Genomic DNA, 72,089 nt, shown 5'->3' on the forward strand with positions numbered 1-72,089 from the left:
ACAGAAGCAAAAGACAGAAAGAAGATGAGTAAAAGTGGAGGGCAGGGAAACCCAAGGCAAAAACCAAAAAGGGCCAATGTACAGCAAAATTCTAAAGGGTCAAAGTGTAATAAAAAGGCAAGCCTGAAAGCTCGGTGTCTCAATGCGAGGAGTATTCGGAACCCAGGAGAGGGCTCAGAGCTAGTTAGAGTGGGTGAGAGCGCAGATGAACAGGACCCCAAGAAAGAATGCAAAAGGCAGGAGGCAACAGAGCAGAGTAGCACTGGGGTAAGTGTAAACCACAAGGTGATAGGAAGGGACAATATGTATGAATATAAAGGGGCTGCAGGAGGGGTCAAAACTAAAATTCATGGTTTCAAAGCTAGTATTAAAACACTTTACCTAAACGCACGCAGCATTCGAAATAAAGTAAATGAGTTGATGGCACAAATCATTACAAATGGGTATGATTTGGTGGCCATTACAGAAATGTGGTTGCAGGGTGGCCAAGACTGGGAATTAAACATACAGGGGTATCTGACAATTCGGAAGGATAGACAAGAAGGGAAAGGAGGTGGGGTAGCTCTGTTAATAAAGGATGATATCAGGGCAGTTGTGAGAGATAATATTGGCTCTAATGAACAAAATGTTGAATCATTGTGGGTGGAGATTAGAGATAGTAAGGGGAAAAAGTCACTGGTGGGCTTAGTTTATAGGCCCCCAAATAATAACTTCACGGTGGGGCGGACAATAATCAAGGGAATAATAGAGGCATGTGAAAAATGAATGGCAGTAATCATGGGGGATTTTAACCTACATATCGATTGGTCAAATCAAATCACACGGGGTAGCCTGGAGGAGGAATTCATAGAATGCATACGGGATTGTTTCTTAGAACAATATGTTACAGAACCTACAAGGGAGCAAGCTATCTTAGATCTGGTCCTGTGTAATGAGACAGGAATAATAAACGATTTCCTAGTAAAAGATCCTCTCGGAATGAGTGATCACAGTATGGTTGAATTTGTAATACAGATTGAGGGTGAGGAAGTAGTGTCTCAAATGAGCATACTATGCTTAAAACAAAGGGGACTACAGTGGGATGAGGGCAGAGTTAGCTAAAGTAGACTGGGAACACAGACTAAACAGTGGCACAATTGAGGAACAATGGAGGACTTTTAAGGAGCTCTTTCATAGTGCTCAACAAAAATATATTCCAGTGAAAAAGAAGGGCGGTAAGAGAAGGGATAACCAGCCGTGGATAACCAAGGAAATAAAGGAGAGTATCAAACTAAAAACCAATGCGTATAAGGTGGCCAAGATTAGTGGGAAACTAGAAGATTGGGAAAATTTTAAACAACAGCAAAGAATGACTAAGAAAGCAATAAAGAAAGGAAAGATAGATTACGAAAGTAAACTTGCGCAAAACATAAAAACAGATAGTAAAAGCTTTTACAGATATATAAAACGGAAGAGAGTGACTAAAGTAAATGTTGGTCCTTTAGAAGATGAGAAAGGGGATTTAGTAATGGGAAATGTGGAAATGGCTGAGACCTTAAACAATTATTTTGCTTCCGTCTTCACAGTGGAAGACACAAAAACCATGCCAAAAATTGCTGGTCACGGGAATGTGGGAAGGGAGGACCTTGAGACAATCACTATCACTAGGGAGGTAGTGCTGGACAGGCTAATGGGACTCAAGGTAAACAAGTCCCCTGGTCCTGATGAAATGCATCCCAGGGTATTAAAAGAGATGGCGGAAGTTATAGCAGATGCATTCGTTATAATCTACCAAAATTCTCTGGACTCTGGGGAGGTATCAGCGGATTGGAAAGCAGCTAATGTAACACCACTAAAAAGGGGGCAGACATAAGGCAGGTAAATATAGGCCGGTTAGTTTAACATCTGTAGTGGGGAAAATGCTTGAAACTATCATTAAGGAAGAATTAGCGGGACATCTAGATAGGAATAGTGCAATCAAGCAGACGCAACATGGATTCATGAAGGGGAAATGATGTTTAACTAATTTACTGTAATTCTTTGAGGATATAACGAGCATGGTGGATAGAGGTGTACCGATGGATGTGGTGTATTTAGATTTCCAAAAGGCATTCGATAAGGTGCCACACAAAAGGTTACTACAGAAGATAAAGGTACGTGGAGTCAGAGGAAATGTATTAGCATGGATAGAGAATTGGCTGGCGAACAGAAAGCAGAGAGTCGGGATAAATGGGTCGCTTTCAGGTTGGAAATAGGTGGTTAGTGGTGTGCCACAGGGATCGGTGCTGGGATCACAACTGTTTACAATATATATAGATGCCCTGGAAGAGGGGACAGAGTGTAGTGTAACAAAATTTGCAGATGACACAAAGATTAGTGGGAAAGTGGGTTGTGTAGAGGACACAGAGAGGCTGCAAAGAGATTTAGATAGGTTAAGCGAATGGGCTAAGGTTTGGCAGATGGAATACAATGTCGGAAAATGTGAGGTCATCCACCTTGGAAAAAAAAACAGTAAAAGGGAATATTATTTGAATGGGGAGAAATTACAACATGCTGCGGTGCAGAGGGACCTGGGGGTCATTGTGCATGAATCCCAAAAAGTTAGTTTACAGGTGCAGCAGGTAATCAGGAAAGCGAATGGAATGTTGGCCTTCATTGCGAGAGGGATGGAATACAAAAGCAGAGAGGTCCTGCTGGAGCTGTACAGGGTATTGGTGAGGCCGCACCTGGAGTACTGCGTGCAGTTTTGGTCACCTTACTTAAGGAAGGATATACCAGCCTTGGAGGGGGTACAGAGACGTTTCACTAGGCTGATTCCGGAGATAAGGGGGTTACCTTATGATGATAGATTGAGTAGACTGGGTCTTTACTCATTGGAGTTCAGAAGGATGAGGGGTGATCTTATAGAAACATTTAAAATAATGAAAGGGATAGTCAAGATAGAGGCAGAGAGGTTGTTTCCACTGGTCGGGGAGACTAGAACTAGGGGGCACAGCCTCAAAATACGGGGGAGCCAATTTAAAACCGAGTTGAGAAAGAATTTCTTCTCCCAGAGGGTTGTGAATCTGTGGAATTCTCTGCCCAAGGAAGCAGTTGAGGCTAGGTCATTGAATGTATTCAAATCACAGATAGATAGATTTTTAACCAATAAGGGAATTAAGGGTTGCTGGGAGCGGACGGGTAAGTGGAGCTGAGTCCAGGGCCAGATCAGCCATGATCTTTTTGAATGGCGGAGCAGGCTCGAGGGGCTAGATGGCCTACTCCTGTTCTTAATTCTTATGTTCTTGTGTTCTTATGTTCTCCTGACTGGCCTCCCATCTTGCATCCTTCAGCTCATCCAAAATTTTGCTGCTCGTATCTTGTCTTTCAGTACTGTACGGTCTTGTCTTTATGACTTCAGTGTACACCAATGATATGAAAAGCACCAGAAATTCAGCTATTGTAAAGTGGCACAGTGTTTGCGGAATCTTTTGTTTGTGTGCTGCCGTGTACATTACATCCAAATGCATCATTTGAGTACGAAATTGTGGCAAAATCGATGCTCAAAACTTACGGCTCCTCAAATGTTGGAAGGCTTCCTCAGTCCTTTTTCAGGAAGGCAGAATATTTTAAGACATTTTGAAACCATTTTCATCATTGCAACTGGCCATCCTATCAATCTGTATTGTATTACTCACTGAATATTCCCTGTCCTCTTTTTGTTATTTTACTTGGTTTAAAACAATCTATTGTGGAATAAAGTGGATTGATAATTTGGTGAAAGCAATCAGATTAATTTGGAGTTTTGATTAAAGGACTCTGCATTCTCGTTCATCATTAAACAATATTATAGATCAGTGGAGTTAGTCTCCTTAATGCACTGTTGCAAGGTAATAATGACTGCTTATCTCTTTAATTGTAAATAGCAGAGTGGATTTATTATCTTCCTCACCTGTTAGGGAACTGATGTTAGGTGGTAGATCATCTGGATTTGTTTTATTTTATGAGGTAGAACCACAGGTACCCCTCAGAAATATTGCTTAGTCCTACATGTTGGTTCTGATGTTATGGGGTGATTGCCAGGCCTTTTTCCCCCAAAACTCTCAAGACCTCCCCCCCTCACCCTACCACCCCCATCCTCTGTCTCTCTACCTGTCTCATTCTGTTTAATTGACTTATCACAACAAAAACTTATTTATATAGCACCTTTTACGTAGTAAAACTTCCCACGGTGCTTGTTTTAAAATGGAATGATATTGTGAGGACAACAATCAGTTTGATTTGGAGTTTTGATTCGAGCAATTTAAATTCTGGTTAAACATCAAGTTAAGCAGAATTAAAGATCAGTGAGGAGAGCCTCCTCTAAACGTCACAGAATCGTGGCATCACTAACTCTTTATTTACCTCATCTTTTCTACGCTTCTCAAACTTTGGCAGTGTGCTGCACTATAGGCTGGGCCTTTCATGCAGATAAATAAATTTTGAACAAAATTACTGTCCCCTTTCTCTTTTTCCACCCCACTGTGACCATGAGATCGCTCGGGCAGTGCACACAAACATACACCAGTCTGCAGTGAAGAATGAAATGTGCTTCAGAGAATCCAGCAGTAAAGTTAAAGAATTCAATAGATCAGCAGTCTATCCTACAGAATAAAATGATTTTTTTAAATTCTAACTGAATTATATGTAAAGCACGATTTTAAAAAGCACAATATAGGCTAGCTGTAATCATGAATTTCATGCACTAATATTCCAATTTCTGTCTTCAGGGCTACGGTCATGAAATAGAACAGCTTTGATCTTATATTTATAGGGCGATGTACCATGCTGTGTCATTGCATCTTCAATGCACATAAAAACTAAAAAGATTATCTGGAATACAACTATTGCACCACTGCTAAAGGCTGTATCTGTATTAGACATCTGTATTAGACACCAGACTGATTCCCGGGATGGCGGGACTGACATATCAAGAAAGACTGGATCAACTGGGCTTGTATTCACCGGAGTTCAGAAGAATGAGAGGGGATCTCATAGAAATGTTTAAAATTCTGACGGGTTTAGACAGGTTAGATGCAGGAAGAATGTTCCCAATGTTGGGGAAGTCCAGAACCAGGGGTCACAGTCTAAGGATAAGGGGTAAGCCATTTAGGACCGAGATGAGGAGAAACTTCTTCACCCAGAGAGTGGTGAACCTGTGGAATTCTCTACCGCAGAAAGTTGTTGAGGCCAATTCACAAAGGAGTTAGATGTACTCCTTACTACTAGGTGGCGAGAAAGCAGGAATGGGGTACTGAAGTTGCATGTTCAGCCATGAACTCATTGAATGGTGGTGCAGGCTCGAAGGGCCGAATGGCCTACACCTGCACCTATTTTCTATGTTTCTATCTATGTTTCTATGTTTCTATCTGGATCTTTTGCCCATTTGAGATGACCTTTGCTGGATTCTCAGCCATTCTTCCCCCAGTAGTAGTGTTGTCTTTTTCAGTAGACCTGTTCTTGATAAACCAATTGCAGTCTGAGATAATGCTGCTGTTCTGTTGTTTTTTGTGGGTGTTGATATTTCACTGTTATCTAATTATTTTGTTGCTATAATTAGAAGTGTAAGATTTCTCACATGAAAAGATATTGCTCAGATTGTGAGCACCAAGAAGTGGCCATTTTGCACTGTTAGTAAAGAACACAGTACCATGGCAGAAGGAAAAAACTTAAACAGGAGGAGGCCATTCACCCTCTTGAGCCTGTTTTACCATTCAATTAGATTATGGCTAATCTGTATCTTAACTCCATTTACCCACCTTCGTTTTAAACTCCTTGATACCTTCATGTAATAAAAATCTATCAATCTCAGTTTTGAACTTTTCAATTGACCTAGTCTCAACAGCTTTTTATATAAGAACATAAGAATTAGGAGCAGGGGTAGACCATTCGGCTCCACCATTCAATAAGATCATGGCTGATCTTTCTACCTCAACTTCACTTTCCTGCACTGTTCCCATATCCCTTGATTCCCTTAATATTCAAAAATCTATCGATCTCTGTCTTGAATATACTCAAAGACTGAGCCTCCATATCTCTCTGGGGTGGAGAATTCCAAAGATTCACCACCCTCTGAGTGAAGAAGTTTTTCCTCATCTCAGTCCTAAATGGCCGACCCCTTATTCTGAGACTGTGATCACTGGTTCTGGACTCCCCAGCCAGGGGGAAACATCCTCCCTGCATCTACCCTGTCAAGCCCTGTAAGAATTTTGTATGTTCCAGTAAGATTACCTCTCATTCTTCTAAACTCTAGAGACTATAGGCCTAGTCTACTCAATCGCTCCTCATAGGACAATCCCCCCACCCCTCCCCATCCCAGGAATCAGTCTGATGAACCTTTGTTGCACTCCCTCAATGGCAAGTATATCCTTCCTTAAGTAAGGAGACCAAAACTGTACACAATACTCCAGGAGCGGTCTCACCAGGGCCCTATATAATTGCAGTAAGACGTCTTTACTCTTAAACTCAAATCCTCTCGTAATAAAGGCTAACATACCATTTGCTTTCTTAATTGCTTGCTGTACCTGCATGTTAACTTTTAGTTATTCATGTACAAGGACACCCAGGTCCCTCTGAACACCAACATTTTTCAATCTCTCACCATTTAAAAAATACACTGCTTTTCTATTTTTCCTAGCAAAGTTGATAACTTCACATTTCTCCACATTATATTCCATTTGCCATGTTCTTGCCAATTCACTTAGCCCCTTGAAGCCTCTTTGCATCCTCCTCACAACTTACATTCCCACCTAGCATTGTATCATCAGCAAACTTGAGATATATTACATTTGGTCCCCTCATCTAAATCATTGATATATATTGTAAATAGCTGAGGCCCAAGCACTGATCCTTGCGGCATTCTACTAGTTACAGCCTGCCAACCTGAAAATGACCTGTTTATTCCTACTCTTTGTTTTCTGTACGTTAACCAATCCTCAATCCATGTTAGTATATTACCCCCAATCCCATGAGCCCTAATTTTGTTTAATAACCTCTTGTGTGGCACCTCATCGAATGCCTTCTGAAAATCCAAATACACCACATCCACTGGTTCCCCCTTTATCTATTCTACTCGTGAAAACCTCAAAAAAAAACTCTTAACAGATTTGTCAAACATGATTTCCCTTTCATACATCCGTGTTGACTCTGTCCAATCCTGTTATTATTTTTTTAGTGCCCTGTTACCATATCCTTAATAATAGATTCTAGCATTTTCCCTATAACTGATGTCAGGCTAACTGGTCTGTAGTACCCCGTTTTTTCTCTCCCTCCTTTCTTAAATAGCGGGATTACATTAGCTACCTTCCAATCTGCGGGAACCGTTTTAGAATCTATGGAATTTTGGAAGATGACAATCAATGCATCTACTATCTCTCTCGCCACCACTTTCGAAACCCTAGGATGTAGGCCATCAGGTCCAGGGGATTTATCGGCTTTCAGTCCCATTAATTTTTCCAGTACTATGTTTTTCAGTTCTTCATTCTTGCTAGATACTTGGTTCTCCACTATTTCTGGGAGGTTTTTTGTGTCTTCTGTGAAGACAGACACAAAGTATTTGTTTAATTTCTCTGCCATTTCCTTATTCCCCGTTATAATTTCTCCTGAATCAGTCTGTAAGGGATCCACATTTACTTTTGCAAACCTTTTACTTTTTACATACCTATAGAAGCTTTTACAGTCTGTTTTTATGTCTCTTGCTATTTTACCCTCATATTCTATTTTCCCTTTCTTTATCAATTTCTTGGTCCTCCTTTGCTGAACTCTAAAATCCTCCCAATCCTCAGGCTCACAGCTCTTTTTGGCAACAGTATAAGGCTCTTCCTTTGATCTAATACTATTTTTAACTTTTGTTAGCCAAGGTTGGACCACTTTTCCGCTGGGGTTTTTGTGCCTTAAAGTAATGTATGTTTGTCGTAAATTATGTATTAATTCTTTAAATGCCAGCCATTGCTTTTCTGACGTCATACCTTTTAATGTAGTTTCCCAATCTACCTTAGCCAACTCTCCTCATACCTACGTTGTTTGCTTTGTTTCGATGTAAGACCCTAGTTTCGGATTTAAATAAGTAACTTTCAAATTCAATATAAAATTCTATCATATTATGGCCACTTTTCCCTAAAGGCCCCTTTACTACAAGGTTATTAATTAACCCTTTCTCATTGCACAATACTCAATCTAAAATAGCCTGTTCCCTCGTTGGTTCCTCAACATACTGATCTAGAAAACCATTTTGTATACATTCCATAAATTCGTCCTCCACACTATTACTGCAAATTTGGTTTGGCCTGTCTGTATGTAGATTAAAGTTCCCCATGATTACTGTATTACCCTTGTTACATGCACCTCTAATTTCCTGATTTATACTGTGCCCTTCATTATCACTACTGTTTAGAGGCCTATAAACAACTCCCACCAATGATTTCTGTTTCATGTTGTTTATTAGCTCCACCCAAACTGATTCTACTTCTTGATTTTCCGAGCTAAGGTCCTTTCTCTCTACTGTCTTTATCCCATTTTTTATTATCAGGGCTACCCCTCCTCCTTTTCCAATTTGCCTATCTCTCCTAAAAGTTAAGTATCCTGGAATATTTAGTTCCCGACCTTGGTCACTTTGCGACCACGTCTCCATGGGAAAGAGAGTTCCAGATTTGCACTATCCATTGTATAAAGTAGTGTTTCCTGGCATCACCCCTGAATGGCTCTAATATTGTGCCCCCTTGTTATGGATTCCCCCAACCAGAGGAAATGTTTTTATTCTCTCTCTACCCAATCAAATCCTTTAATCATCTTAAACACTGCAATTTGCTTAATCTTCTAAAGTCAAGTCTATGCAACCTGTTCTTATAACTTAACCCTTTTAACCTTTCTGATGAATCTGCACTGTAACCCCTTCAAGGCCAATATACCAATATATCCTTCCTGAGGTACAACGGTCGGAACTGAACACAGTACTCTAGATGCGGTCTAACCAGAGCTTTATTCAGCTGTAGCATAACTTCCATCCCTTTGTATTCCAGCCCGCTTGAGATAAAGGATAACATTCCATTAGCCTTCTAATTATTTTTGTACCTGTCCACTAGCCTTTAGTGATTTCGGTGAGTAGACCCTTAAATAAGCATTTTTCCCCCATTTTCTTTAAGCACTTTTGTTTAATACAGGTTGAAACTCCCTTATCCAGAACTCCCTTATCTGGAACCACCCCTCGTCTAGAACCATTCCCGGCCATCGGGTGGCGCATGCACAGAACTCCGACATGATCAAATTGAACAAATTAAAGTCCTTCCTCGCTGCCGACTCCCACAATCGCTGGCCTGACCCCGCGATCCGCAAAACCCCCCCCCATGTCACGATCTCGCTGCCACATTCCCAGCCCTAAGCTAGCCAGCCCCGATATCCCCTTGCTCAGTACCTGTACCATCCAACTTAACGTGACCATCCCTCGTCCGGAAAAAACTCTTATCTAGAGCAGGCCAGGTCCTGAGGGTTCCGGATAAGGGAGGTTCCAAAAAATATTGGAGATGTGGGGTGGTAAAGATGTTGTTGACTGACCATCAAGATTCATCCAATCAGGTGAGGTAGAGTATTCGCTTTCCAATCGGCATGGGAAGGTGGTGCGCCACGAGGATGGATATGCTGGACGACCAATGGCAGGAGAGTAGGGGCGGGCCGTTTGTCAACAGGTGGTCATATGATGAAAACTCCAGGAATACGTCCAATCAGAGTTGCCAACCCTCGGCTGATTGTAGTGCCCCTAATTTCATCCAATTGAGATGTACTAACTTGGCAAAGCCTCGGGACTGAACTTAAGGACGACTCAGTTACTTACTGTGAAAAGCCATTGGGAAAGCCATAATATGCAGTTGCACAGCTCCATCCTTATTTAATAAAGTGAATTGCCGTCACATTCTTTTACACGTTAGGTAAAATTTATGAGGCTCCCTGCAGCCACTGGGGCTTCGCACACAACCAGTTCATATTGGAAAATCGCAGGCATGGACTCCAATCTGCGTTGGCTACATCTGAGCCCCTGAAACTGGCGAAGGACCTTGCAAAATTTGTCCTTTAGATTTCAGGTTTGCATTTTCGTGTTTAAAAAAAATCATTCTCAGGATGTTATTGCCCGTCTCTAGTTATCCATGAGAAGGTGGTGATGGGCCTTCGTCTTGAACCACTGCAGTCCATTTGGCAAAGGTGCTCCCACAATGCTGTTAGGTAGGGAGTTTGACCCAGCGACCATGAAGGACAGGCCAAGCTGATGATGTCACTGAAATGCTGAGAGGCTGTTTCCATTGGCTGGAGAGACTAGAAGTAGGGGGCATAAACTCAGGATAAGGGGTCGGCCATTTAGAACTGAAATGAGGAGAAATTTCTTCTCTCAGAGGGTTGTGAATCTTTGGAATTCTCTACCCCAGAGAGCTCTAGATGCTCAATTGTTGACTATATTCAAGGCTTAGGATAGATTTTTGGACTCTGAGGGAATCCAGGGATATGGGGATCGGTTAACAATTCAGCTGGGACACTTAAGTAGAATCCTGATTCTGATAAAATTCCTGCCTGTAATGTTAACCTATCTTTTCTGTTCAGTTGCTAATCAAATTTCTCATGTTTCCAGCATTTTCTGTATCTGTGAAAATAATTAGTTGTTTTAAATTATAGTAACCTTTTGACTTTATAATAGGTTCATTTCATGATTTGAACACCTCATTTGTGTCATCCTAATACTAAAATACTCACCTAGTATTACAGCATGGTAAAACTATTCACATCACGACCCTTGAACACTACACGCATTATATCTTCAATATTTCTCGTATGCTGCAATTAAGTACTGGTAATATGCTTATGAATTTATAGCAGTGTGCAATGGAAGGATTAGGCTGTTGGACTGATGGATGAGACCTACCAATCTTTCTGTCATGTAGCTTATCTTCAGTTCTACACTAGTGTACACCCACACAACCTTTTTAGTTCAAACATTGGGAGTGGCAAACCTGTCACTCTTTCACTTCTGAAGTTACTTATGATGAGCTTTTAAAGCAGATATTATATATAGGGCAGTTAGTTTTCAAAGATGCAACACTTGGCAAATGCACATCACAAAGCAAGCACTTCTAGTTTGTCTCAGAGTTTTGGGAGACCGATGCCAAATGAGCCTCTTTGCGCTTCTCTCCACCTCTTCTACCTCATCCACTGCTTACATTCCTTTTTCGGTTGATTGGAAAACAGAGGCAACAGGTTGGATATTCCACTTTGCATATGAAAAATAATCTCGAGCCGCTTTATGCCATGACATAAGCATACCATTGCTCTCGAGTGGCTCAAGATGGCGAGGTAGTTCCAAATGTTGCCTGCAGATTGGAAGACCCAGGAAAATCTACATCTTCTTTGTCGTTGAAACAACACAAACTGGTAGGTTTATATTTCGTAGTGCCAAAAACGGGATGATGAAACTCAGGAAGCTTGATACCATCCAGCGCAGATTAGTTCACTCGATCAGCCCTCCCATTGGACTCTATCTACCTTCTCCATCACCAGCACACTGTGGCTGCAGCATCTACAGGATGCACTGCAGCAAACGCATTAAGCTAACTTTGACAGCACCTCCCTCCCCCATGACTTTAACCATCGAGAAGGATAAGAGCGGCATTGTTACCTCCAAGTCACACACCACCCTAATCACCATTCTTTCATCATTCCTGGGAGAGCACTCTCAAATTCTGTACTTAGCACAAGGAGTGCAACAGATTAAGGAGAAGGTCCATCACTACCTTCTCAGGGCAGCAAGCGATGGGCATGAAAGCATCACCAACATCCCAGGAATAACATTTTTATAAGCTCGATTATGGAGTTCTCTCCCACGCCTCCTATTGGTTCTCTGTTTTAGGAACATTAAGCTTCTGTCCAAGGGTTACAACAGAGATTTAAAGTCAAAACCGCTTGCACCCTGAGCAAGAATTGTACCCCTAGATCAATAAGGAAGGCCTTGCTTTTGAGTAGCTTGACCACAGATGGTAGGAAGATGAGGTTAGCTGACTTAAGCAGCAGACAAAAGAGGGATCAGGCCCTTAGAAAGGGAGAAAAAAAGTAAAGGCTGAATTGCATAAACAATACAGTTTGGTTGCTGGGAAGTGGCTTTGGTGCATTAATGCAACCTGGCAGGTGCTGGACGAAACTGGTTCTGTCAGTGTCTCATATTGCCTTTGCCAGTGGGCAGATGTGCATCTAATCCCACAATGTGCACAATGCATGTGTGTTACCATGTAATGTGAGGTGGATCAGGACGGAACTTTCCCCCAGGTCACTACAGCCTATTTTTAACAAAGAGACAGATAATTGGGATCTAATATGTCTATTTTCATCTACCTTTAGAAAGGATATTTTGAATGTTAGTCACTGAAGCACCAGTTCAGATGGCAGGTGAACGTTAAGCCTTTAGTTGACAAAATTGCTCAATTTCCCTGATGAGGACAGGTGTTGGCTTGTTTTAAAGCCTCAGTAGGCAGACTGAGTGTGCTACATTATACAGATAAAAGCTGCGGGTTTGATACTGAGCTGGCTGATCCTACATAGGGCAACAATATGGGCATCACAATGTCCACCAGGAAAGGGGAAATCAGCCAGGGTTCCTGCTCTTAATTCTATCAGGCTTCAAGATTCTTGTGTGTGATCACTGAATGATGGGTTTTAGCTGCACTGCCGCATATTCAAATAGCCAATCAACACCCACTATATGGCTCCACTTGTGAACAATAACTACTTTGTTGAAATGCAGCATAGCTACTGGTGTCTGACGGTCTGTATTCTAACATGAATTGGGGAAAATCGCAACAAAATAAAACATTCTATGGATTCTCCTCGTTATCTTTCTACAGATAGAATAAAGGAAAGGATAGAATAAAGGTCTTCGCTGTGATGAACTGAATGCATTGACCGTTAAAACACTTGCTTTTAGAAGAATGTGAAATCGGAAGAACTGAAAAATATTAATCATTTAAAGAAAAAACACCTGTTCCATGATTACTGAGATTGAGCTGCCTGTGACACAGTGATATCTTCCGAACGGCTGCAGCAATGATGTAGATAAATCCATTCATTTCAGAGATCGGTGCATTCTGAGTTGGTTTATGTCTGCTAGAGCTGGAATGATAGTAATTACACCAGCATTGTTTTGTATAACAATGGGAACATTAACCTTGTGCACCCCTCCACCCCCCATTTATATATTTAAAACAAGCTCTCACAAAAACACCCTGCAATCCAAGTAACTATTGTAGCAAGCAAACTAATGGTAAAATGTGTGTCCCTGTGAAGACAACGGACTAGCTTGTATTGTTCAACACAGTAAAGTGCTGGAATTATTATTTTTTTGTCTGCAGTTATAGTTGTATAGCTCTTGTACAGTTTAAATGGAATATATTTAATGCACTTACAGAGTGGATGGAAACATTGATTCACAGAATAAGAAATAACGGGCAAAATTGATGGATGAACAACAAGAAAAAGACTTGGATTCAAAAGACCACAGTATAGCACAGCTTAACGGGGTCAATGTACACGGTAAGGAATTAATTAGAGCTGTAAGATGATTCATTAATGATATTTTTGAAATGAAAATTTACATTTTAATGGATTTAGCTGTTGAAAAATGTCATTATAAGATGTTACATTTTATACTTTTTTGAAGAAAACTTGAGATACAAACAATATGTCAAATCCAGTTTATTGGGCATGAAATCAGGCTGGGGGAGGTAGCCTGCATCATGGATTATAACATTAGTGCAGGAGATTTTCCCAAAATAACTTGAAACATTACTAAAAATAAAACTATTTGTTTTCAGTGATCTGATGGAAAACAGGGTAGCACTGAGTTACGAGCTGCACTTTAATGAAAAAACATTGGTATCACACCATTACAATAGTAATGAAAATTAAAATCTTTGGCATTTAGATGTTTGTCTCTCAAACACCATGATTTTAATTTCCATTCTTGTCAAGCTTGATGCATTATAACTCTAATATGTTATTTTGATTGAAATTCCATCAGTTAGAAATAGTCTCTGGTATTGATGCAGTAGGAAAGGAGCAGAGACTCTATTTCTCGTCAGCAATGAGCTAAATCAGGAAATAGCTCCTCTAAAACATAGAAACATAGAAAATAGATGCAGGAGTAGGCCATTCGGCCCTTCGAGCCTGCACCACCATTCAATAAGATCATGGCTGATCATTCACCTCAGTAGCCCTTTCCTGCTTTCCCTCCATACCCCTTGATCCCTTTAGCCGTAAGGGCCATCTCTAACTCCCTCTTGAATATATCCAATGAACTGGCATCAACAACTCTCTGTGATAGGGAATTCCACAGGTTAACAACTCTCTGAGTGAAGAAGTTTCTCCTTATCTCAGTCCTAAATGGCTTGCCCCTTATTCTTAGACTGTGACCCCTGGTTCTGGACTTCCCCAATATCGGGAACATTCTTCCTGCATCTAACCTGTTCAGTCCCCTCAGAATTTTATATGTTTCTATGAGATCCCCTCTCATCCTTCTAAACTCCAGTGAATACAGGCCCAGTCAATCCAATCTCTCCTCATATGTCAGCCTTGCCATCCCGGGACTCAGTCTGGTGAATCTTCACTGCACTCCCTCAATAGTAAGAACGTCCTTCCTCAGATTAGGAGACCAAAACGGAACACAACATTCCAGGTGAGGCCTCACCAAGGCCCTTTACAACTGCAGTAAGACCTCCCTGCTCCTATACTCAAAACCCCTAGCTATGAAGGCCAACATACCATTTGCCTTCTTCACCGCCTGCTGTACCTGTATGCCAACTTTCAATGACTGATGAACCATGACACCCAGGTCTCGTTGCATCTCCCCTTTTCCTAATCTGCCGCCATTCAGATAATATTCTGCCTTCGTGATTTTGCCACCAACATGGATAACCTCACATTTATCCACATTATACTGCATCTGCCATGCATTTGCCCACTCATCTAACCTGTCGAAGTCACCCTGCAGCCTCTTAGCATTCTCCTCACAGCTCACACCGCCACCCAGCTTACTGTCATCTGTAAACTTAGAGATATTACACTCAATTCCTTCATCTAAATCATTAATGTATATTGTAAACAGCTGGGGTCCCAACACTGAGCCCTGTGGCACCCCACTAGTCACTGCCTGCCATTCTGAAAAGGACCTGTTTATCCCAACTCTCTGCTTCCTGTCTGCCAACCAGTTCTCTATCCACATCAGTATATTACCCCCATACAAATACGGATCAGCAATCATCTCTTCCAGGATGCTAATTCAACGTCATCTCTTAGCTCAGTACATGTTGACTGCATAGTGGGTTACTCACTGACTCAGCTTCTCCTGCGTTTCATACCAACACTGATTTGGATGCCCAGGAGTATATAATTGTAGGCAAATTTGTGTCTTAACCCCCATGGCCCCCCGCCCCCCACCATCCCTCTCATTCCAACTGGTACATCCACATAGTGCTACCTGGTGCATCCACCATTTCCACCAATTATGGATCCCTTTAAATAGAAAGATTGCGTGTACCTAATTTTCACTTTCAGCGGGGCGGTGAACTGAAGGATCAGAACGCCTGTTCTACACCAATTGAAGTCAATGGAAAGGAAAATCGTGCGGGGTTCATGACAGATAGCCCATCCGCTAATGCCACTTTACCGCACCTGCTGAAAGTGAAAATGACCCCCTACAATGTCTGACATGCACATGCAAAAAAAATTACAGCAATGTACATGCTCTGCTCAGAGCCAGCAATATAAGTGGACAGCTTCACTTGAACCCTAGCTATATATGGAGCCTTTTTTACAGGATAATGTCTTGATATAGACAACTCACTCCCTCCCCTACCTTGCCTTTCCTTTCTAGCCTGGCACCACGGATACGCAGAGCAGTTGCCCACTTTGCTTTATCTGGAATTCTCTGTTCATTGCGATTTTGAATTTGTTTTGGTTTGCTCTGTATCCTAAAAGTGTGAGCTGTGCAACTTGCAGGTTGGGATGAAGCTTGGGGGCGGATGAAGCCACACACACAGACAGGTGTGGAGCATAGACTTGAGGTCAGGCGTGATGCACGGGGAGCATGTACCGGGGAACAAAATGGTACTTGTTGTGTTTGCTGAGGAAGCACAATCGGAACAGAGGGTTTTCAAAATGTGACAAACAGATGGTCAGATTGACGGCATATGATGCAGAAGAGGAGCACTGAGAAAAATGATTTTGGATAATAGCATTGCTCCCTGAGATTAATTTGCATCATTAGATCAAATATGGGAAAATCCAGTTTCAGGAAACCGGTACCGCAAATATTAGAGTAAATTATACTATCAAATTTACCTTACAGTACTCGGATATATACAGAAACTAGTTGCATACAAATTTTGATTGATTAGCTTAAATTAAGCACTTAATTTCCCAAAAATTAATTATCCATAAAGCCCATCCCATTTCTGGAGTCACCTAATGTCATTTTTAGAATCGGGAAACGACGTGACAACTAGTGTATGATCCCTCTCTCATTTCCAGCCTCTAACCTATATGTTGCAACCTTCCTTCTTACCTTTACTTTACCAGTACTGCCATGTTTGGTGCTCCTCTGAACTTTCCTGTCTTGCTATTTGCTAATTGTAGATACTCATTCTTTCTCCTCCGTGCATCCTCTCCGACTCATTGCACTCATCTTTCAGAACTGGAGCCCCTTAACCTCTCTCAATCTTCCTCCTACAATCTTAAGGCTTGTACAAGATCACAAAGTAATTCTGAACAAGAGAGGCCATTAGGCTCATTATAATTCATCCATCCCGAAGCACCTCACAGTAACCCCATTACAGCATCGAGTTTATTATTTCCGAATTGGTGCCCTGCACTTAGTGACCTTGGCCCTTCATATTAGTTTCTCAATAATAAATAATGACATTACTCTGACCTGTTGTATGCAACCCTTTGTAAAAATACCATTTGTATGTGAAAAATTATTTCTTCCATGAATAGAAGTTCTGATTCTGGTATCAGAAAATGCAGGTTTTATCTTCACAAATCACAGAAAGAGAGGAGTCCCCTGAAGTTTCACAACTTTTGATTGCTCCTCTCACTCTGCCCTTTTTGATGACAAGCAACATACTGCATCAGTAGAATGGCTGCAGCTGCTTTCTACGTAAAGTTTGACTTTTAAATCTCTCAGATGAAGCCGTAAACCCCAGTGCCAACGAAAGGAATCTGGAATTCTAAGGTTCTAGGTAGATCTGTCTATCGGGGACCTCTGTATTGCAGAGCTTTCACCTTGGCATTGACTGAAGTTTCCCCGATGGAAGCTGTTGTATATGCTGACTATGGATGTACTCTGTGTAGTCACTGTGTGGTTGCATAAGATGGAGACTTGTTTACCTGATGTACTATCAATAAGGTTTACACTGTGTACATCCATGCTGGCACCAGTAGAGGGTGCAACTGTTGGAGACCGGGGGTTTCCTACCCTGGTGGCGGGGCCCAGTAAATAAAAGGCTGCCCACCATGCTTGTGCCTCACTCTGGAGTTTGGAATAAAAGACCAAGGTCACTACAGTTTGAGTACAACACATTGCCTCGTGGAGTCATTCATAAGTACATTACAGACATAATAGAACTGTCAGAGTTTGTTTCCAATTTCTTGTTTAAATTCATCTGGGTCCAGGCCACTAATAGTGACCTTTTTGTTGTTAATACTTGTGCAACTGCTTTCTTTCTATGACACGAGAAACCAGTTGTCAAAAGGATGCAACTGCTGCCAACAAACCGGAATTGTTGCACATTCGCAGTTCCAATGTTTTTTTGTTTGTTGTCGCCGGACTTGCCAAAATGAAGAATAAAGAAGTGGACTTAGAGAATTCTGTTAGAACCATTAATTTTAAAATAAAATTCAAACTATGAGTTTATTTTTGAAAGTTGTTGTCTGTCCTTCGAGACAGCGGTTCTTAAACTGGAAAAATCACCAATAACATTAACCCAACCCAGTAACATGAACCCAAAATAGTAACACTAACCCAACCTAGTAACTATGGGCTAGAATTTCCCTAACCTGTTTTTCTGGCGCCCTCACTCGAGGTGTACCGCTTTTGTCCGCCTCCAAGCGCGCCGAAAAAAGATCTCCATATTCTGGCCGCTCCCCAGCCTCTCCTCGGTCGTGGCGCAGCGTGGCCCAATGGATTGGGGGGCGGAGCCAGGTCCTGGCACTGAAAACAGTGCCGGGACCTCTGCACATACGCGCTAGAGTCTGCGCGCATGTGCAGTAGCTCCTGGCAGGCCGTTTCTGCAAACACGTGCGGCAGCTGTGTGAGAGGGGCCCGAAGTATGCCGTCCCTAGCCCTGGCCAAATGGGCTCCCTCATCGGCAGCCAGAGTGTACACTGCAGGCTGAGTCATCTGATTGTTTTTCTTCCCGTCATGTCAAAAGATGATTTGATTCCTTTCAGCCTTGGATTAGGGGATTTACAGATTAGAAATACTTTAAGAAAATCAAGATGGAACTTTGGCCTGGGAGGGGCCCGTGGTGATGGTTCTTGAATCCACCAGTGGCGACGCCTCTGACCTGATTGTAAAACTCCTGACGAGTTTCTGGGGGTCTGAGTTTGTAACTCTCGACCAGATGAACCGAGGATTCATGCGGGTGTTTGATGCCATGCCGGACATCAATCTAGACGTGCTTCACAAGAGGCTACTTCCACCTCCCCCCTCCTCCTCTCTTCCCCCCTCCTCCTGTCTCCCCTCCTCCTTCTTTCTCTCCCCACCCCCCCATCTCTCCCTCCCCCCCCCCCTCCCTAAGGGAGGACTTCTATTTTTTATTTGCTTTTACTGATTGATTTTGGTGCTTTAGGTGCAGGGTTCCTTCTATTTTCTTTTATTTGTTATTTATTGATTGCTTATTACTTTGGTCTTGGTGCTTTAGGGACAGGGTTCCTTATATTTTATTGTTAATTAATTGCTTAGTACATTTTGTGTTTTTGGTGCTTAGTGGTGCTTTAAATGTAGTTACTTGCACCGATTCCTTAACTGTAAGTAAGGTCTTTCTGTGTGGAAAAAAGTGGACACATAAGCTGCCCTAAGTTAGTTTAGTACAACTTTTTTCTGGGCAAATTGGCATAAATGGTGTAAGTGGCTGGAAACGCCCCCTTTTGGGAAAAAAACTGACCTAACAAAAAACCTAACTAACTCAATTACACTGGCACAAATTAAATGCCCATATTTGCAACTAAAAAGATACACCAGAAAAATCAAGTTACACCCAAAAAAACGGTGCAACTCATGGGGAAATTTGGGCCCATTAACCCAACCTGGTAACATTAACCCAAAATAGCAACATTAACCCAACCTAGTAACATTAATGAAAATTTATCATTGATGTGCCTCAGCACTTCTCAGATCCTCCGTCTGTTGTGGTGAATGTTATTTTTTTAAATTGGGGACCTGACAGTTATGCTTCTGCGCAGATTCCGGTTCGTTGGCAGGAGCCACTCTGTTGTGAAAATTACACCATGTTGGTAGATGCCTTTAATTTGATTCAATATTACTGTTTTTGACTTGGGGTATTAGAAACAGTAAAACATTAGATGGACTGCTTTGTTCCTATTTCCCTGACCTGGGCAAACCTTACATGAACCCTTGCTTTCGGGGTAATGAGTAGATGCCAGTGAATTGCATTAATCCTGTCACCGGTGTGAAAACATTGCAGCTCTGACTAACATTTTATGCTCCTTAGCAAAGGACAAGACTGCTTAGAATTTACAGTCACTCAATTTTCAAGAAGCCTTTGCGTGGTAGCTGCCACCCAACCATGAATTCAGTCAATCATTCCAGGGATGGTTGAAAATATCTTTTGGCTTGAATGACTGGAAGAGGCCATTAAATCTAGGCATAGTGAAACTGTGACAAGCCTCAGGCAGGTGAAGACACAAAGTCATCTCACTCTTCCCCTTCCTCTTCCCAAGACCATTCCCATTTGGTTAAGTTATCCAAGCATCAGGGAGACCTGCTTAAGAGCGGCGGTGAGTACAAGCAGGAAACCGAAATGATCCAAAGGCATAACCCATTCTCAATGAGGATAAAGATTCCTACATTGACCAGTTGAATTGGCCTTGACAGGGAGTGAGAAACGTTGTGATGATTTTTATTTTTACCCTGAATGTCTGTGAATTGGAGCTTATCCTGGAATCTTATTGCCAGACATTGAGAGGCATGAAATTGCTCCTTTTTTTTTAAAAGAGCCCCCAAAGAGACGGTAACAGGTCGATAAGCACCTACCGCTGAGTCGGGGTGGAGGTGCCGACATTTGAGAAATTGCCCTCCTTTATTTTTGTGTCGGTGCACTCTACCACTGGCCCGTGTTCCCGCCCTGTCGGGCACTTGCCAACCCTTTACCGACCGGTGGTGAATCGCCTTTCCGCCTGCATGGGAAATTGCCCCAAGGGAACGGATTGGCCGCTGCTCAGTACCCCGGACAGCTTTCTCCTGCGGGAAGCTGCTTGTGGCTGGGCGGCACTTCTGCCCTTAAAGGGGAAGGCGCACTGCCATGGCAGCCATTTTATTTTAATAGTCGGGAACTCCGAAGTCGGCCCAACAATGGCGCTAGCCCGGCCGAAATCCTCACTGGTGGCCCAGTGAGCCCAACTAAAATTTGTGCAGAGCTCGCAGCAGCCGTCCCCTTTAACTGAAGGGCAGGGATATTATTACGCGTCAGTGCGACGCGGCATGCCCGCGTCGCCACACCGACCACTCGCCTTCCGTCCCGAACGACTTCCGCCCCAAACATCGCCCAGAGAAAAATAAAACTTTTACGACCTCAATTTTGCTCAAATCTCCGCCCCATTGTATCAGTATGTGTGCCTCGTTTTGGTCAGAGGGCAATTTCGGTGCCTGAATATCTTGAGGCTTGACTTTAACTGTATATACAAAGCATAAAAAAAGTAGGAAAAATGAATGGCTGGAATATTAATGCATTATTCTTTCATTGTTTCTTTGGCTAAATAATGAAACAATGTTTTGATTTTTTTTGCAGGAGAACCTTTCTGAAAACTGTTGGTGACAGTGATATAAACAGTGCATGTGCACCAGCGTAATGCAGGCTCACAATACTTTGGCTAACTTTACAGGGAGAATTTAAACCCAGCAAATATTTCATGTTTGTCGAAGCACAGAACATGGAAACAGCAGGTATGTCAATGAGTTCCTAAATTATTCAATCCCTGTTGTAGAATTTTTTTTAAATGTGCTAAAACTTTGACATATGCTGTTTCCATGATATACACATCAATGAAAGTCTGAAAAATGGCCTCACTCGAGACTAGGAGGTTGAACAATACATCAAAAGGCTTCTGAGATTTTGGGATAATTTTGTCAACCATTTTAGTTGCTTGCTTCCTGAAAACCAGTAAAACAGATTCCCGAACAAGTTCTTTCCCATATCTATTCTTTGGGCAAGATTCCCAACGAGGCAGAAAGACTACAGGAGGTGAAGTCCTCCTCCTGCAGGACCTAGCATCAGGCAGAAAAGCTCTCCCATTTACTGTTGTAAACAGCTTTGGTGGTAAGTTTTCTGGATGCCATCATGGAAAGAAAGAGAAAAAAACTTACATTTATATAATGCCTTTCATGACCTCAGGAAGTCACAAAGCACTTTACAGCCAATTTTGAAGTGTAGTTTCGGTCTATATGGAGATAATCATGGTCTCTATTGCTTCCTATTGCAAACTTTAAGTATGATGTCTCCCAGTTGACAGCTAAGCTGTGTGTTGTAAAAAGACTTGCTTGCAGGCTTGATGGTGTGTAAGACCAGACTTTTCCTGCTACTATCCAGGCGAGTCAGAGTTTCCAAAGGGGAGAGCATATCATAGAGGTTGGCCCATCAGGCTTATTCTGGGTCTCTCTACTCTGACTTCTTACAGTACAGTGAAAGGAGAGGGAAGGCTCAGAGGAAAGTATTTAACAGTCTGCATCTAATAAAACTTGCTGGTTGAACACTAGGTTTATTTGGAAAAAAAACTGGTGAGACGGCATGAAAGTACAAAAAAGAGCTAGTAAAGGGGGTGAGTCACACAATGGTACAGCACATTGTATTTGTGAGCTCATTGCGAATGTTAGCTTTGGATCATTGCCCATATGGTCGCTGGGTCAAAATCCTGGAACTCCCTCCCTAATAGCACTGTGGGAGTATCTTCACCACACTGACTGCAACGGTTCAAGAAGGTGGCTCACCACCACCTTCTCAAGGGCAATTAGGGATGGGCAATAAATGCTGGCCCACATCCCAGGAACGAATAAAAAAAATATTTGTACACCTTTTGAGTAATCTGTTCTTTAAAGTAGTAATCTATACTAAATGTGCGATGGATTTTGAGCCTATCATTTTGAGTCACCAAGTGTAAGACTGAGGACCACAAATAAGATTGCGAGACTGGGTGGTATATTGGGTTAGTACCTTTAAATTCTGAGAACAGGTTTTGAATCCAGCCCATGTTGATGAGATGAAAGTCTCTCCCTCACAGCTATTAGGATCTTACACGAGATGGGTTTGGGCAGACTTAACCCAGAGCCTTGTGGACATCCATCATCATAGGCAGTCCCTCGAATGAGGATGACTTGCTTCCACATGAGTTCACAGATGCTTCAATGAAGAACCCGATGTTCTATTCCTGAGCTCCAATTGAGGGGGTGGAAGATGCCTGTGCATGGATTTTTTTAACGAGTAGTGACCGTTGCACACCAGCCACCACACGGGCTTGACAGAGCTAGGACTTTATCCAATGGCAAGGGTTGAACTAGGACGACTGGAGACCTGCTCTGCGGAACGGACTTAGTGCGCACACATATCGCAGTGTGGGCTGGTTCCCCTATCCCTCATTTACTGGTGCCCTTCGCTATCATTTACTGCTGCCCCTCCCCATCCCCCATTTACCGGTGCCCCTCCCAATCCCCCCATATACTGCTTGTAATTGATATGGCAGTGTCAACATAACAAAGACAGATTATTTGCTGTATCTGCTTACTAACTTTTTGTGTTTCATGCACAACGACCCCCCAGGTATCCATGTAGACTACCCTCATTGACCCTCCTGGTTACCTTCTCAAGAAATTCAATCAAGTTAGTCAGACACGACCTTCCCTTAACAAATCCATGCTGACTCTCCATGATTAATCCGTATCTTTCTAAATGAAGATTTATCCTGTCCCTCAGAATTTTTTCTAACAATTTGCCCACCACCGAGGTTAGGCTGACTGGCCTGTACTGATATTGGCGGACACTCAATAAAAACAGGCCTGTTCTGATATAGGGGACACTGTGTGATAACAGGAATGTACTGATATAGGGGACACTGTCAGTCAGCACATATTACGCAATTTAATATTCCACAGTAGACATACCACAGCTGGAGCTGAACAATCGTTAGATGGATTCAGCATTGTGGACCCAATGGAAACTTCACACATCATTCGGTCTAATACCGGCTTTGCCTGTGTGTGTGTGTATGTGTGTGTGTCCGTGTGGGTGTGCGTGTCTCTGCCTGTCTCGGTGTCTGTCTGCTTCTCTGTGTGTCTGTCTGTGTGTGGGTGTGTCTGTGTGTCTGTGCCTACGTGTCTATGTCTGTGGGTCTGTCTGTGTGTGGGTGTGTCTGTCTGTGTGTCTGTGCCTGCGTGTCTGTGTCTGTGTTTGTGGGTGTCTCTGTGCATATGCGCGTGTCTGCCTGCATGTCTCTGCCTGTGTGTCTGTCTGATAGTGTGTGTGTGTCTGTGCGTAGCAGATTGTTTCAGTAATAGATGCAATGCTGGTGACTTAAATTTCATGAATATCCCGATGCCGTATGATTTTATGTGTGAGCCAATAAAAAATATTAAATATAAGGAATGTGAATGGGAAGACGGCGCGGGATATCCTGTCAATGCGTTTGGCTCTATCCACAAATCTACGTCGGATGGACAGTGTGTCTGTGAGTGGGGAGTGCGGAGAGTTAAAGGGGCTGGGTCCCGGCACCCCAGGGCTGTCCTTCATGTGCACACAATGGCCCCAAGTTTCCACATGATTTGCTCCTGATTTTTAGGAGCAACTGGTGTAGAACGGAGTATCTTAGAAATCGGAATTCTCCACATTTAGTTTTCTCAGTTCTAGTCAGGTAGAACAGTTTCACTTTGGAACAAAATTTTTTTTTCAAAAGGGGGCGTGTCCGGCCACTGACGCCTGATTTCAAAGTTTCCACAGTGAAAACATACTCCAAACTAACTTAGAATGGAGTAAGTGAAGATTTTTGTACACTTGAAAAAATCTTGTCTACACTTTAAAAAATCAGGCGCAGGTTACAAATTAGGCGTCGGGAACAAGGTGGGGGGGGGAGGGGAAAGGGAAGTCATTAAATTCTACAATCAATCCTTAGTTATACTTATACAAATATTATACAAATAAATCCAACCTGAATAAAAATTTATAAGCAAAGAAAAGATTAAATAAACCATGTTCCTACCTGTGTGAAAGTGCTTCAGGCAGGCCTTTCAGGCAGCGGTGTGGCGTCAGTGTCATCGACGGCAGCGGCAGGCAGCAAGCAGCCTTCGAGCTGAGCTGCGGTGTTTGAGGCAGGCCTTCATTCCCCGCGAAGATGCAGCACCCGGACGGACTTGAGGCCATTCGGCCATGGGATTGCAGCGGCGTCAGTGGCTGGTCGGGAGCCGAAGAAAGAACAGCAGCAGCCTTGGAGCTGTGAGGGGGACTGACTGAGGCCATTTGGACAGGGAGAGGCAGCCACATCGACATCTTTATATTTAAATTTGCAGAATGGGTGCTGCATTGTCAACACCACGTATTATGCAATGGTTTACTTCCTCATGCAAGAAATTCTTTGTTCTTGGTGGACGTTGATCCATTGCAAAGTTGAATTGGCACTTTTATTTCTCCAAACACACAGTCCTTAATTTGCAGGCACCGGTTCTGCAAGTTTAGCAGTGAAAAGCTGAACTCACTGATTTCAGCAGGTGATTTATTCAGCAGTGCTGCTAAAAGCACTCCCTCACACACAGAAATATCAAGAAAATTAAAATACAAGCCTTTGCAGGGTTCCAAGAAACAAATCTTCATTTTTTCCGCAGTACTTTTAAAAATGGCCGAGTGCCAATGTTTACTTCAGATTGCGCGTGCACGAACGCTCCAATGCGCACGCGCAGGGTTGCCGGCACCAAGAAGCCTCATTTAAATTGTACCCGCCCCCTCCTACTTACAAAATCGGCGCGAGTGGTAGGCTCCGCCCCCTGTGTGCTGCACCAAGCAGACATCGAGCTCCAAGGAGCTCGAGAATACCGCACTTTTTTTCCGGCGCCGTTTTCGGCGCGAAAAACAGGCGCCCAGCTCTGAGGTGCGCCTTTTTCGCCGCGTGTGAAAACTTGGGGCCAATGTCCCAGGCCATAGCCCCGGAAATAGAGCTGGCTGTCCTGCTGCACATCCACCTCCCTGAAGCATATAACATGATACTGCCCACATTATTTTTCTTTAATTGGCACTGAATTGACAGTTTCATTCATAGAAGCCACAAGGATAGCTACCAAGGGAAATGAAAATGTTACACTAGTACAGTGCACTGGGAGTGCTTATCTGAGATTGTCATTAAGTTGTATTATTGGAGCAGAAAAGAAGGAACTTGACCCTACCGTCCATGCTGTATGTGATTTGGGGAATGTTTGATGTAGAAACTGAATGTCAAAGGTAGAAAAATACTCAATTTCACTGCACTGATAGCTTTCACCTTGATGAGCAAAGAAAAAGGACTACCCTTAAAAAATAAATAGAAAAAATGTATACTCGAATATATTAAAAATACAATTGGCCAAGGGAGTATTTCTGCTTTTCGCTTATTTTAGTTCTTTATACCAATCTTAGCCTAGAGGGCTCCCAGGCCTCTGCAATTCTGCTCTGTAACCAGCCTAAGGTGCAATTGAATGAGGGCCTGGTCACCAACTCTTCAGTCTCTGTCTGTGGGGAATTTTCTGCTATCTGCTGTCCAATCCTCCTGGTGGCATGACTGACCATAGGATCTCATGGGTGTAAAATTATGTTTTACTGCTCTGTGCCATAACTTGGTGGCTTTTTAATGGATGACGCGACTGCCTTATATTTAAAACATTGTTTAAAGTAACTTTGACCGAATTCAAAAGTGAAGACCTCCTTGGCTTTCTGTCGAGGATGTGTGATGGATTTTGGGCCTTTCATTTTGAATCACCAAGTGTAAGACTGAGGACCAAAAATAATGGCCCTAAATTTGCAGTTGGCGGCTTCCCGTGGGGAAATGCCTCCAATCCGCAAATAAAATGCCCGCCTACTTGGTGGCCCGGGAAGTACGGAGATTCACGGTCCTGGGACTCTCTGGATAACTGCGGGTAGAGGCCCACGTCTCAGGAGCGCAGGTGGTTCACAAGCACCCCTGGTCCAACGAATCAAAGGAGGGAATCCCCATTCATGCTTATAGGGATTCCGTATGTACGAGATCTCCAATACCATGAATGGGAATATCCCCAAAAAATACATCTATACTTCAAATAAATTTAAAAAAATCATATTTAAAATGAATTAAAATCCCATTTAATTAAATATTTAAAACATTTTTTTTTACTTAAATGGTTTAAAGGGGTTAAAACTAACCTTGCCTTATTGTACGGGTTTTTTAATATTTAAATGATTGAAAAAAAAATATTTTAAGGTTTCTTTAAACTCTTACGCTGGTAAAAGCAGGCATTAGAATTTCACGGGCATTCGCTGGGCAGAAACTGGGCAAACAGCCCAATTCTGCGCCCGCGGATGCCCTTTTCCCAGCGATGCGGATGACCTGTCAAGAAGATTCTTCGCATGTGAAAACCCAGAACCTGTGCGGCCCTTAGGGCGCATACACAAATTACGGACCAATGTTTAAATCTTTTGTATATTTAAACATACCTGAAAAGTGCTAAGGTTTAAAATTCTGGTTAAAAGCAGGGACATTTGTTTGTGAATATATTTTAATCTGTGCGAGCAGTTGCCTGTTACTTCTGGTTGACCACATAGATGTGTCTGTTAAAAATGAATGTCTTTCATTAAGATTCACTGTTATTCTCGTAGCTGGGGAAATTGCATGGGATGCTGAGAATTGTTCTTAATTATAATATCTATATAACATATTAAAACTCATGTCTACATGCTCTTCCTGTAAACAGTTTCCATTATAAATTCCTATGTCCACATGTATAATGGATACTGCCACTATAAACTTGCCCTGCTGTAATTACACCTCCCTGCAATGAAGCTGCTGCAGTGACCACGGGTGGGATGGTGTAATTGCTGCATGACAGGTTTACATAGGGAGTTTACATTATACATGTGGCCATAGGAATTTATAATAGAAATATAAAAAGAATGTTTGACTTTAAAATAGCGACTGGATTTTGCTCATGTACCCTGGTCCAATTGCCCAATGGCCTCAAACCCCACTCTACCTGAATACTACACTTGCTCTCCACTCCCGAGCTGCAAAAAATACAAAAGCAAATTACAATTTAAATGGAGAAAAATTGCAAAGTGTTGCAGTACAGAGGGATCTGGGGGTCCTTGTGCATGAAACACAAAAAGTTAATATGCAGGAACAGCAAGAAATTGGGAAGGCAAATGGAATCTTGGCCTTTATTGCAAGGGGGATAGAGTATAAAAGCAGAGAAGTCCTGCTGCAACTCTACAGGGTATTGGTACAGTTTTGGTCTCTGTATTTAAGGAAGGATATACTTGCATTGGAGGCTGTTCAGAGAAGGTTCACTAGGTTGATTCCAGAGATGAGGGGGTTGACTTATGAAGATAGGTTGAGTCGGTTGGGCCTGTACTCACTGGAGTTCAGAAGAATGAGAGGTGATCTTGGATGAAGGAATTGAGTGTAAATCTCCAAGTTTGCAGATGACACTAAACTGGGTGGCGGTGTGAGCTATGAGGAGGACGCTAAGAGGCTGCAGGGTGATTTGGACAGGTTAGATGAGCAGGCAAATGCATGGCAGATGCAGTATAATGTGGATAAATGTGAGGTTATCCACTTTGGGGGCAAAAACACGAAGGCAGAATATTATCTGAATGGCGGCAAATTAGAAAAAAGGGAGGTGCAACGAGACCTGGATGTCATGAAACATCAGTCATTGAAAGTTGGCATGTAGGTACAGCAGGCGGTGAAGAAGGCAAATGGTATGTTGGCCTTCATAGCTAGGGGTTTTGAGTATAGGAGCAGGGAGGTCTTACTGCAGTTGTACAAGGCCTTGGTGAGGCCTCACCTGGAATATTGTGTTCAGTTTTGGTCTCCTAATCTGAGGAAGGACATTCTTGCTATTGAGGGAGTGCAGCGAAGATTCACCAGACTGATTCCCGGGATGGCTGGACTGACATATGAGGAGAGACTGGATCGACTGGGCCTTTATTCACTGGAGTTTTGAAGGATGAGAGGGGATCTCATAGAAACATATAAAATTCTGACGGGACTGGACAGGTTAGATGCAGGAAGAATGTTCCCGATGTTGGGGAAGTCCAGAACCAAGGGACACAGTCTAAGGATAAGTGGTAAGCCATTTAGGACTGAGATGAGGAGAAACTTCTTCACTCAGAGAGTTGTTAACCTGTGGAATTCTCTACCGCAGCAAGTTGTTGAGGCCAGTTTGTTAGTTATATTTAAAAGGGAGTTAGATGTGACCCTTACGGCTAAGGGGATCAAGGGGTATGGAGAGAAAGCAGGAAAGGGGTACTGAGCTGAGTGATCAGCCATGATCTTACTGAATGGTGGTGCAGGCTCAAAGGGCCGAATGGCCTACTCCTGCACCTATTTTCTATGTTTCTCAAAACATAGATAATGAGGTGGCTCAACAAGGTGGATGCAGAAAGGATATTACCACTCATAGGGGAAACTAAAACTAGGGGACATAGTCTCAGAATAAGGGGCCGCCCATTTAAAACTGAGATGAGGAGGAATTTCTTCTCTCAGAGAGTTGTAAATCTATGGAATTTTCTGCCCCAGAGAGCTGTGGAGGCTGGGTCATTGAATATATTTAAGGCAGAGATAGACAGATTTTTGAGCGATAAGGGAATAAAGGGTTATGGGGAGTGGGCAGGGAAGTGGAGCTGAGTCCATGATCAGATCAGCCATGATCTTATTGAATGGCGGAGCAGGCTCGATGGGCCAAATGGCCTACTCTTCCTATTTCTTATGTTCTTATAATACTGTACGATATCAACCAGTGATATATTAAAAATCTTTCGTCTGCGTGCCCTTCATGTCATCTTTTCCCATTATAAATTGTTCTGTCCAGAATTTAATGCAAACTGCCTATATAATCTTGTCATGCTGTAATTAATTTCACCCCCCACCCCCACTGCAGCAGCACCACTGGCAGGAGGATGAAATTACAGAGTAACATGTTTAGATATGCAGCTTGCATTATAAATATGGACATAAGAATTTATAGTAGAAATAGAACAATAAAGGCAGAATATATAACTTTAAAATGTCTGCACACCCAATTATTTCCCCTCCCCTTCACATGAAGACCCCTTAGTCTTGAGTCTCCATGTGCAGTGACACAGGCAATCATCTAGAGTATGTATGTGCTTATAAATATTATATACAATTATACACAATAATGTATATGGATAAAAATGGCAGAATTAGCATTCCACTCGTACCTTCCTTCTATTTCCTGTTGTGGTTGTAAAAGCAGATTCTAGTCTGTAAAAAAAAAAATCACAGTTTACATCCATAGTTACTTAGGTGATTAGTCTTTCAAAACTGTGATCATTTCTTTTTTTCTGCCCCAATGACACATTTTAATGAAAGATTAATTAACAATTTAAATTAATGAATAATTTGCAGAATAACACTGAATTGGAGCCTAGATGAAAGCTGAGCTATAACCATAATCATAATGAGATTTTAACAAGTTCTGCCATATCTTTTCAGTTTCTATTGAGATAATTGTAATTTAATAGCAATAATAAATTCTGTATGCTGGCTACTTCAGTTCCCTTGTGCCAAAATGATTCCTCCTAGTTCAAGATTGAAGACATTTGTGTCTAATTTTTCTTATCTCTCCTTAGTAATGTATTTTAAATTGTTTATCTGCATAGCCTAAAAAGGGAACTACAGTATATTGAAATTGTTTAACTTTCTTCCTTCCATATAGAATTATGTGGTGCAGGGAAAATTATGAAGTCTTACAGTGCAGCAGATGCTGCAGTTACTTTATCATCTTTCACTTCACCAAAAGAAAATGAACTGGGCCACAGGGTGTTATCTTTACCAACTTCAAAAGAGGCCTGCATGTTGGACCCACCCTCTCCTCTGAGACTAGCTGATGTGCCTGAACATACTGCAAATGATTCCTCCACACACACCATTTCCCTTACATCTTGTGTTACAAAGGGTGTGAGTTACTTGTCCGTACCAGAGGATTCCGACAAAGCTCCATTCAGGTATACGGAGCCCAAAGGCATTTCATCGCTGTCTGACGATTGTTTGATGCAGCAGAGCAGAACCTGTTTGGGCTGCTTCATTGAGTCGAAGGAAAGCATTGATGCAGAGCCTGGAATAAGCATGAAAATAGGTGACATGAACAAGGATTGTGACACATGTTCGGTCTCCGATATAGGGATTCAGTGCATGAGTACAGGAGAAAGTGCAAGATATGGGGATCAGCTGCTTTCAGATCAACTGTTAAGCTTTACTGTGCACAAATCTAGGACTACAGACAAAAGAGATGTGGAGAAATCTGACAGTGAGTCAGAAGATATTACTCAAAAACATTACTATGAAGGATTACTGCTGGACAAATGCAATGGAGAGGAAGCTTTACTATCGAACCCTGGCCAGGATTGGGCTTATTTTGAGTCTTTTATTAGCGAAAGCAAAATAGAACTGCTTGACCTGTGCTCAAAAAATGAGCTTTCAGTCAATCTTTTTGCCGAGGAAGAAGTGGACAATTACATGTTTGATGATGAGTCGACTCTCAGCAGCGATGTCTGCTCTTTAAAGATTAGGTACGAGTCCTTTCAAGACAATGTCAGAGAAAAGACGAACGCACTTCAGGAAGAATCACAGTTAAGCTTTTTTCCGAATGTCATCTCAAACTGCACAAAGAAGGAAGGTAAAGCTTCTGTGAAAATGAATTTGGATGGGTCACAAATCAAATCTGATGAGATTGACATCTGGGACGACGACGACCAATCGGAAGAGAGGGCGGGAATGCAAAAATATGGTAGCACTGTGGATGTAAAGCTTTATGCAACTTCGAAAAGGAATCATTTCTTCGAAACCAATCATTCAGTAGAAGATTCGGGAGAGTACAGCGATGACAGCTATGGAACAGATTCCTCATATGACACCGTTAAAGGCAGCATGGATAGTATTAGGTATCTTTCGAGACAAAATGCAAATTGCTCTGGTCAACTAAATTATGCATTGCGCGCCAAAAGGAAAGTACGGTATAGTGATGACTACTTGTATGATGTTGACTCCATAGAAAGTGAAAAGATTTCAGGCAAGAAGGAATGGCCGGTAGATGGTCCTAAGAAGGAAGATGATGATGAATGGTGTCCACGAAAGCGGCGAAAATCAGCTCGGAGAGGGCCACCAGTTATTATTAAATATATCATTATTAATAGGTTCAAAGGTCAAAAGGATATGCGAGTAAAAGTAAGTAAAATTGATGCCACCCAGACATGTGTTAATTTGACTGACGAAGCACTCGGTAAATACGAAAAACTTGCACCTTTAAAGGAATTTTGGCGCCAAAAACAATCTGAACGTGTGTTGCCAGTGCCTACTGAAAGAAGGAAGAGGCTGCACTTAAATAGTGCAGTGTCTAATGTATTTATTTCTCATCCTGCCAAGAGGAAAAGCAAACAAATTGCAAACAGACACAGGGCACGTAGAGTTCGGCTTGAGCTAGGGCCCAACAAGCAGATTGCGTGCTCTTTTGATCCGGTTGAAACTCAAAGGCTGACCCGTGCTGATAGAGAAGAGATGGCGTTTGTAGACTCCCAGACGTTTGCAATTGAAATCCCAAGTTGTGCAAATGGATTGTGTTCCACCAGCATTACATCAGGGACTGCTTCAGTGAGAAGCAAATCGCAAGGAAAGTTTGACAGCAGAGTAAAGGAGAAAGGCAGACTAAAGAGACTAAAATTAAAGGCAGAAGCCAAACTGAAAAACACCAGCAAAAAGCTCAAGATGGCAGTAAATGATGACATTGACACAATGACAAATGTAAGGGAGGTGGATTCAGCTGTAACGAGGCAGAATAGTTCAGGTAGTCTTCTGACTGATTCCATTCATTGTGTCCCAGACAACACCCATTTATCTAAATCGTGCCATGCAAAGGCTGCTGCTAAGAATTCTACTTTTTCACCAGCCACCTGCTCTTCTGACAAGCCTGTGCCATCTGCTAATGCTGCAACTACTGTGCAAGTAATCCCTGGGGGGTATTTGCAGACGCTGCTGGATGCATCCGATTCCATAAACCACAGTGGGCTCTCCTACTTCCCACATCATTCTGTCATTGCTTCCAAGCCTCAGAATCATTTCAACCCTTCAAACCTCACGCAAAGTTGTGTCATGTCCCCTCCCTCTGAATCTGAACAGCAACAGTCCCCTCTTTATCAGGAGGAAAAACAAAGCTTTGAAAAGTTGTGGCATGCAAAACAGGAGTATTCAGCTATTGGCAGAGCACCTGCCGTACTGTCGACTAGTCTGATTGGTGTAGTATCACTACCAGCGCAAGGCACTAGCCTTTCAAGAACCATTAATGATAGTTATCAACAAATAGAAATACACAGTGATGGACTTGTGCTTAGCAAGAATTATTCCCATAACCAGCCACTGCAGTCAAATACCAGCTATCACTCATGCATAATAGAAGACAATGATGGCAATTTTCAGCTCCATCGAGATTCAGTAGCTCCAGATGACACCAGACTCATCAGTTTTGATTCAGTGGGTTCTTTGTCAGCAAACTCCAATAATTTTAGCTCTTTAAGTCTGAAATCATGTGAAAATGATGGTGAGGATGATATGAGTGATGACTTTTTGGCTCATTGCAGCCCCAAGCTAGTAATTCAACAAAGCATTGATGAAGTTGCACCTCTAAAGGAATCTGCTGACCTCCTTGACATCTCAAACTTTACTCCCGATCGATTCAGGCACGTGACACTGTCTGAGATTTCCCCACCAACTACACCTGACCTGTCACCTGAAATAGTGGGACCAGAGGTCAAAATATCAGGCAAACCCAAAGATTTTCCGGAACATGCTCAAGCAATGCTTGGGGACCCAACTGAAATGAAGTGGGACTGTACCATACCCCAAGCACCTGACCAATCAACTGAGACATTCGTTTTGAACAATCATCAGTTTCAGTTTCATACTTTTAACAATGAAGATACCAGTGAGATGACTGAAAAGAACCCATTTGAAAAGCAAGCTGGTATGCTGAAATTAAATAACAGCAATAGGGGACAGAAGGCTAAAAGGAAAAGCACCTCCAGTAAGCATGTGGGCCCAAACCAAAGCTCCACCCCAAAAGGTGCAAAAAAACCAAGGAAGCCAAAATCTGCTAAAGCTACTGAGAAAACGCAAAACAAAAGTAATTCTCGTCAGAATCCTGGCACTTCCAAAAACTCAAAAAAATCAATCAGTGCAGCACACGCTAAAAGGAGTGATCAGGTGCAGCTGCCAACAGCTAACAGCAAATCTCTGGATGAACTTGTTAATAAAAACAGCCTATTACCTTGCGTTCAACTGCTTAATGAGACCTTTCCACATCGTGGACCTGCTACTGTACGGGGTAGAAAGCAAAATGGGGGAAACAGTACGTGGCCTTTGAGTAAAAAGACTAGTGCTGGTTGGTCTGGGCACAGTGTTACAAACAGTAATAATCTGTTAGTTGACGACCAGAGGGAATTTGAAGAACCCAGTAATATACTTTCTAATATTGCCTCTGGAATGGCTGAGGTCCAGCGTTTTATGATGGCTTCTATTGAACCAATCTGGAGCCCTGGGGAACATAACATTGCCTCAGGTACATGCCAGTCACTTGAGGCAAACAGCCTGAAATGGAAAACCTTGAATATTTTGGGTGGTACAATGTCAGAGTCCAAAAAAAAATCAAATAGTTCTTTGCCTGCTAAAAACCGGAGAGCAACAGCCAAGGCCTTAAGTAACAAAAATCCTGCAAAATCCACAGCTCCTCATATTGCTGCACCAACCGGTCCTAACAATGAATTTAATTTCAGCTCTGGCATAAGAGGTGGCATTTTTGACAGAAGCTCTGATATTTCAAGTATTCCTGCCAGTAACGGTCCCATCCACAAAAAAATGTACCGTCACAAAGCAACATTAAAATTGTCAGGGGATGAAAAGAGTAAGGTAAAGAGAGCAGAGCGTGAACAGCAGCACAAGAACCCATCTGTGACAGCCTCTCTTGAAAAACTGAGGTAATACAGCACTACAGTGGCTGTGATGCACCCTTTACTTTCCCAGTACCTTCTAAGCCCAGGCACTGTCCCCTTATTTTCCCCCTTTTTTTGTTACGCACGAATTGCATGCCAGAGGCAGTTTTTTTTCCCCTTTTCAAAAGGAATGATTTGCATGAGAACTTCTAGAATGGCAAACTCATTAAGGAATAACCTTTGTTCTGGCTTGGCTATGGTACAATTAACATGGTTGCCATTAGTACTGCTATTTCACTTCTTCAGTTTTTTCTTAATCCTTGACAACATTTTAGTAGACTCTTTACATTTTCTACAGCTTCTGCAAAAAAAATATATAGAAACCTTTGAACCATGGAATAAATTATTTGGTTTTCCTGCAGCAAAAATGACTGCAGTTTGCTCTAAGTAAAAATGGGGCCTTTTGAGTTATACCTATGTTTGAAGAAGATTAATTTTTTTCCGGCAAAACAATTGCGCTTATGTTTAGTGTTCTTCGGGATAATGTTTCACAAAAGAAGAATTGTTCAGAGGCCTTGTCAGTGATCAAACTAAAATGGAAGTGCTGGAATTACAAGAGATGTAATTGTTGTGTATCTTGCAAAATTAAGTATCTTAGTAAGACTGCAGGTTCTATGCTCTAAAGAGCAATAGAGCTCCTTTTCTTCACCGGTGATGATGTACAATAACACATGCACTACTTGCAAAAATCTGTGCCAAACCATGAACAAGTGTAAAGATAATTTTATGACAATAGGAACATAACAACTTTGATGTTAAATTTTTCTTTATATATGTTTTAAAAAAAGAGAGGGAAATAAAGACAAATTGAACTTATTATTCCAGTAATATTATGGCAAGTCCCTTGAAGCACCTGCAGCTCATTGTGGATTATGGCACCTCAATCATTACCAAAACACTGACGACTAACAAGTTCAGCAGTGGTTCCAGTTTGCCAAATATGCTTACCTCATCTGCTTGGCAACACGCAAACTCACTCTGGGGAGTCCAGATGGAATTAACTGGTTTGTGTTCAATCTGAGCTTTATCGAAAGTTCAAACAAGGGATATATTCTGTCTTTGGAACAAGTCTGAGAAAAGCAGGAAGTGCTGTCCATGTACTGAATGGAGACATTCTTACCATTCAAACTACGCCGAGGTCACGGTGGACAATTGGAGGATGACTAAGGTAAGTGTATGTTTTGATAAAGTTGAGAAATGTTCATTTTTCTTTAAATAGTAATACTGGACTATAATGTTTCCAATGGTTGTTGCTGACCAATTTCACATTCAAAATAGGCTTAATTCTGGAGATAGCATTTTGGAGACCCATTCAGAGATCCTGAGTTAGTCAGTGATCATTGATCATACCCTGAAATACTGTGAAGTGGTTATTAAACAGGCAAATCAAGTATTGGAATGCATCTGGAAGGCATTGGATTGCAAGTTCGAACAAGTTGTGCCGATATTGTATAGATCAATGATGAGGACAGTCTTGGAATACGCTGTGTTGTTTTGGTCATTGTAGCTCAAAATAGCATATAGGTGAGTTAGAGTTTAGGGAAATGTAGCCAGGATCATTTCACGCTTTCGAGGGGTGAAATTATGAAGATAGGCCTAAACAACTAGACTTATGTTCACTGGAGAAAAGACTGAGGGGAAACATGATGAAAGATGTAGGTAAAGTTGAAGTGAGCAAGCTGTTTAAGTCGGACTGTAAGATAGGAGTAGAAGACGCAAATGTCAATATCACAGACTCAATGCTGAAGGACCTAATCCTATTCCAATGTTCCAATATTTAAAAGGAGTTGGATCAATATTTATTGAGAAGGAATATTGAAGAATTTTAAGATATTGAGTCCTTTGTGGCCTCGCTCCTCCTTATCTGTGTAATCTTCTCCCCCACTCCCAGAACTCTCTTGGCCTCTGATTCTGGCCTCATGTGCAAACCCCTCCCGATGCTGGAGATCAGAAGAGTGAGAGGGGACCTCATAGAAACGTTTAAAATTCTGACGGGTTTGGACAGGTTGGATGCAGGAAGAATGTTCCCAATGTTGGGGAAGTCCAGAACCAGGGGTCACAGTCTAAGGATAAGGGGTAAGCCATTTAGGACCGAGATGAGGAGAAACTTCTTCACCCAGAGAGTGGTGAACCTGTGGAATTCTCTACCACAGAAAGTAGTTGAGGCCAATTCACTAAATATATTCAAAAGGGAGTTAGATGAAGTCCTTACTACTTGGGGGATCAAGGGGTATGGCGAGAAAGCAGGAAGGGGGTACTAAAGTTTCATGTTCAGCCATGAACTCATTGAATGGCGGTGCAGGCTAGAAGGGCTGAATGGCCTGCTCCTGCACCTATTTTCTATGTTTCTATGCCCAGCATTGACGGCTATGATTTCGGCCATTTAGGTCCCATGCTCTGGAATTCTCTCTCCAAACCTCTCTGCATCTCCACCTCTCCTGTCTTCCTTTAAAACCCTCCTTGAACCACATGTCTTTGACCACACTATTGGTTATCTATCCTAGTGTGTTCTTTGCCTCAACATCAATTATACAGAATATGCAGCACAGAAGCAGGCCAGTCAGCCCAACAGGTCTATGCTGGAGTTTATGCTCCACATGAGCCTCCTTCCACTCTACTTCATCTAACTCTATCAACATATCCTTCTATTCCTTTCTCCCTCATCTGTTTATCTAACTTCCCCTTAAAGGCATCTATGCTACTCGCCTCAACTATGCCATGTGGTAACGAGTTCTACATTCTAACCACTCTCTGGGTAAAGAAGTTTCTCCTGAATTCATTATTGGATTTGTTAGTGATTATCTTATATTGACGGTCCCTAGTTTTGGATTCCCCCATAAGTGGAAACACCTTCTCTACATCTACTCTATCGCACCCCTCCATAATCATAAAGACCTCTATTAGGTCACCCCTGACATTCATTTTTTTCCTCTGTGAAGTACTTTGGGACGACTTGGTCTCCGTTAAAGGTGCAATATAAATGCAAGCTGATGTTGCTGCTTGTCCTTATGCACTGACTCTATTTATGATGGTAGTGAAAGAAGGTAAAAGGGGTGTAGGTTCACAATTGTATAGATTTTGAAAGAATAATTCAATATTATCTCAGATGATAAATGTGCTTTAACCCTTTTTAATAAGGTGTTGCTGCCATTTATTGCCTTTATCTCTAATTACCTTAATTATTTACACACAGTTGTAAAAACACTATTAGAATGTAGAATACATGGAATGTAGGTTTTTCTTCACAAAGGAAACAAAAAGAGAAAGGACAGTCCCTTGGCTACTTGTCTCTGACTCTAGACAGTGAACATCTGAAGGCTAGTCAACCACTGGGATCATCACAGCTGAGCTTGACGGAGGGTAATTTTCACCTTCGCCATGGTAATCGGGCACTGGAGCGCCCGCCCATTGTAGAACCCACCCGATTTTCATCCCTCTGATTTCAATAGGATGAAAATCAGGTGATTTCTGTAATGGGTCGCTGATTCGCTCCGGCAGACCCCGCCCGGGTGGTGAAGGTGAAAATTACCCTGTGGTCTTGAAAATATGCCATTGAATCTAAATGTCTGCAAAGTTAGCATGATCATATAAATTCCTTCCTAAAATGAGCAAGTTTGAACTTCAGGAAAGAATTTCAAACAAATGCATTAAGCATTCATATGCTAGTATCGCACAGCATAATTTCCAGGTATTTTCCAAATCACATTGAGTAAAATTCTGTTGACGGTAACGAGATTGAAGGCTTCCTGCACAGTTTAAGGTATTAATTTGAATATAGCTGCATTAAAACCTGTTTACACTTTGATGCATAATACGGTGTTTTTTTGGTCAGATAGATTTCAGTGCGATTCTTAAGCCCGATGGACTGAGTCCCATCACTTTTCTTCCTTCAGCTTCACCCCACCAAAGCAAATACCTTAAATGCTACTTGCTCAATTACAGTTTATACGGTAGAAATGTAAATGCTGTCTTCCCAACACCGAGCATTCCTGGATACAATGCAAGGTGCATCAGCCTCACAGACAGAGCCTCGCAACTTTTGCCCCATGTGTTTCACTAGTCAATTTTCAAAGTGAAATTGATGAGCATGCACACCTGGTCGAAAATAAATGGCGGAGGCAATCCATGTTAAAGATCAAGATACATATTTGAGTATGAACTGCGAGAGATGCATCACTAGAGGATTTAAAAAATGAGATTGCGATGCCTAGTGTAAACCCTTCACTGTTTTTGTCAAGTTTCCTGGGAAGAATATTGCTTCCATCTGATATCTGCTGCTTTGAATTTTCAAGAAGATATGGTCTACTAGAGTTAACAGACAGTCTTAATTAGCTTTTTGACCTCGTCATTAATTGGCTTTATTGGCTGCCACCAAATTGTTTTACTCAACATCCACAGTGTACTATTGTGGATTGATAGTGCCACTGATCACCTGAAGAGGTTCAAGTCAGAGCAGATTGTGAGAGAGAGGCGATGCAGTAACTAATCACTAATTTGATTCATTACATTTCAACTTTGGAGACCTGTGTTTCAGCTGGTTCCTAGGAAAGAAGATAAAGATGAGGATCTTTGCTCATAGATCAATGATTGTCGGGAGTTATGTTAATTGAATGAAAGAATCTCCATGGACCCAATCCAAAGTTCAAATTTAATACAGGTTGAACCTCCTTTATCCAGAACTCCCTTATCTGGAACCACCCATCGTCCAGAACCATTCCCGGCCACTAGGTGGCGCATGCGCAGAACTCCGACATGAACAAATTGAAGTCCTTCCTCGCTGCCGACTCCCGCAATCGCTGGTCTGACCCCGCGATCCACCACCCCCCCTCCCCGCCCCATGATCTCTCTGCCGCACTCCCAGCTCCAAGCCAGCCAGCCCCAATATACCCTTGCTCAGTACCTGTATCATCCAATTTATCGTGACCACCCCTCATCCAGAAAAATCCCTTAACCAGAACAGGCCAGGTCCCGAGGGTTCCAGATAAGGTAGTGTCAACCTGTAATTTAATAATTTTCAGAAGCAGCAAATATTTCCTAGTAGTTATACCTGTCACTCGTAAATTTTAATTTCCATTAAGAAAGCACATTTGAATCAAAACAAGAATGATGACTGAATACTGAGAATCTGATACCTTGGTTATATTGGCCCTGAAATTCCGATGTCTCGGGTCCGAACGAAGTTTCTACGGACCAGGGAAGGCATCGGAAAAGCCGGTTTTCAGTTTTCAGCGCACAATGTGCATGTGCTGAAAACCGGCTTTTCCGATCTGTCAAGTTTCTGGCTTGACAGATCATCCGCAGATCGGGAGCGAGGACACTTGCAGGGTAAGATTTCCGATATTTACAAATATTTTGCCCAGCAAATGTCCTTTAAAATCTTGTGTCTGAAAAAGCAGGCGTATAGCCTACTTTTACAGGCGCAAGTGTTTAAAATACACAGAAACATTTAAAAATAAAGTTATAAAAACACATTTTATTTTTTAAAACCCTTCCCACTGCGATAAGTTTATTTTAAGGCTTAATTAAAAAAACTTATAAAAAAAAATATTTTCCTGACTTTTTTAAAAGAACTTTAATTTAAATTAATGTTAAATATGTAGTTTATTTTCTATTTTTTATTGTGTTTTGGGTGTTTGGGGGGGAGGTTCTCATTCATAATAATAGGAGTTCCGGACTTACGGAACTCCTATTACTATGAATGAGAATCTATACTTCACCTGAAGAGCAGGAAGAGTTATCCCCGGTGACCTGGCCAATATTTATCCCTCAATCAACATAACAAAAACAGATTATCTGGTCATTATCATGTTGCTGTTTGTGGGAGCTTGCTGTGCACAAATTGGCTGCCACGTTTCCTACATTACAACAGTGACTACACTCCAAACAGTATTTAATTGGCTGTAAAGTGTTTTGGGACGTCCGGTGGTCGTGAAAGGCGCTATATAAATCCAAGTCTTTCTTTCTAATTTATAATAAAGCCACACATTCGAATCCTGTTTCTTAATGAACTTCTTCACTCTGAAAGAAAATCTATACAGCAAGCAAATTATAAATAATAGAAAAATCTGGAAAGTGAAGGTAGTAATAAGGATTATGCTTACTGATAACACAGCTGTTTGTGGGAGCTTGCTGTGTGCAAAGTGGCTGCCGCGTTTCCTACATTACAACAGTGACTACACTCCAAAAGTACTTCATTGACTGTAAAGTGCTTTGAGATGTCCGGTGTTGTGAAAGGCACTACATCTTTACAGCTGGTACCTATTTCCATTCCTACTCACACCAAAATGTTACGCATTACCTCTTACTGATTAAAGAAGTAAAAGTGTGAGTTTTTTTACCCAGTTTGTCGTAGATCAGGGAATTAAGCCACTGCTATATCGCCAATTCTAAAACTAAGAGCCTAGTCATACTCACGTGTATGATAAAGAAAGGAAAACTCGCATTTATCTAGCGCCCTCCACGACCTCAGGACATCCCAAAGCACTTTACAGCCAATGAAGTACTTTTGAAGTGTGGTCACTGTTGTAATGTAGGAAACGTGGCAGCCAATTTGCACATGGCAAGCTCCCACAAACAGCAATGAAATAAATCACCTGTTCATCTGTTTTAGGTGTTGGTTGAGGGATAAATATTGGCCAGGATACCAGGGAGAACTCCCCTCCTCCTCTTCTCATGGTGCCATGGAATCATTTACGTCCACTTGAAAGGACAGACGGCGCCTCAGTTCAACATCTCATCTGATAGATGGTACCTTTGACAGTGCAGTGCTCCCTCAGTAGTTGGACTGAAGTGTCAGCCTAGATTGTGTGCTCAAGTCTCTGGAGTAGGGCTTCAGCCCACAACCTTCTGACTCAGAGGCGAGAGTGCTGCCACTGAGCCAAGGCTGACATATACAGGAGTCTATCCATAGGTTCAAGGAGGAAGAGTGAAGACAAAGTGTTTCAGTAATAATGATCTGCCTTGAGTGCCTTTAGTGCTTTGTCAATTTGATGTAGTATTTGCGTAATGACAGAACATCAGTGCTGTAATAGCAGTAGAGATAAAATGAAAATCTGTGTTTGTTGGAAATCTAAAATAAAAACAAAGAAATCTGTGAATGCCTGAAAAAGAAGACAGTTTGGAGGCCATTTGTCTGAACAGAGCCCAAGTTCTGAAGAATCTCCACCCAAAACACTAATTTTTTTTTTCAGGTGCTGATTGTGTGCTGTTGATCTATATAGTATTTTCTGTTTTCAGTACCTTATGAACATTTATTTTCCATTAAACTGATTGGCTATCCAATTTACACACACCAAGTCCTTAATCATCATGACCAGTTGCAATTTTAACCATCAATTAAATACATGGCTGGATCAAACACTAACGCTGTCCCAAAGTTGCCAATTTCATTGTGAAATTTCCAGAATATGTTAAAGTTTAACCTTTGTGGTTATTTTTGAGGGACAGCCATTTCATCAGTCGGGTTATTTATATAACATTGCTAAATGTTTTGTCAAATAATTTGCTGCTTACTAAAGTCAGCAATTTGGGATAGATTTTCAGAGATAGTCGACATGCATACTCCATGAATGGTGTTGAAATAGCTAAGGACGAAGCAGAACGAGACCTTGGAGTCCTAGAGTCATTGCTAAATGTGTCCAACCAATGCAGAGTAGCAATCAACAAAGCTCATAGCATATTGAACTATATAGCCAAAACAGTAGAATATAAATCAAAGGAGATAATGATCAAACTATACTGTGCTCTGGTGAAACAGCACCTTGAATAGCTCATCCAATTCTGGTCTCCGGGAAACGAGAGATATTCAAACGCTGAAGGCAGTGCAGAGAGGAGCCATGATGCTGATCCCCAGTGTCAGGGGTCTGAGTTATGAGGAAAGACTGGAGCAACTTAGGTTTTTCAGTCTGGAAACAAGGCACTTAAGAAGTGATATTATAGAGGTATGTAAGATAGTTAAGAGTATAGAAAAACCTAATCTGCAATGTTATTTTAAATGAATCTGTGGGACCAGCACAAGGTTCGAACTACTAAAAGGTAATTTTAGCATATCAGAGTGATCAATGTGAAGAACAGAATTCCAGATAGAGTAGTGGAGACAAAAACTATGAAATTATTTCAGAAACAATTAGATTCTGCAATAGTAGGGGTTGTTAGGATCTGACTGGATGGATGAATTAAGATGAGCTGAATGGCATTCCTCATCTGTAATTACTATGTGATCTTGGAAACAGCTTTTAAGCCCTAACAAGTCTGGAACATAATTGGGGGGAAATTGCGGTCGGAGGCTTCCGTCAGACGAACGCCTCCGACCAAAAATTGTTTTGCAAAACTACCTGGTGGTCACGGCCGTTCGATTCCAGTCAGAGGCCTGCATTCGCTGTGCAGCGTTCGGGGAGATGACTTCTCTGTGCGTACGGAAATGCTGGAGTCATGTGGGCCTGGACCACCAATCACTAAATAGTATTCTCATTGATAAAAATGGGATCTCCGTTTGTACGGACTCCCATTACTATCAATGAGAAAGCCCTCCTAAAACAAGGAATACAGCATAATAAATTTTAAAAACACCTCACACATTAAATTTTTTTTTAATTTGTTTTAATAGGGTTAAAAATAAACTTGCCCTAATGGACAGGGTTTTTAAACACAAAAATGAATGATTAAATTAATTTTTTATATGTTTTAAAATTCACGCTGGCAAAAGTAAGCTATGCGCCTGCTTTTACTAGGCGTAAAAGTTTGAAGGACATTCGCTGGGCATGAGTTGGGCAAGTAGCCCAATCTCTTCCGCGCAAATGTCCTGCTCCTGGGGATGCGGAGGATCTGTCAAGAGAAATCTTGACAGATTGGAAAAGCCGGTTTTTGGCGCATGCGCATCTTACCCCCAAAACCAGCTTTTGTAAGGCCTTGCCGGGTCCGTGCGCACTTCGTGTGCACCCGGCAAGGCGGAATTTGTTGGATTTATAGGATCATGTCTCAAAGAAGGTGCTGTTTCAAGGTTCATCATGCTGGATACCATCCTGGTTAAAAAGAGGTGAAATAAATGAGCAAGTAGTGATTAGGTACAAGAGATGGAGAAATGTTTTTTTTTAAAGTTTCTAAAATTCTGAATTTTAAAAAAGATTAAAAGAAGATCTGATGGAGATATTCAAAATGATTTCTTGCCTCCCTCTATTCCCATTTTTGTTCTTCCTTTCCTGACCCACTTTTTTCTGTGCAAGCCCACCTCGCCGCCACAATCATTTCCTCTTTATAAAGGCGAGATTGGTAATGTTGCTCAAACTGTGGTGACCCAGAGACCCACGGCAACAAATATTCACCCACACCAATTCACACTGAGAAATAATCAAAGGGCCCCCTTGCCTCTCAGCTCTACAACTGACATTAATTAAATAAACATTCCAGAATCTGGACCATGACCTCCTGAGCTTCATTTATCATTGTGAATAGCTACATGTGCTCTGTGTAGTTCCTGCCTGTGAAATATATTTGGGATATGTATAGACCTGTAGGATAATCAGGCCACAAATGGAAAATGGTCGGCAACATACCGTTTCGAGCACTGAACCACCATCATGATAATAGCCTATGAAAGTTTAAAATTCCCTCAACGCCACTCCCAGAGGGCAGTCTGTCTGAAACATTTGTCTTAAAATAAAGTATGCAAAGGATTGATAGCGATTCCGTGTCATCACGTGAATTGCACCTACCTACCACAAAGGATATATTGTATTGTAGAGTGATTATTTCTAAGGTCTAGTGTTCAATGTATTTTTAACTTTGGCTTTAACATGTTTTCTTTTGTTTTTCTGGCTTCTTCAGTCACACCAGGGTGAAACTCAATGGGTTGCTACACTGAACTCAGCTGCCTGCAGTTCTGGCCATTATTTTGCTTATTGCCTTTCAAACTTCTACCTACTGAGATTTGAATGTACATACAGAGCTTAAAGAGAAGCAGAGGTACCACTGAGCTGCTCGTGTTTCATGGTGCTAAAAGAGATGCATTTCCTAAATGAAGGAGAGAAAAAAAAACTCACAGGAATGTAAAAATAAAATGTTTTGAGATGTATACAATACAATACTGAAACATTTTAGTATTGTTTGCCTTTCTTTAGAATGAGCTTTATAAATATTGATCTGTAGAGTTAAAAAAAAATATTCTAAATGAACTTTGACGTCTATAAATTCTTGTATATTTTTCAGTGTGCCAATTTGTAATATATTTTGTAAGTGTATATTTTTCTTAGAAGTGCTGTGATGTGTTTGGATGTGCGCGTAACCCTTTTATTCCTCAGGGTGTTAATAAAGGGACGTAGAGTTACATTAACTGCTGTGGAAAACCAAAATACCGAAGAGAGAGAGAGAGAAAAAAAGGCAAGCATTTTGTTGGAGGTTTTGTAATAAGCTGAATTATGTTGTGAAAGAGTGTAGTGAAACAGTGAAAAAAAGAAAAAAAACACAAAAAATGTTTGCAAAAAAATTTGTGGGCTCTTTGCTGTTTTATAGACCCGTTCTTTCTCTTGTAAATTATTCTAACATTCAGTTTTTGTTGTAATTGTTGCAAAGGTTTTAAATATTTGTGCTTTCAAATGCTGTACGGTACATGTAAATGTCATTCTTGTTAACTTGATGAGTTTTTGTAATACTGTCATTTATCGAATAAATGTAAAACACGAGAGTTAACATTTTGAAAGAATGACTCTACGAAGACTGCTTAAGCTACTGTTCAGAAACAGACTTGCATCAAAAAATCTAGCTAATTGACATTTTTGGTGTAAATTACTTTTTTAAATAAAAGTTGTTCAAAGTCAAACATATTACATTTTTACAGTACTTGGAAAATACATTTTGTTGTTTTTATGGTGTTGATGCTGATAAGAATTCTAATTTTTAAACTCCTGTTTTTGCTACTGAATGCCATTCCCTAAAAGGCAGCTTTAATCTTATTATTTAAAGCTGCAGTATGTTATATAATATACAAAATACACGTATGTAAAATTTATTTTAAAAATGGCAAGTTTTGCAAATTTGTTACACAACCAGTGCAACTTGCTTTGCTCATATAATATATAGTGACGGTAATTTTGCGACAGTAAAAATGTTCTATTTCATTGGCCCTTTCTCTTGCATAATACCTGAGGACTTACATCACAACGGTTGTTTTGTGTCCCTATTTTTTTCAAAATACTGTTGTGGCTAGTTGTGAGGTCAGTAGGTTGAGTGGTGTGTTTTACAGCATGCTAATCTCCCAGAGCTTTTCTTTTTGAGCACTATATATTATATAAACTAACAATTGTGTTGGAGTACTTTACAGATTGTAACACAGTCAGAAGATTCATACAACACTCTCAAATTACTTGAGACATAACTTTGTGGGATTTAATGCAAAATCATGTAGTACAACCTGTGTAACATGTTCAAACTCTATATTTAATCATAATTTACAGTAAGTATATATATTGTAAAATTATGGATACATATATTGCAAAACTGCTGTAAGAAGATGTGATTATATACTTCATGTGACATGTGGAGTATTTAAAACTGAATGAGGTTTGTTTGTTTTCTGCAGTCTTTTTTAAACATTGCATTCATGTCAAGTAATTTAATTCTGAATGATATAATATATTGCAGTTTTAAATCTACTTTGAAGGGAAATTCAGAAGAATACAGGAATTGCTGAAAATAGCACTGTCTCTGTAAGCTTATTAATGAGCCCATTGGGTTTAATTTTCAGTAGTTGTTTATGAGTGTGTGTTTGAAGGAACAGTTTTCTGCAAGTATTGTTAAATATTTATTTTGTATAAAGTTTGTGAAATGGTTGCACTCATTAGTGAGTTTTTTTTATTGTCTGCGCCTTACCTATTGCCTGCAATCACAGTTTGATGGAATGATCGCAAATGTTATCTACAATTTTTTTGTTAAATGGCATCAACGTTTTTTCCCCTTAAGCTCACAAAGAGAAACCGTATCATTGTGCTGAAGTATGTCATGTTCCTTTAAAGGTATATCAAATAAAAATGCAAAAAGTACAAATCACATGCATATATGCCTGAGGTATTTAGAAGTTCAAAGATATCCCACAGTGTCACACCGGTTATTGATAGTTTTTGCAAAGCTGGGATTGTCGAGCTATGTTAGACTCATATGGGAAAAGCAGTTTTTAAAAAATGGTTCAATTTTTAAAAAATCACACTTCTATTACTCTAGGCTATTCCAGAAACAGCTCAAAAGGAAAATACCTTAGTAGTGCGTGATGTTGGTTTACCATCATTCTGTTCCACAGCAATAGCTGGACACAGGACTGTACAGAACCATAGAAGTTTACAGCACAGAAAGCCCATCAGCTCTGTGATTCTCTCCGTTATTCATCCCAGATCTCAGCTGGGCAACTGGGTGGAGGTTGAAATGAGGCACATAGTGCTTTTCGCTTTGAGGGCAAGGAAAGTTGGCAGGTAACTCAGCTTGGGTTGCTCTCTTGCACCTCCTTCTGGCTGAATTATATCAACAGAATAGATGGGACTGTTCATCCCCTCCGTTTAGTGAGAAAAAGGAGATATGAGAAGGAAACATGTTTTAAAATGTGAATATTTTCTCTTTCTTTATTTCCTTGTGCCACAAACCATCTGTAGTGTATATGGTGGCCAGGCAATCTTTTGTCAAGTCTTTACTCCACAAGGAAACTGATCTCCACTAGGTGTACAAGTATTACCCAGAGACGCCTCCCTTTGTTTTCCCCTCCCTATGACCTCTCAGCCACATTGATGTGATTTCTGAACATGGTGTATGTTAGATGTTAAAAGCAGAAATCCAGGGCCTTCCCCTCTATGGAGCCATGCATTAGCCCTGCACACACACACACGTTTTTTAAACACCTGAAAATTAGGACCACAATCCAGCAGTTATATGGTCAAGATCCAAGCTTGAGATCTTTCATTTATGCTGCATAAATCTCAGATACATACACCATTTAGAATTAATTTTGAAATCACTCTAATTAGATTACCTGCTCACAGCATAAAGGGGAGGGCATTGACTCAATTGGGTACGATATGGCATAGCCAAATGTGAGTAGTTCAGATAGATCCAGACCATTGGCGAGGCTGCATGAGTTGGATAATTAAGTGATTGTTCATTGCAAGAAATGCCAAGCTAAGAGGACCACCTTTCCACAAATGATGCAACCCTGGCCATATGAAATTGAAATGTGTGAAACTCGAGACACAATCTTCTTGCACTTCCAAGCTGCACTTCCTATGTCAGATAATTCATTTTTTTTCAAATACACTGTTGCCGACTATAGATCGCAGTTTTACGAGTTTTAAAATTTTAATGCCTGCAGCATTGAAAGATGCAGAACACGCGTTCCTTAACAAGACGGCTGAACCTGCTAATAAAATCCTCAATGTAGAAAGAATAGCTTACAGAGGTAGTTGAAACACATTCGTTCCAGCAAATCTAAGGTGTTCTAAATTTTAATTTGGGGTTCTTTCAAATACTTATGGCCACTCACTATGTGCTAACAAAAAGCTGTAAATGGATGAATTATATGATGCCTTAGGAGAAGGATAAGTAAGTTAAATTATAACAACAGAGAGTTTGGCTTTCTGTATGCAACGTGACTGAGATTTCAAACATTCCGGTGATACCTTTGTTATTCTGACTCAATTGGGTACGAAATGGCACAGCCAAATGTGAAAGGTTCAGATGTATCCAGACCATTGGTGAGGTTGCAGAAGTTGGCTATGGGGAGTTATTTTGCATGATGCAGTGTAGTGGACAAGGTGTTTTAAACTCATTACTTCAGTGTTTGTGTAAATAAACTTCAATATCTAACCCGTCAAGTAAATTGCCTAAAATGTTTAAGTGGATTTCAAAGCTGGAGAGCACTAGCCGGTGAGAATTAGCAGACGGTGAAAACAGAAATTTGCCAAGTTCATGCCCCTCCTCCCAAAATAAGGAGGGGACACAAATATACAGCACAATTCTGTAAATAAATGTTACATTGAAATCACTTAAGAATGAAAATTCTACAGTTTTGGCAGTGCATGAAGTGCACATGAAGTGAAATATCTGAAATTGATGTTGACAAGAATCGAGATTGACTGTGCCTCACAGCCGTAATAACTTTGTGTTTATACTAAGAGCATTTACAGAGTGAAAAAGGCCAGATAAGCTAATAGCTTCTCATAAGATGGATACAGCATTGCTTTAAGATTAAACAAGTCCCATTGTATGAAGAAGAAGAGGAGAACTGCTTGGAGGGGACAAGTGAAATTACTGTCAGTAAAAAATATTTACCCCCATTATATAGATATATATAATGTGTGTATGTCTATATATCTGTTGTCTGTGTTTCTTATTCCTTCGGACCACCATTGGCGGCCATACCTTCAGTTTTCTAGGCACTAAGCTCGGGAATTCCCTCCACAAACCTCTTGGTCTCCACCTTTCCTTTAAAACACTCCTTAAAACCTAACTCTTTGACTAAGCTTTTGGTCACCTGTCCTAAAGTTTTCTTCTTTGTTTCGGTGTCAATTTTCTTGTTGTTCGCTTACGCTCCTGTGAAGTGTTTTGGGACATTTTAGTAAGTTAATGGCACTATATAAATGCTGTTGTTGTTAACTAGTTGACTTAGGTTTAGGAGATTGATTAAAGTTCAGTCCTTACAACCAAGCAGGCTTAGTTGGGGGACCAATGTATCATAGAATCATAGAAATTTACAGCATGTAAGGAGGCCATTTCGGCCCATCGTGTCCATGCAAGCCAACAAGAGGTTATCCAGCCTAATCCCACTGTCCAGCTCGTGGTCCGTTGTCCTGTAGGCTATGGCACTTCAAGTGCACACCCAAGTATTTTATAAATGTGAGGGTTTCTGCCTCTAACACCCTTTCAGGCAGTGCGTTCCAGATCTCCACTACCCTCTGGGTGAAGAAATGTCCCCTCATATCTCCTCTAAACCTTTCCCCAATTACTTTAAATCTATGCCCCCTGGTTGTTGACCCCTCTGCCAAGGGAAATAGATCTTTTCTATCCAGGCCCCTCATAATTTTATACACATCAATCAGGTCGTCCCTCAGTTGTCTCAGTTCCAAAGAAAACAGACCCAGCATCTCCAATCTTTCCTCATAGCCAAAATTTTCCAGTCCAGGCAACATTCTTGTAAATCTCCTCTATACACTTTCCAGTTCAATCACATCTTTCTTGTAATGTGGTGACCAGAACTGCACACAGTACTCCAGCTGTGGCCTAACCAGTGTTTTATACAGTTCAAGCATATCCTCCCTGCTCTTGTATTCCATGCCTCGACTAATAAAGGCAAGTATTCCTTATGCCGCCTTAACCATCTTGTCTATCTGGCCTGCTACCTTCAAGGATCTGTGGACTTGTATTTCAAGATCCCTTTGTTCCTCCTCACTTTTCAGTGTCTTACCATTTAACATGTATTCCCTTGCCTCGTTAGACCTCCCCAAATGCATTACCTCACACTTATCCAGATTGAATTCCATTTGCCGCTGTTCTGCCCACCTGACCTGTACATTGATATCGTCCTGCAATCCACAACTTTCTTCTTCATTATCAACCACACAGCCTATTTGAGTGTCATCTGAAAATTTCTTAATCATACCCCCAACATTCAAGTCCAAGTCATTAATATATACCACAAAAAACAAGGGACCCAGCACTGAGCCCTGCGGAAGCCCACTGGATACAGCCTTCCAGTCACAAAAACACCCATCAACCATTACCCTTTGCTTCCTACCTCTGAGCCAATTTTGGATCCAACTTGCCACTTTGCCCTCAAGTTACAATTTTTGAGCTCAATCATCCTGGGTCAAATCCAAATTCAAGTGACATACTCCAGCTGTTTACACTTTCATTTCTTTCCTTCCCGCACAGCAACGGAAATAACTTTCCTTTTAAGGCTAGCTCAACACCTCCAGATCATGCCTTGTTCACCTGCCATTTTACATTTATAATTCCTGTATTTACCAGCCAGATAATGGCCGATGCTGGTTTCTTTCAACCATTAAAAACTCTAGCCTCTTTGGTGAACTAGTGAAGACTTGTTGCTGTTTTTGCTTAGTTGCAGTATTAACAAGAATCGAATCACTTCAAGGTTGTGCCAATTCTCAGCAATCTGTTACCTAACAATGTCCTTGCTTTGAAAAGATGCTTCACTGACATCCAGTGGGGGATCCTTACATAATGGACCTGATTTTAAAAGGTAGGGTGGGGGATTGGTAGGGTGCGGGTGAGCCCCGAATTGGGCGGCACATCCGCAGAGTCTCTGGACGTGGAGGCCTGGCCGAACTTGAGGGCTGGGCCTCGTTTATATCAATATTCCTGGAGTACCGCCCAAACTTGACCAGATCCAGTACCCGGCCAGCGGGTGGGGATTTGGCGGCAGGAGGACTCATGGGAAGTGTGTGATGGCAATTGGGATGGGTTCTCGACGTGATAGGGGTGGGGAGAGGGGGAGCTCTGGCCACAATCTGGGTGGTGCATCAAAGCCAAAGTCAAGAATGGCCCAAGGCTTCCTTGTGAGGCCTCAAAGAGCATTTCTGTCCCTCCTGATCCATAAGGAAACCTAAAAGGACATTTTAAAACTTACATGCTGGTCCTCTTCGTAGAATGATACAGCACAGAAGGAGGCCATTGGGTCCATCGTGCCTGTGCCGGCTCTTTGAACGAGTTATCCAATTAGTCCCACTCCCCTGCCCTTTCCCAATAGCCTTGTATTTTTTTCCCTTCAAGTATTTATCCAATTCCCTTGTGAAATTTATTATTTAGTCTGCTTCCACCACCCCTTTTCGGCAGTGCATTCCAGATCAAAACAACTTGCTGCCTACATTTTTTTCCCTCATGTTGCCAATGGTTCTTTTGCCAATTACCTTTGAAATTGTGCTTTGTATATCTAGGTTAGGTTATGGTAATATATATGTAATATATATATATTGGCCCAGGATCTCCCTCCCTAGTCTGACCGGAAAGCCATCACTGTTGCCCCGCTCAGATCTCCAATTAAAATTGCAGATCGGGCCCTGATGACCGCATCGGACCCAATGCGCATATTTAAACAAAGACCCCACTGCCTTCCTGCCCGGGTCCTGCTTGCCTGCTCAAAAGAGCAGGTTAAAATTGGGACATGGCTGTGGGATCAGAGGAGGTAAGTGATTGGCCTCATTTTAACTGTCCCGCCAACCCCCCCCCCCCCCCCCCACTCCCCCTACCCACTGGTCTGGTTTCTGCAAGGTGAGGGGAATTAATATCAGGGCCAATGGGCCTGTTGTTGTTTACCACTGGTAAACAAATAGTTGTCCTTTTAACAGATTTATTCCGAGGCACTACAAGTATAAATCTCAATGGATTTGCTGAATTTTATTCTGTCCTATACAATACTGCCGTAGCATCCTACTGCAACCAACATTTCCAAATTGTATAAAATCATGGTGATCTAGAACCATTACTGTCTTTTCCATAGCTTTTTCTGATAATCCCCACCCTGAATATTTCTCGTACTAAAGTGTCTTTTGAACACTGCCGCACGTCTCTGCACTAAAAAGCTCAGTTACTATAAAAGGACCAATAACTTGACAAAGCCAAGTAGCCTATAAACTCCTTGACGATTCCTTGCCTGGTGCTGATGTAGTATGACTGCTTCACTTTCAGCTGAAAGAAATACTGCTCTCATAAGACAAGTCCTTAAACTAGGAACTATTCTGTGGGGAAAGAATCCATTCAAACATTAAAAAAATTAGGCTGGGGCAGAGATGGAATTATATAAGAAAAAGGACTTGGATTTATATAGCGCCTTTCATGACCACCGGATGTCCCAAAGCACTTTACAGCCAATTAAATACTGTTTGGAGTGTCACTGTTGTAATGTAGGAAATGTAGTGCCAATTTGTGCACAGCAAGCTCCCACAAACAGCAACCTGATAATGACCAGATAATCTGTTTTAGTGATGTTGATTGAGGGATAAGTATTGACCAGGACACCGGGATGAACACCACTGCTCCTCTTCGAAATAGTGCTGCGGGATCTATTACATCCATCTGAGGTGCCTCGATTTAACGTCTTATCCAAAAGACGGCATCTCCGACAGTGCAGCACTCCCTCAGTACTGCACTGGAATATCAGTCTTGATTTTTGTGCTCAAGTCCCTGGAGCGGGACTTGAACCCACAACCTTCTGACCCAGATGCGAGAGTGCTACCCACTGAAGTAGTACTGACACACTTCAGATTTGCAGTATTTTCCCTGCAAAACTGCTTTTTTTTTAAAGATCTCTTTTGCATGTAGTATGGTGGTGCTCCAAAAAGATTTAAGGGCGAGAATTTGCACTCCATCGACACCCGATTTCTCAGTGGTATTGGCCGTTTTGGGTGAGAACCGGGCCGGCGAAAAATTCCCTACCTGAGGTACGCTGGCGGTTTCGAAGTACCGCTGCAGAGGCGACCGCCGGCATGCACCGTCCTCAGATCGCCCTGGCGTGATCTTTGGCTGAGCGGTGACCCATAGGTAAGTATAAAAACAAATTTTAAAAACCGCCCTCGAGGATCAGCACAGCTGGGCAGTAGGTAAGTAGGTCAGCAAGAAATAGGCAAGTTTTTTGGTTTTTTACTATTTATTTTCAAAATCTGTTGGGGTGATTTAATTAAATAATGTTTGGGGGATTTTTTTAGTCGGGTTTTTTAAAAATTATTTTTATTTTTTTGGTTTCCGGCCCAATCCGCAGCCTCAGTGTAAATTTTTATAGATTTTTTTTATTTCTTCCCCCCCCCCCCCATTTTCTTTAGGCACCACCCAATCTAGGCGAAATTGCACTTTTCTGCTCAGATTAGGGTGCAAGGCCAATATTTTTCAGTGGATGGATTTTTTGGGGGGGTCATTTTTGCCGGTGAGTATCTTCCCAGCCGTAGCGGTTTTTTAGGCGTCAATCGGGTGCTGACGGGCTTTGGGGAAATTCCAGCCCTTAGTTCTTTTAGTGCCAGCTATTTCTCGAAACAGGCCACACCTCTGCAAGAATTAAATATTGTTACATAGTAAATACAATATGGAAAAACATTTACGAGTGTATAGAGAGTTGTGTGTCAGGTGTTGAAAAAACAAGACTTGTGAATTGTAGGATCAATTCTAGATTATGAGTCACCACCAACTTGTAAAACATCTGGGGACAATGTCTCATTTGCACCCCATTTTTAGGCATAAACGGGCCAATAAAAAATAACGGCAACTTACAACTCGAAATCCGCCCATTTCAATTTTCGGGCGGATTTCAACTTAAACTGTCGGCACTCCCACCAAAAACAGGCAGGGGCCTAATTGAAAGATTCAGGCCAGGGATTAACTGACATTATCAGGGCTCCAATGGCATTTTTGTTTCACTCAGTGCTGCCACCTTTACATCCTCAACCTGTCCACAAACCATGGGTGGTACAGTTTATAAAGCAGCCATTTACAATGCTAGTTCAAGTCCCACTCCAGAGACGTGAGCACAAAAATATAGGCAGTACTAAGGGAGCGCTGCACTATTGGAGGTGCCGTCTTTCGGATGAGACGTTAAACCGAGGCCCCAACTGCTCTCTCAGATGGACGTAAAAGGTTCCATGGCAATATTTCGAAGAAGAGCAGGGGAATTATCCCCGGTGAAATGGCCAATATTTATCCCTCAATCAACTATATTGCTGTTTGTGGGAGCTTGCTGTGTGCAAATCGGCTGCCACATTTCCTACATTACAACAGTGACTAGACTTCAAAAATACTTCATTGGCTGTAAAGCACTTTGGGACGTCCTGAAGTTGTGAAAGGCACTATATAAATGCAAGTCTTTACTGAATGTGATTCCATTGCTGTAGTGCAGGAAAGCTGGAAGTAGGTCTGCCACTCATTTTCATCTTTTATGAGCTTTGAGCCTTAAAGGCTTCCTTAAAATTAGTCTCCTTGCTTCTGGGCGAGCTCATTACATTTCCCTGATGCTGAAATATGCTGATGCTGAAATATGCTGTTAAGTTTAACTCCTGATGTTTTCAGACTTCCTCTTTAAAGTGCAGGATCATGATGAGCATCAGCTCCACCAGATTTCCCACCCTCTTATGGCTACTCAATGCAAATAAGGCCCAATTATCAAAATCCTTGTGCCTCCTGTCGTCTTTATCTGGGGGAGGGAGGGGGAAGAGTGACCGCCCTTCCCACCACCCTCCCGCCTCCATATTCTGTTAAACCGTTAAAAGGATTTGATACTGAGAAGTTATTTTCTCTGGAAGAGGAATCAAGAGCGAGAAGACGTAATTTTAAAATTGTGGCTAAGCCATTTAACAACAACAATTTGCATTTATATAGCGCTTTTAACACAGAAAAAACATCCCAAGCTACTTCACTGAAGTATTATCGGACAAATTTGATACCAAGCCACATAGAGATATTAGACCAAGTGACCAGAAGCTTGGTCAAAGAGGGAGATATGAAGGAGTGTCTTAAAGGAGGAGAGTGGTACACAGGCATATAGGTTTAATTTGGAAATTTAAGACATTAGGGGGAAGGCGTGGCCACCAATAGTGGAGCGACGAAAATCGAATCACGCAAGAGACCAGAATTAGAGGTGCATAGAGATTTCGATGGGTTGTAGGTCTGGAACAGGTTACAGAGGTAGGGAAAGGACTATTTATCCCTTTAGGAGGGAAATCAGGGAACATTTTTTCTAGACAAAGGGTAGTAGAATTCAGGAATTCTCTGTCCCAAAAGACTGTGGATGCTGGGACATTTGGAACTTTCAAAACTGAAAGCAATAGATCTTTGTTCGGTAAGGGTATTAAGGCATATGGAGTTAAGGTGGGCAAATGGTGTTGAGGTACAGATCAGCCTTGATCTCATTGAATGGTAATGCCGGCTCAAGTAATCATACTGTTTTTCTATTTGGATGTAAAATTCTCCATTTAAAAAAAAAAGTATTTGGAAAAAGTCTAACCTAACATTAACCAGTTTAACTTTCAGTTTATTGTGTCATTCTCTGTGAACTGCATTATATAGTACATATGTACACCAGTAGTTCTTGCCTTATTATCCATTTGCCTTCAATAAAGGACACAAGTTGGAAAATTCTCTGTGATACTCTCCAGTAGCAGTGGAATGTTGACACAACAGTACATGAGCTGGGATTACAATAATGTAATAATAGAACAAGCCCGGAGATAATGTGTGTGCAGATAGAAGGAGAATGAAAGATTCTGACATGGAAGGGTGCTCTATGAGAAGAGATGTCAGGATTAGTATTGTTAAAAAAAAATGGATGAGTCGTGTTGTATGAGCTTCACTTGGTGTTTTGGAAGGAATATGTAACAGGATAATACATTCTGAAGAAACAAGCTACCAGCAGCTAACTTTGTGTGAAAGGTAAAGATTACTTTTATTAATTCTGTTATGTTAACTAAACAGATGATGAATACGTGATACCAAACACACAAAGCATTTTTTTAAATGTGTGTGTGTGTATATAAAAAGGGATAAAATAGAGCAGACTTGAAGTCAACAGTCTTTTAGAGACAATGGATGGTTAAACACTGTGATGTGTACATCTGCAAGTCTTCATTTGGCTTTCGTAACCTTTCCAGGTTAACATCTGGGGTGTTATGCAGCTCACTATATGTATTATATTGAGCGGCATGGTTCCTTATTTAAAAGCATGAAGCAGTACGAAAGGTTTGAAATCTCAGCTGTGGGCTCCATTTAGATATGTGGTCAGCACCCAGTCTCATTTTTTAAACAAAAGATTAGCTAATGTCACAAAACGGTACTGAACTAAAGAATCTGAAATGTCGGAGATTGTGTCAAGTTGGTTTTTGCTGTGCCTATTTTGTGTCTTGTACTATGTTGTGTCTGTTAGCTGCTCTTGGTCAGGGTCCCATTGTAACAACTTTAAGTGATTTATACTGTATAAATATCTAATCACCCAAGTTTGAGTCCAAGTTTCAATGGCATTTGTATTTAGATTTCCCCGAAGGGCCCAGGTTTGGCTGTCGCATCTAAGTCATCTGTTGGGAGGGATGGATCAATCAACTGTACTTCCTGATATAAGAGTGGAATTGACATCTTCTGTGGGCCATACAATTCCAGTGGAGGAAGATAGTGTGTGGATGCAGGAAGTTGATTAATTTTGTCGGGGGGGGGGGGGGGGGTTGGTGGCGAGGGGTGGCGGGATTGTGAATTAAAATGAAAACAGTGAGAGTGAAACACAACTATAAAACACATAGGCCTGTATCTCTTCATCCAGCTTGTGTTTGTATCCAAAATTTGGGTTTTAACAATACCCAAAGTGGCCGTTTATTTTTTTGCCTCTTTTCCTCTATTGAGGTTCATGGATTATGAATTCTCAAATGCACATGGCAGAAAGTAACAAGCAACCATCAGGACATGCCTACCATTATTCAGGCTTTACACTTTTCAACAGCTGTATTTCTAGTAGCGAAGGAACAAAAATTGTAATTATGGAGAATTGCAGTCAGCAAAATGGAAGGAAAAAATAGAAGTATCAGGAGTAAAAAGAGAAAATGCTGGAAATACTCAGCAGGTCAGGCAGCATCTATAGAGAGAGAAACAGAGTTAACGTTTCAAGTCAATGAACCCTTCAACAAAGGGTCATGGACCTGAAACATTAACTCTGTTTCTCTCCACAGATGCTGCCTGACCTGCTGAGTGTTTGAGCATTTTCTGTTTTTATTTCAGATTTCCAGCATCTGCAGGATTTTGCTTTTGTAGAAATAGGAGATTTTCCAGGACATTCACTGGTCTATATTTGTATATATAAAATGTTGCACCTAGCACATGTTTTGTTCAGCATCTCACACTTCAACATCACATGACTATCAGCAAAGTTTTTTTACTTGATTGGAATCTTGGAAAGTATCAGTGAGAAAAGATACCAATGAGTACAAAGGAAACCAAGAAATCAATCAGCGAATCAACTAATTGAAGGAAGGGGAAACTGAACCTCCATCAAACTGAGTACTTGGTGCTGGAAATAAGGTATGTAATATAACAAAGACATAAAACATTACACAAAAATGATGAAACTTGCCAATCCATCACCATTTTGTGTTTGAGAAACTACTAACAATGTTTTCTGTGCCTATGTCAGAAGCCTGAGCCTAATGGAGTTCATACATGTTTCCAGACACATCACTATTGGCTGTTGAGACTTGAGCTTGAAGGCTACAGCTCACAGCATGCATCTGCCTACAATCTCTGCTAGAAATTTTTATTATTGACACCTAGACTGACAATTCACAGATCATGACCAGACTTACTGGCCATAAATTGGTTCCTGCCGGTATGAACTAGGCAAAGGGAGGAACCATTTACGTGAGACTGGCGAGCTGGAGACAGCTGCTGGACATGCCCAGGCAGCTCGTTGGTGAAGAGGATTTAAGTTTCAGACCGTTGTATTGTGGGAGGGGGCCAGCAATTGGTAGAGGGAGAGGCACTATCTGATGGGGGCCGAGCTGGGACCAGCAACTGTCTGCAACACTGCAGTGGAGCTGAGATGATCGCTCCTACACATCCAGGTTCCACATTCAGGTGGCGGCCTCCAGTGGTCCCTTTTAAGGACCACTGGAAAGGACGCATGTTGACAATATTTTCCTGATTGCAAACCCAGTTTTGCTAAGGGGACCTCAAATAGGTATTAATGTTTTCCTATGCAAATAACAACAACTTGTATTTATATAGCGTCTTTAATGCAGTGAAACCGCAAGGCACTTCACAGGAGTATTATGCGATTAAAAATTTGACACTGAGCTACATAAGTAGAAATTAGCGCAGGTGACCAAAAGCTTGGTCAAAGAGGTATGTTTTAAGGAGCAACTTGAAGGAGGATAGAGAGGCGGAGAGGTTTAGGCAGGGGATTCCAGAGCTTGGGCCCAGGCAACAGAAGGTACGGCCACCGATGGTTGAGCGATTACAATCAGATGCTCAAGAGGACAGAATTAGAGAAGCACAGATATCTCGGTTGGGGGGTGGGGCTGGAGGAGATTACAGAGAAAGTGAGGGGCAAAGCCATGGAGGGATTTGAAAATAACGAGAATTTTGAAATCGAGGCGTTGCTTAACAGCAAGCCAATGTAGGTCAGGGGTGATGGGTGAGCGGGACTTGGTGCAAGTTAGGATACAAGCAGCCAAGCTTTGGATCACCTCTAGTTTATGTAGGGTAGAATGTGGGAGGCCAGCCAGGAGTGCGTTGGAATAGTCAAGTCAAGATGTAACAAATACATGAATGAGGGGTCTAACGTCTGTTTAAGCCATGGGCCCTGGACACCTCTTTTTCTGCCTTTACCAATATGGCAGGCAGCACACTTCCACCACAAAATTAGTGTGCATACTCTGCCAGCCATAATGAACGCTCTGGGACTCTGTTTCCCACCTGAAAAAAAGAGCGTGGCACCATTGAACTTTTAGGTTGCTTTTTTAAAAATTCATTAACGGGATGTGGGCGTCGTTGGCAAGGCCAGCATTTATTGCCCAATCCTAATTGCCTTTGAGAAGATGGTGGTGAGCCACTTTCCTGAACCACTGCAATCCGTGTGGTGAAGGTACTCCCACAGTGCTGACTTTGTTGTAGCATTTTGATACAATTGAGTGGCTTGCTAGACCACTTCAGAGGGCAGTTAAGAGTCAACCACATTACCGTGGTTCTGGATTCGCATATAGGCCAGACCGGGTAAGGATGGCAGCTTTCCTTCTCTAAAGGACATTAGTCAACCAGATGGTCACCATTACTGATACTAGCTTTTTAATTCAAGATTTATTTAATGAACTGAATTTAAATTCCCCCAACTGCCGTGGTGGGATTTGAACTCACTTCTCCGGATTAGCAGTCCAGGCCTCTGGATTATTAGACCAATAACATGACCACTATGCTACCGTACCCACTGTAAGCTCTATCGTCGCCAATAGAAAATTGTTCGAAATTTTAAAAATCCCAGGGTAGTCACGTAGGAATAACAAGAATTGTTTCTATAAATCACTAGAATAAGGTCAAATATGATTTCTTCAACCTTTTCTGAGCTAACTTTGCAAGCAAAAATGTGTATACTATACGCTAGCTGTTTTCCTGAAACTAGTCAACAAGTACAGTGAGAGAGCCCAGCACAGGTATGGCTGAGGAAAATTTCAGCAATTAGAAAATAAATCTTGGGTCTTGTTTTTTTGTAATATATTCTAAATGTCAAATTTTTTGTCTCATTAAAAAGGGAGAAAGGGATAAACCGACTAATTACAGGCCAGTCAGCCTAACCTCTGGTGGGAAAATTATTGGAAAAATTCCTGAGGGACAGGATAAATCTTCATTTGGAAAAACATGGATTAATCAAGGACAGTCAGCATGGATTTGTCAAGGGAAAGTCGTGTCTGACTAACCTGATTGAATTTTTCGAGGAGGCAACCAGGAGGCTCGATGAGGGCAGTGCGTATGATGTAGTGCATATGGATTTTAGAAAAGCTTTTGATAAGGTCCCACATAGCAGACTGGTTATGAAAGTAATAGCCCATGGGATCCAGGGCAAAGTGGCAAGTTGGATCCAAAATTGGCTCAGAGGCAGGAAGCAAAGGGTTGATCGATATTTTTGTGACTGGAAGGCTGTTTCCAGTGGGGTTCCGCAGGGCTCACTGCTGGGTCCCTTGCTTTTTGTGGTATATATTAATGACTTGGACTTAAATGTTGGGGGTATGATTAAGAAGTTTGCAGATGACACTAAAATAGGCTTTATGGTTGATAATGAAGAAAGCTGCAGACTGCAGGAAGATATCAGTGTAGTGGTCAGGTGGGCAGAACAGTGACAAATGGAATTCAATCCAGATAAGTGTGAGATAATGCATTTGGGGAGGTCTAACAAGACAAGGGAATACACATTAAATGGTCAACATTGAAAAGTGTAGAGGAACAAAGAGACCTTGGGGTGCAGGTCCACAGATCCCTGAAGGTAGCAGGCCAGGTAGATAACGTGGTTAGGAAGGCATATGGAATACTTGCCTTTATTAGTCAAAGCATGGAATAAAAGAGTAAGGAGGTTATGCTTGAACTGTATAAAACACTGGTTAGGACGCAGCTGGAGTACTATGTGCAGTTCTGGTCACCTCATTACAGGAAATATGTGATTGCACTGGAAAGGGTGCAGAGAAGATTTACAAGAATGTTTCCTGGACTGGAGAATTTTGGCTATGAGGAAAGATTGGAGATGCTGGGTCTGTTTTATTTGGATAAGGGGAGACCTGATTGAGGTGTATAAAATTATGAAGGACCTTGATAGAGTGGATAGGAAGGATCTGTTTCCCTTGGCAGAGGGGTCAACAACCAGGGGCCATAGATTTAAAGTAATTGGTATGAGGTTTAGAGGAGATATATGGGGAAATGTCTTCACCCAGAGGATAGTGGGGGTCTGGAACTCACTGCCTGAAAGGGTGGTAGAGGCAGGGACCCTCATCACATTTAAAACATACTTGGATGTGCACTTAAAGTGCCGTAACCTACAGGGCTGTGGACCAAGAGCTGGAAAGTGGGATCAGGCTGGATAGCTCTTGATCAGTAGGCGTGGATACGATAGAATGAAATGGCCTCCTTCCGTGCTGTAAATTTCTATGATTCTATAACACTCCTGTGAAGCGCCTTGGGCCGTTTTACTACGTTAAAAGTGCTATAAAAATACAAGTTGTTGTTGTAAATTAGGGATGTCCAAACTATATGGTGTGAGCAGCTTCAGAAGTTGCCGTCAAAGCCCAGGCACCTCAGTTCTGTTTTTGCTTATATTCTTTGTTTCTTTTTTCCTGTTTGCATTTTGTAAATCCGAAGGTTTGGAAAGGATTGCTTTCAATTCTATTGCCATGTTGGTAGATAAATCCTAATTCAGAACTGTCATGTATCCAGACATGTTTACTGCTTGTACTATTATACATGATGTGCACCAGAGGGCACTACTGTGGGAAAATTGTACACCAGCTATATGGTCATTAAGGTGTGCCACCAGAGGGCACTGCAGTGGAAGACTTGCAGGTTACCTGTACAGGTGTGCCAGGCCTAGTATAAAAGGCAGGCCACCATGTGTGATCATCACTCTGGAATTATATTAAATGGACTAAGGTCACTACAGTTCAAGTGCAATACATTGCCTCGTGGAGTCATTATCAGAGCATCTAAAGACATAACAAGAACACTAGGACGTGTTAGCATCAGCAACTTCTATACACACACATGATGAATGTTAACATGGATTTTAATTTTACATGCAGCTCCATGGTACTCACTTAAATAGACGACAAAGAAAAATGTTTAGACACTGCTGATCGTAATGGGGACAACAGCTGTAATTTCAATTTATGTTTATATGAATTGTTGTATCTTGCATAAAAAATCTGACAAGATACTGTGAGCTCAAAGTAACATGTGACCCATAGTCCTTTACTCAGGTCTCCAGAGTGTCTCTCCAGCCTCTGAGGCCTCCTTATATACAGGTGCTCCCAAGGGATTGTGGGATCCCTTGGGACTTCAGGGGATGAGCCCTCTGGTGGTTAAACATGGTATTTACAGGTTTACATATATAACATGAATGATGATCACTTTTGAGTTCTGAGTATCAACAATAGTAAGTTCTGGAAGGACTGTACTATTATTCATGTTTCGAGGAAAGTTGGACATAAATGTCCTGAATTTAAATAATTACATAAGGTTGTTGGGGGAAAATACTACTGTTTTACAGATTTGATAAAGGAATAAAGATGCAAATTCATTAGATTTTTTTCTTAAGTTTTATATATTGGCCTTTTTATGCCCTAAACAAAAAATCCACACATTAACCTGATGGACAGTAAAGAATATACATGCGGAGATATATTTATGTGGTATGTAAGTGAACATATTTATTTCTTTGTCAATCTGAAGTTCCCCGGTCTGGAGAGCCTAGAACTAAGGGGTCATTGTCTCAGGATAAGCAATTGACCATTTAAGAGTGAGATGAGGAATTTCTTCATTCAAAGAGTTGTAAATTTGTGGAATTCTCTGCCCCAAAGGGCTGCGAATACTGAGTCATTGAGTATATTCAAGACTGAGATAGATAGATTTTTGGACTCTAGGGGAATCAAGGGATATGGAGATCAGATGGGAAAGTGGAGTTGGGGTCGAAGATTAATCATGATCTTATTGAATGGCAGAGCAGGCTCGAAGGGCCTATACACCTGCTCTTATTTCTTATGTTCTTAAGTTGGTAAGGAAAATCTATTTATTTTCTCGGAGCCGATTAAAGCACACTTCATTGGGAGGACCTCTTTCGTTCCAAATTCTTTCAATGGTGATGTGCAACCCCACCCCTTGCAAATGTGCAACCTCTGACTTCAGCCTGACATTATTCAGCAACGACTTGTGTGAACCGGGATGGGACCTATGTACTTGTAGAAAGGGTAACTAGGGAGGTGGCGAAGGCTTTAAACTAGTAAGATGGGGGAAGGGATTTACACAAAATGTAGCCAGCTTAAATATAAACACAACAGGAAAAGAGAGCATAGAAAATAATAAAGTAAGGGTAGGCATTGATTAAATAGTTATAGAACGGGAGTGTAAAAAGATGGTTACACATAAAGTGAGAGGAAATCCTATTAAAAATGAGTTAAACTATCTGTACAACCATGCACACCATGTCCGTAATAAAACAGGGGAGCTAGAGGCAGTCTTGTGTTGCAAGCAACTAGACATGGTAGGGATTACTGAGACATGGCTATAGAAAAATCAGGACTGGGAATTAATCATTGCAGAGTATAACATATTTAGAAAAGATAGAGAGGGAAAAAGAGGAGGTGGAGTACCTGTACTTATTAGGGATAACATAATAGCAGTAGAAAAAAGTGAAGCAGTTATCAGCAAGACAAAAATAGAATCTATATGGATAGAGATAAAAGATAAAAAGGATCAATCACACTAATAGTTGTATTCTATAGACCACCTAATAGTGGAAGGGAGTTGGAGGAAGAGATATTCAGACAAATTAGGGAAATGAGTAAAAAGCTTAGAATAATAATCATGGGGAATTTCAACTATGCCGATACTAATTGGACAGAAAAGGTAGGTAAAGGGGATAAGGGAATGGAGTTCCTATAATGTGTACAGGATTCCTTTCTAACCCAATATGTAAAAAGCCCAACAAAGGAGGATTTGGTATTAGATATAATGATGGGGAATGAACCAGAGCAGATAAAAGAAGTAAAAGAAAAGGGAGACATCTAGGCAATAGTGATCATAATATAATACACTTTAATTGAGAAGGACATAAGTATGATGAAAACCAGGTTAATAGATTGGAGAAAATCTGATTTTGAGGGGCTGATTGGCAAACAATGATGTAGAACAGCAATGGGAAACATATAAAACTGCTCAATAGAGCACAGGAATTATATATTCCATTAAAAGGAAAGCACAAACTAAACACTAATAACACTCCAGGGATGAATAAAACCATAAGGGAACAATTGAGGGTAAGAAAAGAGACATACCTTAAGTACATGGACAGCAGGGGAGTGCACGCTAAGGGAGAATACAAAGAGATTAGGAGAAGTCAGAAAACAATTAGGAAGGCAAAGAGGAACAATAACATTAAATTATCAAGGAACATAAAACAAAATAGTAAAATATTTAACAGGCACATCAATAAAAAAGTAAGGTTGGGATGGGAATAGGGCCATTAAGAGCAAGACAGGATAACACCACAGGTATCGATAGAGAAATATTAAATAAATATTTTGCTTCAGTATTTATTAAGGAGATAGAATAGGTGGACATGACATTGGATAATGAGATTAGTAATGAGATAAGTGCATTTAAAATAAAAAGAGGGGATATATTAAATAAACTAATCAAACTCAAAGAGGATAAAACCCTTGATCCAGATGGATTGCATTCATGCATTTTAAAAGAATCCAGGGAAGAGATAGCAGAGGCATTACTTCACATATTTAATAATTCATTAGGAAAAGGCGTAGTGCCAGAGGACTGGCGGATCACTAATGTAATACCTGTATTTAAGAAGGGGGATAGAACATGTCCAGGGAATTATAGACCAGTCAGCTTAACATTGGTGGTAGGAAAAATAATGAAATCCCTACTAAAGGAGAAAATAGAAGAGCATCTAGAAACCAAAAATATAATAATGAATAATCAGCATGGAGTTCAAAAGGAAAAGTCTTGCTTGACCGACCTCATTGAATTTTTTGAAGTGATAACAGAGAGAGTTGACAATGGCAATGCGGTAGATGTAATTTATCTAGATTTTCAAAAGGCCTTCCATCAGGTGCCCCATAATAGACTGATGAACAAGGTCAGAGAATGCGGAGTCAGACGACAAGTAGCAGAATGAATAGCTAGCTTTCAAGACAGAAAGTAGAGAGTAGGGGTAAAGGGTAGCTATTCACAGTGGCAGAAGGTGAGTAGTGGTGTTTTATAAGGATGAGTCCTGGGACCGCTGTTATATGTTAACGATTTAGACTTTGGAATCAAAAACACAATTTCTAAATTTGCGGATGACACCAAATTGGGGAATAGACAATACTGAGGAGTACTGCAACAAATTTCAGGAGGACATTAATAAACTTGCAGAATGGGTATATAATTGGCAAATGAAGTTCAAAACAGATAAATGTGAGGTATTAGATTTTGGTAGGAGAATAGGGAGGTCACTTATTACTTGGAGGGTGCAAGTCTCGGTGGGGTAGAGGAATAAAGGGATCTCGGATACAAATACACAAATCACTAAAAGTTGCAACACAAGTTAGCAAGGCCATAAAAAAGCAAACCAAGCACTAGAGTTTATTTCTAGAGGTATAGAATTGAAAAGTAGGGAAGTTATGCTAAACCTGTATTGAACCTTGGTTAGACCACGCAGTTCTGGTCACTAAATTATAAAAAGGATATAGAGGGACTGGAGAGGATGCAGAGAAGATTTACAAAGATGATACTAGAAATGTGAGGGTATACATATCAGGAAAGGATGAACAGGCTGGGTCTGTTCTCTTGAAAATAGAATGCTGAGCGGTGGCCTAATAGAGGTCTTTAAAATTATGAAAGGTTTGATAGATTGGATACAGAGAAGATGTTTCCACTTGTGGGGAAGAGCATTGTTATGTATGCAATAAAGGTACAAACTGAATACTGTTTAACTGAACAAGGTACAACCTTGATCCTGTTTTATTACGGCTCAAAGTGCCTGACTCACAAAATGGCTGGCCTTTTATACCAGAGCAGCACCATGTGCTACTGCTCAGTGGCCTCCAACAATGACACCATCTGGTGGCTACAAACAGCATGTACTTCCATGACAATACCCTCCTCTGAGATCTTATCACAGTCTTTCACAGGTTGAGACGGTCCGGTGCTTTACGCTCCCGGGTTGACCGTCTCAGTTCGATTCCGGCCTTGGGTGAATGCGCGGAGTCTGTTGTGGCTGGTGGCTGACATGTTGAGGGTGGCAGTGGCCATGGCAGGAATTGCAAGTCCATTTTTATTGAACAAGTCCGTGATGGAAATTCCGGGTTCACTGATGACCCTTGAGTCCACTGAAGGCTGCTGGTAGGTTGGTTGGTCGTCGACGGTTTCTTTGTCCGACTGCTCTGGCTCATCTGTGTGTCTCAGCTTTGTTTGATCCATGTGTTTCCTGCATGTTTCCCCATTCTTGAGCTTAATAACAAATACTCTGTTGCCTTCCTTGGCCATGACCATATCAGCGATCCATTTGGGACCCTGACCATAGTTCAACACATATACAGGCTCATTAACAGAAATCTCGCGTGACACAGTCGCGCGATCTTGGTACCTTTGTTGACTCTGTCTTCTGTAAATCCATGTGTACAAGAGATAACTTGGTCTTAAGACCTCTTTTCATCATGAGTTCAGCAGGCGAGACCCCTGTGAGTGTATGGGCTCTTGTCCTGTAGCTCAGCAGTATGCAAGACAAGTGGGTCTGCAATGACCCTTGGGTTACTCTCCTCATGCTTTGCTTGATCATTTGTACTGCACATTCTGCTTGCCCGTTGGACGCAGGCTTGAATGGGGCTGACCTTACATGTTTTATGCCGTTAAGTTTTACAAACTGCTGGAACTCCTGACTGGTGAAGCACGACCCATTGTCACTCATCACTGTGTCAGGCAGACCATGTGTCGCGAACATGACATTGAGATTCTCTATGGTTGCCGTGGACGTACTGGATGACATGATTATGCATTCTATCCACTTTGAATAAGCATCCACCACCACTAAAAATATTTTGCCCAGGAAGGGACCTGCAAAATCTACATGGATCCTAGACCAAGGTTTGGATGGCCATGACCACAGACTCAGCGACAATTCCTCTGGTGCTTTGCTGAGCTGCATGCAGCTGTTGCACTGATGCACGCATGCTTCCAGCTCAGAATCAATTCTTGGCCACCATACGTGGGACCTGGCGATGGCCTTCATCATCACTATACCAGGATGTGTGCTGTGTAACTCACGCTTCTCTCTCCCTTTTTTAGGCATTACAACTCGATTGCCCCACAATATGCAATCTGCTTGAATAGACAGTTCTTCATTGCGATGAATGTACGGTTTGGCCTCCTCGCACATTTGCTTAGGTATGGCAGACCAATCCCCTTTGAGGATGCAAACCTTTACCACTGATAAGATCAGGTCCTGGCTAGTCCAGGTCTTAACTTGTTGAGCCATGACAGGGGTACCTTCACTCTCAAAAGCATCGATGATTAACATTAGATCTGCGGGTTGTGGCGTTTCCACCTCCGGTGTGGGCAATGGCAACCAGCTCAAAGCATCGGCACAATTCTCTGTGCCAGGTCTGTGGCGAATGACATAATCATAGGCAGATAATGTCAGCGCCCACCTGTGGATGCGGGATGAAGCGTTGGTATTGATACCTTTGCTCTCGGAAAACAACGAAATGAGCGGCTTGTGACCAGTCTCTAATTCGAACCTCAGACCGAACAGATATTGATGCATCTTTTTAACACCGTACACACATGCTAAAGCTTCTTTTTCTACCATACTGTAGGCTCTTTCTGCTTTAGATAAACTTTTGGATGTAAACAAGTCATCAGCCTTCGGTAACAGGTACTGATCTTGTTTCGAAACTCTGTTGATCGTAGTCTTGTAGTCTCCACAGATTCTGACTGTGCCATCACTTTTCAGCACAGGAACAATGGGGCTGGCCCATTCATTAAATTCGACAGGTGATATGACCCTTTCATGCTGGAGTCCGTCCAGTTCAATTTCAACCTTCTCCCTCATCATATACGGCACTGCCAGAGCTTTATGATGGACGGGTCTTGCATCTGAGTCCACGTGGATCCGCCCCTTGGCTCCCGTGAAGTTGCCAATACCCGGTTCGAACAGCGAGGGGAACTTGCTCAATACTTGGGCACATGTATCTTCTTCCAACGACAACGCCTTTATGTCGTTCCAGTCACATCTGATTTTCTCCAACTAGCTCCTTCCGAGCAACATTGGGCCATTGCCTGGAACAATCCACAGCGGTAACTCGTGAACCGCACCGATGTACGACACATTAATTTGTGCACTGCCAATCACTTTTATCCGTTCTTTGGTGTACATGAGCAGTTTGGCGTTAACAGGGCTCAGCCTGGGCCTCACAGTCTTGGTATCCCACAGCTTATTAAATGCCCTCTCATTCATGATCGATTGACTCGCCCCTGTGTCCAGTTCCATTGATACCGGTATCCCGTTAAACTTCACACTAATCAAAATTGATTTACTCTTGGTTATGAAAGAGTACAGTCCATACACTTCCTCCTCTGGCATCTCGGATTGCGTATCTGGATCCGCGCTAGTCTGACTCTCATCTTCCACGTGGTGTGTCACAGCTCGCTTGCTCATCTGCGGACACTTGTGCTGGAGATGCCCCACTCTCAGACTGCCTTTGCAACTATATTCCTTAAATCGTCACTGCTGGTGCTGATGATTTCCCCCACAACGCTAACACGGAGAAGTCGGATACATTCCCACTGGTGGACTTGGGGCAGCCACAGGTTTTGCAAATGCAGCCAGAGACGCCCTGCAATGTGCCACTCTGCCGAACGCCGAATCATTCGCGAACGCAGCTGGATAGGCCCTGCCATGCCGAACGTCGAATTAATCGCATTTACAGTACTTGCCGAAATCTGGTTCTTCACCGATACTTGATTTAAACTCCTGTCCGTGGTCATACATGATTGAGCGATCTGGATGGCCCTTTTTAAATCCAACTCCTCCACTGCCAGAAGTTTGCGCAGGATCACCTTGTGATTGATACTGATAAAAAAGAAGTCCTGCAGCATGTCTGCCAACACCGTCCCGAACCTGTGTATGTGCTAAACTATGGACACGTCCCGCTAGATGTCTCAGGTCAGTAACAAATTCCGCCGCACTCTGGCCCTCCGATCGAACGTGTGCATAAAACTTGTATCTCGAGATGAAGATGCCGCCATCTAGCTTGAGGTGCTCCCGTACCAATGTACACAACTTCTCGTACATTTTCTCTGTTGGATCACTAGGCATGAGTAGATTCTTTATCAGACCATAGATCTTTGAACCGCACACAGTGAGGAACACGGCCCGGCGCCGATTCTGCATCGTGGACCCTCTTCATTTTGTTGGCCATGAAGTACTGGTTCAAACGACTCACAAAGTCTGCCCAAACTTCTCCCTCCACGAATCGCTCTAATAATCCAATTGTGCTCATTTTGCAAACAAAGGTTCTTGTATTCTCGTCGCCAAATGTTACATATGCAATAAAGGTACAAACTGAGTATTGTTTAACTGAACAAGGGACAACCTTGTTCCTGCTTTACTACGGCCCAAAGTGCCTGACTCACAAAATGGCTGGCCTTTTATACCAGAGCAGCACCATATGTGTGCTGCTCAGTGGCCTCCAACAATGACACCATCTGGTGGCTACAAACAGCATGTACATACATGACAAGCATGACTGAAGGTCATCAATATAAGATAGTCACCAAGAAATCCAACGGGGAATTCAAAAGAAACTTCTTTACCCAAAGAGTGGTGAGAATGTTGAACTTGTTACCATGGGGAGTGGTTGAAATGAATAGAATAGATGCATTTAAGGGGAGGCTGGACAAGCATATGAGGGAGAAGGGTAGGGTTAGCACAACAAACAGTGCGAGAGGGGGAGGAGCATTAAGCTACAAAGCAGCCCAGGGGCAGCACAAAACAGTGCAACAGCACGAGGAGCGTCAAGCTATAAAGGGTGCGAGAGCAGCAGCCCAGCCTGCACCAACTGACCTGGGAAGAAAAGAAGTAAAAGGAATCAAAATCAAAGTATGACGTCACAGGAAAGCATGGAAGTAATTGGTTGGTCAGTTTTTCTCTTTTCTGGGGCATTGGTTAAATTAAGAGCTGGGATTAAAAAACAAAACTTGAAAACATAATTAATAAAATACAATAGAGCAGGTGAGGTGTCACTGCTGCAGCATGTGGGAGCTGGTTGATCCCATTGAGGTCCACAGCGACCATATCTGCAGTAAATGTCTGCAGCTCGAGGAACTTCTGCTCCGTCATGTATCTCACATGGCCGCTGTTGGTACTATCACAAGGTGTGCCACCAGAGGGCACAGCAGTGAGAGACTCGTAGGTTACCTGTACAGGTGTGCCTAGCCTAGTATAAAAGGCAGGCCACCAGGTGTGATCCTCACTCTGGAGTTAACTAATAAAGGACTACGGTCACTACAGCTCAAGTATAAAACACTGCTTCGTGGAGTCATTACTAGAACATCTAAGGACACTACAATTGGCGACGAGATTATGAACTTTCACGCAGAAATGGCTACCCTTGGTACGTTGCAGCAGTTCGCCGATGGTGATGATTGGGACGCCTTTGTGGAGAGGCTAGAACATTTCTTCACAGCAAATGACCTGGCCGCACTGGCTGAAAACGCCGTGCTATCTTGCTAACTAGTTGTGGGCCCAACGTCTATGGCCTCGTCAGGGACCTGCTGGCACCAGCGAAGACAACTTCCAAGACGTACAAGGAGCACGTAACCCTGATCCAGGAGCAACTCAAGCTTAAGGAGCCAGACACCGGTTCTACACCCACCGACGGCCCGAAGGCCAGGAAGTCGTGAAGTACGCCGCAGACCTCAGGAGGCTGGCGGCACCGTGCGAGTTCGGCAACCACCTCAACGAAGCGCTGAGGGACATTTTTGTCATTGGAATTGGCCACGAGGGCCTTCTTCACAAGCTACTGTCAGCGAATACCACAGTCACACTGCAGAAGGCAATCTCTGTGAGCCAGCCATTCATGACCTCGACCTGCGGCTCTAAGCAGATGACTCACCCTCAGGACTCAAACCCGGCAGGTACTGTGCACAGAGTGGTGCCGTTTAGAGACTGGACTGTAGAGCGCAAACCCCCTCAGGGAAGAGAAAACAGCCTCCGAGTCCCTTAACTCAGAGTCCGCAGAGGGGGGCTAATTGAGTAGCACCATGCTGGCGTTGCGGAGGGAATCTCAGGGCTCACCAGTGCCGTTTTAAAGACCATGTATGCAAAGACTGCAGCACAAAGGGCCACCTCCAGCGAATGTGTAAGATAAATATGACTCACTGTGTCAACGAAGAGTCTGCAGATGGCCATGAATCCAGCGTGGATTATGAATTGATAGGCACAGAGGCAGCCCAGTCCCATGGGGAGCTACATAGCATGTTTACCTGCACCACCGAGTGTTCCCCGCTGAAGATGGAAGTCGAGATGGAGGGAGTTCCAGTCTTCATGGAAGTGGACACGGGGGCGAGCCAGTCAGTGATGAATCAAGGAGTCTTTGAGAGGTTATGGGACAATCCGGCTGAATGACCCGAGTTGGTCCTGGTTCAGGCCAAGCTGCGCACCTACACCAATGAAATTATCCCAGTCGTTGGTAGTGCGAATGTAAAGGTACTCCATGATGGGGCGATGCACAAGTTACCTCTGTGGTTTGTTGCAGGATGGACTAACGCTGCTCGGCAAAAGGTGGATGGAGAAGATCCATTGGAATTGGGAAGATTTCACCCCTCCAGCGATCGAAGCCCTCCGCGCTCAGAGGCAAAGCAAGCCCTCACCTGAGAATGAACCCGGCACAGGAGAGCACATCAGCACAGCACCCGAGACACAGACCGCTCAGCACGACTGCGTGGAGATGATCCAGCTGAGGCGACCCGAATGCACCTTCCAGGCTCCAGTGGCAGGACTCCGGAGGAAGAAAATCAGATCCAGAAGCAACTACCCAACAGCGGATTCGCCGCTTTGGGTACTGTTGAGGGGAATGACTCATCAGGGAGTGCAGCAGTAGCCAAGTTCATGGCACCGTGGGTGACTCTGCTACACAGGAGGGCAGGAAAAAGAGTGGGAGAGCTATAGTGGTAGGGGATTCTATTGTAAGGGGAATAGATAGGCGTTTCTGCGGCCGCAACCGAGACTCCAGGATGGTATGTTGCCTCTCTGGTACAAGGGTCAAGGATGTCTCGGAGTGGCTGCAGGGCATTCTAGAGGGGGAGGGTGAACAG

General features: G+C 42.0%; 1 protein-coding gene across 2 annotated transcripts; it reads left to right on the plus strand.

Moving 5' to 3' along the window:
* Positions 1 to 21,162: 21,162 nt before the first annotated feature.
* On the plus strand, positions 21,163 to 35,661 carry nexmifb (neurite extension and migration factor b). Of its 2 annotated transcripts, none has more exons than XR_011593473.1 (2): positions 21,163 to 21,202; positions 35,346 to 35,661. XR_011593473.1 is itself a non-coding variant. In XM_070882025.1 (2 exons), the coding sequence occupies exons 1-2, from the start codon at positions 21,169 to 21,171 to the stop codon at positions 34,507 to 34,509; spliced, it is 4,344 nt and encodes a 1,447-aa protein (XP_070738126.1). In that variant the 3' UTR covers positions 34,510 to 34,668. The 2 variants fall into 2 exon arrangements, 1 of the variants encoding a protein (XP_070738126.1); XM_070882025.1 differs by lacking the exon at positions 35,346 to 35,661 and adding an exon at positions 30,200 to 34,668 and having other exon boundaries at positions 21,169 to 21,202.
* Positions 35,662 to 72,089: the final 36,428 nt, after the last annotated feature.

The sequence above is a fragment of the Pristiophorus japonicus genome, chromosome 6, assembly GCF_044704955.1.
Source record: "Pristiophorus japonicus isolate sPriJap1 chromosome 6, sPriJap1.hap1, whole genome shotgun sequence".
In the NCBI taxonomy this organism is placed as follows: Eukaryota; Metazoa; Chordata; class Chondrichthyes; family Pristiophoridae; genus Pristiophorus; species Pristiophorus japonicus.

Excerpts from the sequence above, each read along its gene's own strand:
- nexmifb (XM_070882025.1), top strand. The coding sequence starts at position 21,169 with ATGTTTGTCGAAGCACAGAACATGGAAACAGCAG. Across the intron at positions 21,203-30,199 it reads ACAGAACATGGAAACAGCAG|AATTATGTGGTGCAGGGAAA; the intron begins GTATGTCAATGA and ends CCTTCCATATAG.